This window comes from Panthera pardus, unplaced genomic scaffold (genome assembly GCF_024362965.1).
Source record: "Panthera pardus isolate Hobbes unplaced genomic scaffold, ASM2436296v1 HiC_scaffold_27, whole genome shotgun sequence".
Taxonomy (NCBI): Eukaryota; Metazoa; Chordata; class Mammalia; order Carnivora; family Felidae; genus Panthera; species Panthera pardus.
In genome coordinates, this window is record NW_026526843.1 from 20288770 (window position 1) to 20349717 (window position 60948).

The 60948-nt window shown below is 41.6% G+C and overlaps 2 protein-coding genes and 1 non-coding gene across 3 annotated transcripts; all 3 read left to right on the forward strand.

The window, feature by feature from the left end:
• Window positions 1–10238: 10238 nt before the first annotated feature.
• LOC109260194 (golgin subfamily A member 7-like) lies at window positions 10239–11386 on the forward strand. The gene has a single exon (XM_053892023.1). It carries the CDS (start codon window positions 10254–10256, stop codon window positions 10725–10727), a length of 474 nt encoding a protein of 157 aa, XP_053747998.1. The 5' UTR covers window positions 10239–10253; the 3' UTR covers window positions 10728–11386.
• A 24006-nt stretch (window positions 11387–35392) lies between these two features.
• Window positions 35393–56185, forward strand: GABRQ (gamma-aminobutyric acid type A receptor subunit theta). Its single transcript, XM_019438249.2, has 9 exons — window positions 35393–35785; window positions 37971–38059; window positions 44706–44773; window positions 46377–46597; window positions 48329–48411; window positions 48880–49017; window positions 49554–49706; window positions 51239–51489; window positions 52110–56185. Exons 1-9 carry the CDS (start codon window positions 35637–35639, stop codon window positions 53088–53090), a joined length of 2133 nt encoding a protein of 710 aa, XP_019293794.2. The 5' UTR covers window positions 35393–35636; the 3' UTR covers window positions 53091–56185.
• A 2833-nt stretch (window positions 56186–59018) lies between these two features.
• Window positions 59019–59171, forward strand: LOC128773994 (small nucleolar RNA SNORA62/SNORA6 family). The gene has a single exon (XR_008418475.1). It is a non-coding gene; the product is annotated as a small nucleolar RNA SNORA62/SNORA6 family (small nucleolar RNA).
• Window positions 59172–60948: the final 1777 nt, after the last annotated feature.

Consider the following 60948-nt stretch of genomic DNA (forward strand, 5'->3'; position numbering starts at 1 on the left):
ATGCAAATTTTAAAGCTAGATTGATAAATTCCACAAAATAGAATGTATTAGAATTTTTTTACTGCAATTGCATTGAATTGTCAATAAATTAGGAGAATATTGACATATTTATAATATTGAATCTTTCAGTCTATGAGTATGGCATCTGTATTTATTTCAGGCTTATTTCATGTATCTCGTTGTCCATCATTTTCTCTATGAAGGTCTTACACATTTTATGTTAGAGTTGTTCCTGAGTACTTCATATTTTTAATATCAAATTTTATTTTTTAATTTAATTTTCTATTTTCTTTAGTCAACATGTTGTCCTTTTTCTAACTTCTTGATAGAAATACTTAACTCATGAATTTTCAGTCTTTCTTCTTTCACTTTATTACTACTTTAACTACATCCCCAAATTTTTGTTATTTGGTATTTTCATTGTTTTTCAGTTCAAATTATTTTAAATTCCTATTATGATTTCTTCTTTTATCTATAAGTTATTTTAAATTGACTATTTTCAAACATGTAGGGATTTTTCTAACTGGCATTTGTTATTGATGTCTAGCTTAATTCCACTGTGGTCAGAGAACACTCTGTATGGTTTCAGTTCTTTGAAATTTGTTGATACCTGCTTTCTGAATATAATATAGTCAATTTTTGTAAATGTTATACATGCTGGGAAAAATTACACTTTCCATTTGGTTGGTAGATATAGGCATAGATATAGATGTAGGTATAAACATGGGTATAGGTGTGGAAATTGATATATGGTTATAGATACATATAGATATGTCTCCATTAGGTCAAGTTTATTAATTTTTTTTCAAATTGTCTTTATATTTACTGATTTTTGTTCTGCTTTTCTATCAATTATGGAGAGGTGTGTTAAAATATCCAACTATGATTGCTCATTTCTCCTAATAATTATGTCAATTTTTCTCTTATATCTTCAGACTACAGACAGTCCCCCATTTACAATGTTTCAACTTATGACTTTTTGATAGTGTGAAGGCAATATGCACTCAGTAGAAACTGCACTTCAAATTTTGAATTTTGATCCTTTCCCAGGTTAGTGGTATGTGGTATGATACTTGTGATGCTGGGCAGCAGCAGTGAGTCAAAACTTCCTATCAACCATACAATCATGAGGGTAAACAACTGATACACTTAAAAACATTCTGTACCCACACAACCATTCTATTTTTCACTTTCAGTATAGTATTTAATAAATTATATTATTCAATACTTTATTATAAAAATAATAATGTTATTGTGTTAGATTATTTTTCCAACTATAAGCTAATGTAAGTGATCTGAGCATGTTTAAGGTAGGCTAGGCTAAGCTATAATGCTGAGTAGGTTAGTTATGCATTTTCAACTTACAATATTTTCAACTTATGATGGGTATATCGGAACAAAACTTCATCATAATTTAAGGAAGATCTGTACATCACTAGGTGTGCAGCAAATTTTAAGACTGTGGGTGAAACACATACATTAACAACTATAGCTGAACATTTTAACCTAGGACTCTCAGAAACTGAAAGTTCAAACAAACAAAATAAGCAGCAATATCAAAGAAACAATAATAAATTTGAGCTAATAGATAATATAAAACTCTACATACATGCAACAAAAAGAGAATACCAATTCTTTTCAGGCACATTATTCATTTATAAAAGTAGAATATGAATTAGGAAAAAGGAAACCTCAATAGACTCCAAAGGGTTAATGTCATAAAAACTATGTTCTTTGACCATAGTGCCTATGCAGAAGTTAGTAACACAGATGTCATTAAAAATCCACAATATTTGGAAACAAAATAGCATATTACCAAATAATCCTTAAATTGAAGGAAATTAATAAATATTTAGAAATGAATAAAAAGCACTCTATTTTAGTATCCCATAAAATTTTAAATATGCTTACCCTGAGACATAGCAATATGACTATTAGACAAATTCCATTAGCCTAGAGAATCCCATGCACACATGACCTTGGAGACATCCCAGAAGGTCCAGAGTGGCAGTACTTGTAATAGTCCTAAACTGGACCCAATCCAAATACCAAAAGAAGTTGAGTGACTATACGAATTACAGAATATCTATAAATGCAATATCATTCAGCAAAGAGAATGAACAAACTATGCTATATACAACAAACTGGATGAATCTTATAAACAAAATATTGAGTCAAAGAAGCCAGACGCACAATAATATATATTGTATGAGGTTATTTTTATAAACTTAAAAGTAAATGTGTAAATAGATTATAAAACTAATACACAATAACCAGGGAGCTGGTGTTGGAAAAGAGCATGAAGGGATTCTAGAGGACTGTTCATGTTTTCTTTGACTTAAGTTGTGCTTACATGAATCTCCACCTTATAATTATTCCTTATACCATGTAATTATATTTTATTCACTTTTCTGTAGATGTGTTATAGTTCACAAAAATGGCTTAAATATTGTATATAGTACTTTAATACTCTCAAAGCTGAATCCTTTTACTGGGCTGAAGTTGAGAACTAGCATGTTCTTACATGCATTAGAGTAGGTTCTGGATGTGTATGTGTGTTTTGGTGGAGATGGAAATATTGGAGTGAGATATAGTATGTGACATAACATTTTTAAATTTGTCGGACAAGAAAATGGTCTAAGAGGAATCCCCTGGTTTGTGATTGACACTACCTTTTAAAAAAACACCTTTTAGAGAACCCTCCTTCATGATGAAAGACCCATTCCAGAACTTATCACCTAACAAATTAGCTATGGTCAATATCAGTGGCATTCAAAACTTAGTGTATACACAAATTCTTTTATGGGAAGATTGTTAAACTGCAGAATCTTTGCAACCATTTTTAGTGGAAGATGAGGCAGATAGAAGAAATCTTCATTTTGAACAAGCACACCTTGAGATTCTAATACAGATAATCCAGTGACATGGGAAATCTACACTGCAGAGCCTGATATTTCCTTCCATTCTGGCTGCATGAATAAAAATGTCTGATCAATTCAGTACCAAATGAGATTTGTTCATATGAACAAAAGAACCAAGACAGTGGAATGTTGCATTATTAGAGGAACTCAGTCACAGCCAGTCAGTGACCACTGAAGTACTCTCCATGTGCAAACTCAGTCTGAAACCCTCTATCATGTCCAAGCCAGGATAGGATTAAAGGCTGGAGACTGATGTAAGCAGCTGGAAGTTTGGTGACAGCAAATTGAGGGAATTTCCATTTGAGTTTAGAGTTCTCTGTTTTCTCCATGAAAATGAATGGCAAGATTATTTTCTATGGGAGAGAATGCTTAAGGGGCATGTATAAAGTAAGAAAATATAATGTAGAGAGAGGATGAAATGGGTAGCTAAAGAAACAGTAGGAATACTAAGCAATGTTGAGGATCCACATGAAACTGGTAATTGTGAACTTATAGTGATATAGTTAATGTGACAGTGGCTGGCAGCAATGAGCAAACAAGCTTTAGCCGCCTGAGGCCCTGGACAGAGGTGAGAGACAGGCATTGACTGTGGCCCTGAATAGTTTAATTTATACCTGTTTTCTCAGTGGCCTAGCTGCTATTTAGAGGCTGGTGGATTGGGCATTTAACTCTTCCTTAGTTCCAAAGCACTTCAAGATCACCTATTCACTGACACCATGGTTTCTGATTCTCTGCTTTCCTGGCCTCTTCCCTCTCCAGCATATCTGATTGACTAGGAGAGGTCAATCCTCTCCTAGTCACTCCCCTGACTCCCACTGGAGAGTATCTTGCCTATTTTTTTTTTTTTTTTTTTTTTTTTTGCCGATAGAGTCTGTGGCTTTTCCCTTCTTAGTTCCATCCCAGAATGCCTAGTGCTAGACTGAATAAATAGCAGAGGCTTGCAAAGTGTTTTGTGGCTCTTTAAAATGACATGAACCCCAACACCCTGTTTTATTACTCCTCAGATGACAAAAAAAAAAGACCAACTACATGCTTTTATAGAAGAAAATCCCAAATGAGTTGCAGAGCAGGTCACGAACAAGCCTTTCTAATTGGATATCAATGATGTAATGATACTCATTACAGACACAGGTCTGGTAGTTCTTCACATTGCTTGCATATATAATTTCTTTTTCACAATTGCAAAAATATTCTTCACAAATCACCACCATTCTCAGGTGATTTGAGTTTTCAGTCTTTGGTGTTTTGCCTTCTAACACTCCCTAAACATCACAGCAGTGCTCAGAAATGGCCAGTGTCTTTTATTTATTTTTCCCCCTCCTGAATTCCTAGTGATTCTCTCAATGTGTATGGGTCACTGCTTTCCATCAGATTCAATAAAAAAGTCAGACAAGGTCCCTACCCTCGTGTAACTTATATTCCAACAAAGAGAGAGAGAGATGATGCACACACACAAAAGAAATGTGGAAAATGACCTCAGTGGGTGATGCATGTTCTGAAAAATATCAATAGAGCAATGTCATAGAGAGTAAAGTTGGACTAACCTTAGATTACAAGGAGATGACTGGCATGAAGTAAAAAGTTTACCCATGCACCTATCTGGAAGAGGAGTATTCCAGAGAATGCTCCAGAGAGAACAGCAAATGCCAAGCCCAGGAGTGTGTTTGGCGAGTCTGAGGAATAGCAAGAAGGCAACTAAAACTTCAGTGAAAGGAGCCAGGGGAGAGCAGGAGGAGGTTAGGAGTTTGAATTTTGTTGCAAGTAGCACTGGAAACCACTGGAGGGTTTTGAGCAAGGAAGTTATAGGAGTTGGTTTCCATTTTATAAACATTTCCTTTAGCTTCTCTGTAGAGAGTAGGTTGTAGAGTTACATTACAGATAACAGAACCATTTTCACCCATTTAAATAGAAAGGATTTTGAATTAGATGCTTATAGAGGTGCTGAAAGAATCAGAATAACATATTCTAGGTGGAATTTCAGGACCATTTCCCAAAATAACATCAAATAATTGGCACCATCAGGAACCTGGACATTCAAGAAGCCACTGCCCCACAGCTGCCTCCAGGGCCACATCTTCTCTGCTGAGATAATGCAAATATTGGCTCCAAGACCACAATGCCTCATTCTCTATCTAAATAAACAAACTGGATACCCAGTGACCTACTTTTTCATGCCCACAAAGCCAGGAGCTACACCTTAGGAAGTCTGTTACTGCCCATGCAGAAAAAGTAAAAACTCTAACATCATGCTTACTAGCAAAAACCAGAAATCACAGAAGCAAAATCATGAACTCTTCTCCACTCACTTTTTCAAATTACATTCAGATCTGTCTCTTGGCAGAGGCTAGGTTACCTGTGGAATCCAAGCCAAGAGAAACTTCTGGATATATAGTCTTTAGCTTTCCAACCCCTTTCATTTGGTAAGGTATGCTAGGATTGGGGTTGGAATGAGTTCAGGTGAGCTAAAATATGATATTTGTCACAGGAGAAAATATCAGAAGTGGGGAAGCTGGTTAGAAGCTATTATAGTACTCCACCTGAAATTTTGGACCATCGTGTTTTCATTTTCATTTTTCTTTATGTATTTTTTAATTTCCTCTTTGATTTATTCCTTGACCCCTTGATTTTTATTAGCATGTTGTTTAGCCTCCATGTGTTTGTGCATTTTCCAGTTTTTCTTGCAGTTGATTTCTAGCTTTGTACCATTGTAGTTGGAAAAGATGCTTGATATGATTTCAATCTTCTTAAATTTATTGAGACTTGTTTGTGACCTAACGTGTGATCTATCCTGAAAAATGTTCCATGTGCACTTGAAAAGAATGTGTACTAACTATGCTGGTTTTGGATAGAATGTTTTGTATATTTATTTGTTAGGTCCATCTAGTCTAATGTATTATTCAAAGCTGCCATTTCATTATTGATTTTCTGTCTGTATGATCTATCCATCAAATTTAGTGGGATTGTAAAAGTCCCCTATTATTATTATATTACTGTCAGTTTCTCCCTTTTTTTCTGGTAACATTTGTTTTATGTATTTACATGCTCCAATTTTGGGTGCATAGATATTTACAATTGATATATCCTCTTGTTGGGTTGACTTCTTTATCATTATGTAATGCCCTTCTTTGTTTCTTGATACAGTCTTTGCTTTAAAGTCAATTTTGTCTGATACTAGTATTGCTAACCAAGCTATTTTTTTCACTTCCATTTGCATGGTATACGTTTTTCCATTCCTTCACTTTTCAGTCTTTAGTTCTGAAGTGAGACTCTTGTAAGCAGCATATTGATGGGTCCTGGATTTTTATCCATTCAATTACCCTATTTTAATCGAAACATTTTTCCTATTTACATGTAAAGTAATTATTGATAGGTATATATTTCCATTTTGTTAATTGTTTTCTTGATATCTCTCTGTTCCTTTCTCCTTTTCTTGCTCTCTTCCTTTGTGATTTGTTTTCTTTAGTATTATGCTTGAGTTCTTTCCTCCTTATGTTTTGTGTATCTATTATAGGTTTCTGATTTGTGGTTAAACTTGGATTCATATATAACACCTTATTTGTATAGTAGTCTATATTTGTATAGTAGTCTATATTAAGCTGATGGTCACTTAAGTTTGAACACATTCTAAAAGCACTACATTTTTATTACCCCCACCACACTTCATGTATATGATGTCATATTTTATATCCTCTTATTTTATTTATCCCTTGACTAATTTTTGTAGATATAACTGATTTGTGGATAAATCACAAACTACATTTGTGATTTAACTTTAATACTGTCTTTATAAGTAATTAATCTACTACCTTTACTATGTGTTTGCTTTTACTTGTGAATTTTTTTCCTTTAATACTTTTCTTACTTCTAATTATGGTCTCTTCTTTCCACTTAAAGAATTCCCTTTCACATTTTGTTAGGGTGGTTTAGTGGTGATGAACTCCTTTGGCTTTTGTTTATCTGAGAAACTCTTTATCTTTCCTTCTATTCTGAATGATAAGCTTCCTGGGTAGAATATTCTTGGTTGTAGGATTTTTCCTTTCAACACTTTGAATACATCATGCCACTCCCTTCTGGCCATCAGGGTTTCTGCTGAAAAAGCAGCTGATGATTTTATAAAGTCTCCCTTTTAAAATTCTATTTTTATCATTACTTTTTGACATTTTAATTATGTTTCTTGGTGTCAACCCCCCTTGGGTTAATCTTGTTAGGGGCTCTCTGTGCTCCCTATATGTGGATGTCTGTTTCCTTCCCCAGATTAAGAAAGTTTTCAGCTATTATTTCTTCAAATAAGTTTTTTGCCCCCTTTTTTCTTCTCCTACTGTGATTCCCATAATGCAAATGTTATTACACTTGATGTTGTCACACTTGATGATGGCTTTCAATCTATTTTCACTTTGTATTATTCTTTTTTTCTTGCTGCTGTTCAGCTTGGTTGTTTTCCATTATCCTCTCTTCCAGATTGTTGATCTGTTTTTATGCATCTTCTAATCTGCTGTTGATTTCCTCTAGTGTATTTTTCATTTAATTTACTGAATTCTTCAGTTCTGACTGGTTCTTTTTTTTTTTTGGTATTTTCTACCTTTTTGTTGAAGATGTCATTGAGTTCATTCACTCTTTTTTCAAGTCCAGTGGGTACCTTTATGACTATTACTTTGAATTCTTCATCAGGCATATTGCTTATCTCTGTCTCATTTATTTAGCTCCTTTACTGTGATTTTTGTCATGTTTTTTCATTTGGGACATATTCTTCTGTCTCCTCATTTTGTCCAACTCTCTGTATTTGTTCATATGTATTAAGTAGGTCAGCTACATCTTCTGGTCTTGAAAGTAGTGGCCTTGTAGACAAGAGGTGCTTAGTGCCCTATAGTGCAATCCCCCTTGATCACCAGACCCAAGACCTCAAGGGGTACTTCCTATGTGGGTTGCATGTGCTCTCTCCTATTGTGACATAGTCACCATTGCCTTCATCTCAGCCAACTATAAGGACCTACTTTGCCTGCTTTTGGCACACTCTGCAGGATGTGCTCCCCACACTGTTGAGAGGCCTGGCTGTGGCTGCTGCAGACTCATTGGTGGGCTGTTAGTCAGCCTAGCAGTCTGCAATTAACCTCTCTGCCACAGTTGCACAGTTGCACAGTGCATGCTGAAGGGCAGCACTTGTTCCCTGTGCAGCCAGCAAAGAGGCCACCTGAAAAGATGATGATAACTTGGACCAAAGAGGAAAAGGGTAAATGTTTCGAAAAATGGTTGGATTCAATATTTTACTTTGAAGATGGGACTTGTTTATAGGTTGAGGCAGTGTTGACAAAAAGATAAAAGAGTAAATATTAAAACTTCCAACCACTCCTATCCCAGCCACCCTTTAAGATTTTTCCTGAACCATTAAGCCTGGTTTAGGAGACCCTCTTATGCATTTCAAAGCATTACACTGTGATGGAATCTCTTATTTTATCATCTATATTTATACCAAATTTTCACTTCTCTAGGAGCAGAGCATGTGTCTGTACATGGCACAATTCCTGGCACATGGTATAATCTCAATCAACATTGTTCTAAGAATGGATGAAGAGATGAGTAAACTAATTCCTAGAAACACACAAACTACCAAATATGACTCAATAAATATAAAATCTAAACAGACAGGTAATAATAAGTAAAGAGATTGAATCAGTAATCAAAAACCTTCCAACAAAGAAAAGCCCAGGACCAACTGGCTGGCTTGACTAGGGAATTTTACCAAATTACCTAAAGAATTAACACCAATCATTCTCAAACTATTCCAGAAAATAGAAAAGTAGAGAGCACTTTCTAACTCATTCTATGAGTTCAGCATTACCCTGATACCAATGCTAAACAAGAAAAGAAAACCACAGGCCACTATCTTTTATGAACATAAATGCAAAATTCTTCAGCAAAATACTAGCAAACTGAATCCAGCAGCACATTTAAAAAAGTATATTTCATAACCAAGTGGAATTCATCCTAGAAATTCAAGGGTGGTGATTGTTTAATAAGTGTAGATTTACCATATGACCTGGCACTTCCACTTCTCAATATATACCAAAAAGAATTGAAAACAATGATTTCACAAGTTGTGTACAAGGTGAAGACTTATACATGAATGTGTAAAACCACTTTTCACACTAACCAAATTGTGCATACCATTCAAATGTCCATTGACTGATGAATGAATGAATAGAGTATATCTATACAATGGAATATTATGCAGCCTTGAAAAGGAATGAAATACTGTTCTATGCTACAACATGAAAAAATCTTGAAAGCATTGTATTAAGCAAAGGAAGCTAGTCATGAAAGGTCACATATTGTATGAGTCTGTTTAGAGAAAATGTCCAAAATAGACAAATCCATAGACTGAGAAAGCAGTTTAGTGATTGACAGAGCTGGGAGGGAAGAAGGGATAATGGGAAAAGACTATTAATGGGTATATGGTCTTCTTCGTGAGTGATGAAAATGTTTTGTAACTAGGTAGATGGATGATTGCAAAACACTGTGAATATACTAAAATCCATTGAATTGTACACTTTAAGACTTGTGCAGTGTGTCAGTTATATCTTAACAAAGCTGCTATTAAAAAAGAAAGAAAAGGTGTGCCTGGGATGCTCAGTCGGTTAAGCTTGGACTTTGGCTCAGCTCATGATCTCACAGTTCGTGAGTTAGAGCCCTGCATTGGGCTCTGTGCTGACAGCTCAGAGCCTGGAGCCTGTTCGGATTCTGTGCATCCCTCTCTCTTTCTGCATCTCCTCTTCTCTCTCTCTCTCTCTCAAAAATAAATAAACATTAATTTAAAAAAAAAAAAAAAGAAAGAGGGGCGCCTGGGTGGCTCAGTCGGTTGAGCGGCTGACTCCGGCTCAGGTCATGATCTCGCGGTCCATGAGTTCGAGCCCCGCGTCGGGCTCTGTGCTGACAGCTCAGAGCCTGGAGCCTGTTTCAGATTCTGTGTCTCCCTCTCTCTGACCCTCCCCTGTTCATGCTCTGTCTCTCCCTGTCTCAAAAATAAATAAAACGTTAAAAAAAAAAGGAAGAAAGAAAGAAAAGAATGAATGAAGGAATACCATATCACCTTGAATCTATCCATTCAGTGTCCTGGTGAATCTTTCTCTACTAAGGGGCCATTATGACTTCTAGTTCATTGCTGGTATTGCTGGATGGGGCTATCTCTTTCAGCATGCATTGTAAAATCCTTTGGGTAGGCAGAAACTGGAATTCAACTCCAAGTAACAAACATGGGATCAAGCTTACTCAAGCCAAAACCACTATGTTGGGCTGAATTTCCCCTTTTCTCTCCAGGGGCATGTTTGGTCTCTTTAAATGCACTATACCTCGGTAGGCGGAAGGCAAAGGAGGCGGCATGCCCATCCTGTTCTCACCATAAGGCCGCAGCAGGTGTCAGTGTCCAGGAAGGTATTCATTCAGCGAGACTACAGCAGTGGCACACACTGCCAGTTCCAGACCAAGTTGCCTGTGGAGCTGGAGAACCTGATTGATAGGCAGCAGTTTGAAGAAACAGTTGGAACTCTAAATAGCCTTTATGCAGAAGCAGAGAAGCTTGGGAGTCAATCATATCTTGAAGGCTGTTTGGCTTGCTTAACAGCCTACACCATCTTCTTATGCATGGAAACTCATTATGAGAAGGTTGTGAAGAAAGTGTCCAAATACATTCAAGAGCAGAATGAGAAGATATATGCTCCCCAAGGCCTCCTCCTGACAGATCACATTGAGAGAGGACTTCGAGTTATTGAAATCACCATTTATGAAGACAGAGGCATGAGCAGTGGGAGATAAACCATCGAATTAAAGATCTCTCCTCCAGCTGGGACCCTCATCTATTCACTGGCTGATCGCAGAGTGTCCCCTACCTCCTCCCCAGAGCATCATTCCTTTGTATCTGCTGCCAGAGCCACGGTGCCATTTACTCCAAGGACTAACTTTCTAAAATTCCACACCTGGAGTGACCTCTGGTCACTCAGCATCCACTTTGTGTCTCCAAATTGTGTAGGACTCTGTAATCTCTTGATTAGTTTCTGAGAAAACACAATGAAGCATTTCACTTTTTTTATTCAAAGCCGTTAATAAAATAAGCCATTAGTCAGCTCAAAACAAAATTCATTTCTTACCTGCCACCAGGACAGTGGTTCTCTCATTCCTGGGGCCAGCTTCCCAGGTGGCTTGAGACTTCAGTGAGTCCCATCTTAGCCAGTGTTCAGTGTTATTTCCCCCAAATTCAGAAAATGCTTTTCTCCGGGATTTTGGTGAAAGGTAGGCCATGTCTGTGGTTTTGCTAACACATCTCCCAGATCTACCAATTTTTCCATGGCCAAAATCTTAAAGATTTATTTCTGCTGTTCAGTTTCTCCAACTGAAGCTCATTGGAAAAATAATGTATAATGTTGTTTTATTATAACAGTTATTCCTAATTAAAACAGTATTTAATGCAATTTCAAGTTATTTTTCTTTGGAGAATTTTTTTATTGCATTACCTTGAATGTTGGGAAGATGTAGTATGTGTTGTGTGTTCCTTACAAAAATAATTAAGCACAATAAAGTGGATGCTAAACCATCAAACACATAAATGTCCCTGCTGTGTCCCTGAATGTGTAATAAGCAAGTATAATAAATATTTTAATTATAGTTTTGCTAGAAATATAACTTATGAGAAAAAAATTTGATAGGAATAATACTGTATATTGCTAATTTTTAACTGTCCCTACTGGCAAACCTTATGATTCATAGACTTTCCTCGTATACAGTATTCAGTGCACAGAAATCTTAGGATTGGTTCAAATACAGTAAGTTCAGTGATTTCCAACTAAAACTCTCAAGTCAGAGTCTGTGTTTATAGTTCTTCTGGCTGTATGTTCTTAGTGTCAGGGTTTCTTTTTTTTTTTTTTTTTCAATATATGAAATTTATTGTCCAATTAGTTTCCATACAACACCCAGTGCTCATCCCAAAAGGTGCCCTCCTCAATACCCATCACCCACCCTCCCCTCCCTCCCACCCCCCATCAACCCTCAGTTTGTTCTCAGTTTTTAACAGTCTCTTATGCTTTGGCTCTCTCCCACTCTAACCTCTTTTTTTTTCCTTCCCCTCCTCCATGGGTTTCTGTTACGTTTCTCAGGATCCACATAAGAGTGAAAACATATGGAATCTGTCTTTCTCTTTATGGCTTATTTCATTTAGCATCACACTCTCCAGTTCCATCCACGTTGCTACAAAGGGCCATATTTCGTTCTTTCTCATTGCCATGTAGTACTCCATTGTGTATATAAACCACAATTTCTTTATACATTCATCAGTTGATGGACATTTAGGCTCTTTCCATAATTTGGCTATTGTTGAGAGGGCTGCTATAAACATTGGGGTCCAAGTGCCCCTATGCATCAGTACTCCTGTATCCCTTGGGTAAATTCCTAGCAGTGCTATTGCTGAGTCATAGGGTAGGTCTATTTTTAATTTTCTGAGGAACCTCCACACTGCTTTCCAGAGCGGCTGCACCAATTTGCATTCCCACCAACAGTGCAAGAGGGTTCCTGTTTCTCCACATCCTCTCCAGCATCTATAGTCTCCTGATTTGTTTATTTTGGCCACTCTGACCGTAGCAATCTCTTACTCGACACATCCCCAAAGGCAAGGGAATTAAAAGCAAAAATGAATTACTGGGACCTTATGAAGATAAAAACCTTCTGCACAGCAAAGGAAACAACCAACAAAACTAAAAGGCAACCAACGGAATGGGAAAAGATATTTGCAAATGACATATCGGACAAAGGGCTAGTATCCAAACTCTATAAAGAGCTCACCAAACTCCACACCCGAAAAACAAATAACCCAGTGAAGAAATGGGCAGAAAACATGAATAGACACTTCTCTAAAGAAGACATCCGGATGGCCTACAGGCACATGAAAAGATGCTCAACGTCTCTCCTCATCAGGGAAATACAAATCAAAACCACACTCAGATGTCACCTCACGCCAGTCAGTGTCAGGGTTTCTTACACCCTTCATTCATCTTTGGGGTTTTGAGAGCACTGTATTTGCAAGGAAGTTAAGAAATACATTAGAAAAGAATGAAACAGTTAAAAGTTTTACTTTCAGAGATACTTTAGGTGCTAATACTGGATTTCAACTTTCAGATTTAGTCTCTTTTATGGGTATGTTAGTTATTAAGTAAATCCCATCAGCCTGTGTAATATTTTAATTGTATAAAATTCCTTTGTTACTTTATAGCTTGTAATAGTGTATCTGTCTGTCTTTTAAACCTGTTGCAATAACTTTGCTGAAATAATAATACATTAGTAAAACTTTTCTTAACCAAAAAAAATGCACTATACCTCATTATAACAAACCGAGAACACAAAGAAATTCTGTATTTTGTCCCTGTGCATCATTGTGAAACAGAACCATGTCCACATTGATATCTGAGATGAAGCTGCTGACAGCAATATACAAATGCCAAAGCTGCTGCTGAAAGTGCTTCTAGAAAGTAAAGGGGAGGCATCAATTAGTCCAACATGAACTGCGAGCTTTGAACAAAATTATATTTGAAACATCTAAACTATACAATGACAATAAAACACCAAGTGAAATCATTAGAAATTCCAGTGTAAGATGATGATTCTCATATGACTCGGGTTTTTGACAACCCTACTGGATACGTGAGCAACCATGTTCCAGGTCTCCAAAGGAAAGCCTATCATGAGTGGTCAGTTGCTTCATCAATTGCCACATCTAAATTAAGAAGGTAAGTTAGTAGTTTAAAAATGAAGTGTGATACCTTAAGCTTAGCAGTTTATTACTTGAGGTTCTAAATTCTTCCTGGAGTCTGGTCTATGTAAGAAAATGCCTTTTATTATCTCCCAAACTCCAAGAGCTTCAAGCTGGGACAGACACATTTGGGACACATCACAGGAGTTGGCTTCTCCTAACCCACATTCTGCAACCCTTCTATACATCTGCTTCTTCCCCTTATCAAAGTCACATAGATCATCTCAAGAACTATGGATAAAATCAGCTTGCTCCCAAAGTCCTACATTTTTTCCTTCCTTTCATCACACTTGTTCTACTGTTTGGCCAGCAAACGGCTGGCTAACTCCAGATCTTACATTGCTTGTGAATTGAACATGTGCTCAGCAATTGTTTTAGATATTTTCCACCTATTAATTAATTTTACCCTATGAAGAAGTTCTATTATCACACTTTAGAGATGAGGAAACTGAGGCACAGAGAAGTTAAGGAACTTGATTAAGGTCACAGAGCTAGGGAGTGTCAGAGCTAGGATTCAAACCCAGGCAGTCTGGCTTCAGAGCCCAAGGTCTGACCTCCATCATATCTTTTCCACTCCTGGCTGAAAAACAGTACCTGGTTTTCAGGGCTGTTGTGAGGACTAAATTATTATTAGTCCTCTGGAGTAGGGTGGCCATTTTCTGTCAAGTGGGCTGGGATTGGGAGTACATTTAGCAAATTAAGTTCCAGCCATAGTTTAGAACAAGCATTTCCATTTATTTTAATAAACCTAAGTGAACATAAAGTGAAGTTCCGCATAAACATAGCTCCATAATAATGCATTTCATTGGAAAGAAGCTCTCTTAACATATTTACATTTAATGGAACACAATAAGGGTCACTCTGACTTCATTTCCAAAGCTGACTCCTAAGTAGCATCTACAAATTCACAGAAAAGCTTTCACAGACCTAATAACTTGTGGAATAGGGTTATGCACTTGAATATGTGCACACCCTGTTCTGAAAGCTTTTTGTCCCACTCTAGTAGTGTTGATTTTAGCAAGCATATCCTTGGTGGCTGTTCATCCACTAAGGCATGTTGGCCCTTCATGCTCCACCTCAACTTAATAGGCTCCATGTGGGAGAAACAAGTCTAGAGGAATCAATTCACTATAATGGGCAATGTTCCCATAAACAACATCAGGAACATGAGAGCTGCCAGAAGAACTGAAGTGCATTCCTGTCATCTTCTTTTATGGAAATTCATGCCACCCAAATAAATGCTATACTCACTCCTCATTTATATGTTCTGTAAATTCAGTGTATTAAATGAATGCAATATGTCTACATTCTGAAGAGCAAACTAGAGAATGGCTCAATTCTTTAAAATCCCATAATCCTCAAGAACAAACCAAAGGCTTAAACCAGTCAAGCTCAGAAGCTAAGAAATAAATAAATAGTTTAAGCAAACTTTCCCTTGGGTTTGGCACTTCTAAAAGAGAGAAAGGGTTGTTAGGGGAGTAAATGTGGCTCTTTGTTGATTAATTAAGGATGCTTAGGCAACACTCAGTGGAATCCATAACTTATAGCCTGAGTTGTTGCTGTCATTTTTTTTCACTTAGACTTCTAGTTGTCGATTAGTACCTAAAATGACTTATGTAATCTGTGCCTTTAGGATGTCAGGTGTTAAAATTACTTTTCAGTACACTGACACAAATTACGATTGGATTTATTTGTTAAATGAGGTAAGAATTCAGGGGAGAAATCATGGTGGGCCAAAAGAATCTGTTTTAAAATGAGAAGAGATATGGAGGGAATATAGGTAATGATGAGAGAAATGAAGCTTATAGACTTTTAAATGGAAATAAGCCATGCACACATAGAGCTCTAATGAAAGGCATTATATGATCAGGGCATGCAGTCAGATCTCTCAAAGATGGTTTTTGGGGAAAGGATATGTAATCTTAGATTTAAAAGATAGATTGGATTTGAGCATATGAAGGTATAAAATGGAATATCCACCAAAAGGAGGTTGTTCAGGGAAAGACCAATAGCCCCTTTAGATGAAAGCTTGGTATGCATGACAGGAAGGAGCAGGAGGAGGGAGCTTGAAGGATAGGTTGAAATCAAATGGTAAATGGTTTGTATGCAGAATGGATTAAAGAGAAAGCTAACACCAAAGGGAGAAACCAATTAGAAGACTACTGCAAAAGTCCAAGTCAAGCATAAAGGTCAGAAATGCGGGCAGGGGCGGGGGGGGAGTGAGAGCAGTGGCATGAGGAGGACACAGTGGAGAGAAGCATCATGGAGAGCCTCAGAGGTCAAATTGAAAAAGATATGGTGAGCCAGACAGAAAAGCCAAGATAATAAAGAAATAATCTCCCTATACCAGCTCTTAAAATCTCACAAAACAGGAGTCAATTAGAAGGAGACAAGATGACGGAAAAGCATGTAAGTTTTTTTTGTGAGTCTTGCACCCATGAAATACAGCCAGACCAACACAAGCCATCCTGCACACCTAGAAAACTGATCTGAGGATTAACACAACAATCTGCACAACCTGAACCACAGAATTCAGCAGGTATGCGGCATGGAGAGGTGAATTGGGGGAAAGAGAAGCCGTGGAGGGCAGGGAGCTACTTTTGGATGCAGAGAGAGGATAGAGACAGGGGCAGAGAGAATACAGGAAAAGCACTCCCCCAAAAGCAGCTGGAGAGAAGATGGAAAAGTGGAAACAGCTGCAGGGGCTGAACTAAAAAGGGAGAAAGGAGAGGGTTTAAATTCCATTAAGAATATAAACAGGGGGAGCACAGCGTCTGCAACTCCACAGCTTAATACCTGGTGGTGCTCTGGTGAGAAGGGTAAATCCCCAGGAGCAGAGTGGAGTCCGGGGTCTTCAGGCCACACAGGGAGAGGTGGTTCCCCTGCTGGGAGGACACCTGGTAGAGGCTGTGTGCGTCCCCCAAAGTCAAGGCCCCAGTGGACCCAGGAGAACAACCACATTCACTGTGCTGGAACAAGGTCGTTAAGGGTGAAGCCTGGTGCCAGATGTGTGTTGTGATTTTCCAGAGTCCCGGAAGCGCTGCTGCTACCCTGTCTCGTGAACTTTCTCAGGAGTGGGATGGCACCTGGCCGCAGTCTCTGGGCATTGGCAGCAGCACAGTCACGCAAATGTTCCTGGGTGCAGCCAGTACTGGGCCATTGCTCGGTGAGACCCTCCTACAGAGGGGCAGAACAGGTCAAAGCCGCAGTCCCTCAGAAGTAAGGGGTCAGGAAAAACAGCCAAATCTGAGACAAAACTCAGGAGGGAGGTGGGGGCTTAGTCACGGACTGTGTAGAAGTGAGGAGTGGACGGAAGCCAAAGACAAAGGATGGGTGCACAATTGCTGACCAGGGAGAACAGAGTTCCCATACTAGAGACTGGGTATCTGGGTGACGCCATTTTCACCACTCCCGCGCATGTGTACACGCACCTACAAGCGCCAACAATCGACCCCAGTAAGCTAAGCAGTGCCATCTAGAGGAGAATGGAGCTACCACACTAAGCCCTGCCCAACTGGGCCAACCTCGCTCTTCAGGAACACAAGTCACTTCGCCTGCTTAGTGTATGGACTATAAAGCACTTCATAGTTTGACTTCTAGGGGAAAACGAAGTAATTTCAGTCATATTTCAGTCTGTTCACTGGTCCATCTATTCAATTTTTCTTTCTTTTTTTCTTTTTCTTTTTTCTCTTTTTCATTTTTTTCTTTTTCTTGAACACAGAAAGAGAAAAAAAATCATTTTTATTTTCAATTTTTATTAAAAATATTTTTCTTTAATTTTTTTCTACTATATATTTTACTTTCATGTAATTTTTTTCAAATTCTATTTTCTTTCCATAATTTCATTTTAGTCTACTTCAGTGTATTCATTTTTCAAATTTTCAAACTATTTCCTTTTTTTTTCTTTCCTCCTTTTTCTCTAATCTATCAAGACCCTTTCAACACCCAGACCAAAACACACCTAGGATCTAGCATCATTTATTCGACTTTTGTGTGTGTGTGTTTGTTTTTAATTTTTTTAATTTTAATTTTTTAATTTTAATTTCTTTTTAGCTCATTAATTCCTTCTCTCCCTTCAAAATGACAAAAGTAAGGAATTCACCCCAAAAGGAAGAGCACGAAGAAACGACAGTGAGGGACTTAACCAACACAGATACAAGCAAGATGTCTGGACCAGAATTTAGAACCATGATAATAAGAATACTAGCTGGAGTCAAAAATAGATTAGAATCCCTTTCTATGGAAATAAAAGAAGTAAAAGCTATTCAGGATGAAATAAAAAATGCTATAACTGAGCTGCAATCTCAAAAGATTGCCACGGCAGCATGATTGGATGAGGCAGAACAGAGAATCAGGAATATAGAGGACAAACTTATGGAGAATAATGAAGCAGAAAAAAAAGGGAGATTAAGGCAAAAGAGCATGATTTAAGAATTAGAGACATCAGTGACTCATTAAAAAAAAAAAATCAGAATCATAGGGGTCCGAGAAGAGGAAGAGAGAGAATTAGGGTTAGAAGGGTTATGTGAGCAAATCATAGCAGAAAACTTTCCTAACCTGGGGAAAGACACAGACATCAAAATCCTGGAAGCACAGAGGACCCCGATTAGATTCAACAAAAACCGACCATCAGCAGGGCATACCATAGTCAAATTCACAAAATACTCAGGCAAGGAGGGAATCGTGAAAGCAGCAAGGGAAAAAAAGTCCCTAACCTACAAGGGAAGACACATCAGGTTTGCAGCAAACCTATCCACAGAAACTTGGAAGGCCAGAAAGGCGTGCCAAGATATTTTCAATGTGCTGAAACAGGAAATGCAGCCAAGAATTTATCCATCAAGGCTGTCATTCAAAATAGAAGGAGAGATTAAAAGTTTCTCAGACAAACAAAAATTAAAGGAGTTTGTGACCACTAAACCAGCCCTGCAAGAAATTTTAAGGGGGACTCTCTGAGGGGAGAAAGGATGAAAAAAAGACCAAAAGCAACAAAGACTAGAAAGGACCAGAGAACATCACCAGAAACTCCAACTCTACAAGTAACATAATGGCAATAAACTCATATCTTTCAGTACTCACTCGAAACATCAATGGACTAAATGCTCCATTCAAAAGACATAGAGTACCAGAATGGATAAGAAAACAAGATCCATCTATATGCTGTTTGCAAGAGACCCACTTTAGACCTAAAGACACCTTCGTATTGAAAGTAAGGGGATGGAGAACCATCTATCATGCTAATGGTCGACAAAAGAAAGGCAGAGTAGCCATACTTATATCAGACAATTAAGAATTCAAAATAAAGACTGTAACAAGAGATGAAGAAAGGCATGTATCATAATTAAGGGGTCTATCCACCAAGAAGTCCTAACAACTATAAACATTTATACTCCAAATGTGGAAAAACCCAAATGTATAAATCAATTAATCACAAACATAAAGAAACTCATTGATAATAATTCCATAATAGTAAGGGACTTCAACACCCCACTCACAGCAATGGACAGGTCACCTAAACAGAAAATCAACAAGGAAACAATGGCTTTGAATGACACACTGGACCAGATGGACGTAACAGATATATTCTGAACATTTCATCCTAAAGCAATGGAATATACATCCTTCTCCAGTACACATAGAACATTCTCCGGAATAGATCACATACTGGGACACAAATCAGCCCTCAACAAGTACAAAAAGATCGAGATCATACCGTGCATATTTTCAGACCACAATGCTATGAAACTCGAAATCAACCACAAGAAAAAATTTATAAAGATAGCAAATACTGGGAGATTAAAGAACATACTACTAAAGAATGAATGGGCTAACCAAGAAGTTAAAGAAAAATTTAAAATACGTGGAAGCCAATGAAAATGATAACACCACAAACCAAAACCACTGGGACACAGTAAAGGCGGTCATAAGAGGGAGGTATATAGCAATCCAGGCCTTCCTTAAGACGGAAGAAAGATCTCAGATACACAACCTAAACTTTCACCTTAAACACCTGGAAAAAAGAACAGCAAATAAAACCCAAACCAGCAGAAGATAGGAAAAAATAAAGATTAGAGCAGAAACCAATGCTGTTGAAACCAAAAAACAAAACAAAACAAAACAAAACAAAACAAAACAGTAGAACAGATCAATGAAACCGAAAGCTGGTTCTTTGAAAGAATTAACAAAATTGATAAACCACTAGCCAGTTTGATCAAAAAGAAAAAGGAAAGAACCCAAATAAATAAAATCAAGAATGAAAGAGGAGAGATCACAACCAACACAGCAGAAATAAAAACAAGAGTAAGAGAATATTATGAACAATTATATGCCAATAAGATGCGCAGTCTGGAAGAAATGGAAAAATTCCTAGAAGCTGAAACTGGAAGAAATAGAAAATACACTACCAAAACTGAAACAGGAATAAATAGAAAATTTGAGAAGACCCATAACCAGTAAAGAAATTAAATTAGTAATCAAAAATCTGCCACAAAAAAAAAAAAAAAAGAGTCCAGGGCCAGATGGCTTTCCAGGGGAATTCTACCAAACATTTAAGGAAGAGTTAACACCTATTCTCTTGAAGCTGTTCCAAAAAATAGATATGGAAGGAAAACTTCCAAACTCTTTCTATGAAGCCAGCATTACCTTGATTCTAAAACCAGACAAACCAAAAACACTATAAAAGGAGAACTATACACCAATTTCCTTGATGAACATGGATGCAAAAATCCTCACAAAGATATTAGCCAACCAGATCCAACAATACATTGAAAGAATTATTCACCACGACCAAGTGGGATTTATACCTGGGATGCAGGGCTGGTTCAATATCCACAAAACAATCAATGTGATTCATCACATCCGTAAAAGAAAGGACAAGAACCATATGATCCTCTCAATAGATGCAGAGAAAACATTTGAAAAAATACAGCATCCTTTCCTTATAAAAACCCTCAAGAAAGTAGAGACTGAAGGATCATACTTTGAGATCATAAAAGCCATATATGAAAGACCCAACGTTGATATCATCCCCAATGGGGGAAATCTGAGAGCTTTCCCCCTAAGATCAGGAACAAGACAAGGATGTCCACTCTCGCCACTGTTATTCAACATAGTATTAGAAGTCTTAGCCCCAGCAATCAGACAACACAAAGAAATAAAAGGCATCCAAATTGGCCAGGAGGAGGTCAAACTTTCACTCTTCGTAGATGGCATGATACTCTATATGGAAAACCCAAAAGATTCCACCAAAGAACTGCTAGAACTGACTCATGAATTCAGCAAAATGGCAGGATATCAAATCAATGCATAGAAATTGGTTGCATTCCTATACACCGACAATGAAGCAACAGAAAGAGAAATCAAGGAATTGATCCGTTTACAATTGCACCAAACCCCACAAAATACCTAGGAATAAATCTAATCAAAGAGTTGAAAAATCTGTACACTGAAAACTATAGAAAGCTTATGAAATAAATTGAAGAAGACACACAAAAAATGGAAAAATATTCCATGCTCCTGGATAGGAGGAACAAATATTGTTAAAATGTCGATACTACCCAAAGCAATCTACATATTCAATGCAATCCCTATCAAAATACCACCAGCCTTCTTCACGGAGCTAGAACAAATAATCCTAAAATTTGTATGGAACCAGAAAAGACCCTGAATAGCCAAAGCGATCTTGAAAAAGAAAACCAAAGCAGGAGGCATCACAATCCCAGACTTCAAGCTGTATTACAAGGCTGTAATCATCAAGACAGTATGGTACTGGCACAAAAACAGACACTCAGATCAATGGAACATAAGAGAAACCCCAGAAATGGACCCACAAACGTATGGCCAACTAATCTTTGGCAAAGCAGGAAAGAATATCCAATGGAATAAAGACAGTCTCTTCAGCAAGTGGTGCTGGGAAAACTGGACAACGACATGCAGAAGAATGAACCAGGACCACTTTCACACACCATACACAAAAATAAACTCAAAATGGATGAAAGACCTAAATGTAAGACAGGAAGCCATCAAAATCCTCGAGGAGAAAGCAGGCAAAAATCTCTTTGACCTTGGCCGCAGCAACTTCTTACTCAACACATCTCTGGAGGCAAGGGAAACCAAAGCAAAAATGAACTATTGGGATCTCATCAAAGTAAAAAGCTTGTGCATAGCGAAGGAAACAATCAGCAAAACTAAAAGGCAACCGACAGAATGGGAGAGGATATTTGCAAACGACATATCAGATAAAGGGTTAGTATCCAAAATCTATAAAGAACTTATCAAGCTCAACGCCCAAAAAACAAATAATCCAGTGAAGAAATGGGCAAAAGACATGAATAGACACTTCTCCAAAGAAGACATCCAGATGGCCAACCAACACATGAAAAAATGCTCAACATCACGCATCATCAGGGAAATACAAATCAAAACCACAACGAGATACCACCTCACACCTGTCAGAATGGCTAACATTAACACGTCAGGCAACAACAGATGTTGGCGAGGATGCGGAGAAAGAGGATCTCTTTTGCACTGCTGGTGGGAATGCAAGCTGGTGTAGCCACTCTGAAAAACAGTATGGAGGTTCCTCAAAAAATTAAAAATAGAACTACCCTATAACCCAGCAATTGCTCTACTAGGTATTTATCCAAGGGATACAGGTATGCTGTTTTGAAGGGACACATGCACCTCAACGTTTATAGCAGCAGTATCAACAATAGCCAAAGTATGGAAAGAGTCCAAGTGTCCATCGATAGATGAATGGATAAAGAAGATGTGGTTTATATATACAATGGAGTACTACTCAGCAATCAAAAAGAATGAAATCTTGCCATTCGCAACTACGTGGATGGAACTGGAGAGTATTATGCTAAGCGAAATTAGTCAGTCAGTGAAAGACAAATATCATATGACTTCACTCATATGAGGACTTTAAGACACAGAACAGATAAACATAAGGGAAGGGAAGCAAGATTAATATAAAAAGAGGGAGGGGGAAGAACATAAGAGACTCTTCAATATAGAGAGAAAAAAGAGGGTTGCTGGAGGGGTTGTGAAAGGGGGGATGGGCTAAATGGGTAAGGGGCATTAAGGAATCTACTCCTGAAATCATTGTTGCACTATATGTTAACTAATTTGGATGTAAATTAGAAAAAATAAAATTAAATAAAGAAAACAGGAGTCAATTATAATAAAACTGCAGAAGAGTAAGTGAAAGATTAGTATGGAAAGCCCCAGTTGACTAAGTCAAGAAGGAATATGAACATTCAGTCACTTTAGGGGCTTTGATTGTTGGAAGAAAATGAAATACTAAGGCAATATGCCAGGTGTGCAGGAGCAAGCAGCACAGCTGGCAATGTACTTTCAAATTTGAGATTGTACCAGTACCTCCTGAACACTGCTGCATATACACAAGCCCTTGGATAGCATGGACCTCCACCCTTAGACAAATTGCTCCAAAAAGACCCCACCTGGGCATGAGCACTCTATAATTATCAGAGTGTTTTCAGTAATTAACTGTGTGCCTGCATTTTCATTGTTTTGGATTCTTAGAATTGTAAAACTCACGAAGAAAGGACCTCAATTCTCAGCTCATCCAACAATTAGTATTCTCTCCATAATATTCCCAAAAAGTAATCAAGTAGTCTCTCCTTGAACACCTCCAGTGATGGGGAACACATTTCATCTTTTGCTTGTCCTGAATATTGTTTCTCTTTCATCTACCCTCCCATGACAATTACTGTGTCAGTAACTACTCTAGGTGCTTTACCATCTTAATGTCAGTTAATTCCCACTTCATCGTCCAATTTTATAGATTATGAAAATGAGGATCAGATACAGAAAATGACTTGTCCAAGGTCATGCTGATGGTGAGTGGCAGAGCTGGGATTTGAGCCCCTAAATGTATTTAACTCTGACGCTCCCTCCATTAGAATTAAGTCTAAGCCAAAATCTGTCTGCCTGTAAATCTTACCCACTGACAGAATTATAACATCCCTTCTTGGGAAGAGGATGTCCTATTTGAGGTACAGAGACACAAATCTTCTGGATCCCTTTCATCAAAATGAAACCCAAACAAGGCCACATTTCAAAGCCTGACTCCTCAACATGTGGCAGTTAGGCTTCTGCAATGCCAGGTGTCAGTTCTGAGCTTTCTAACCAATAAATATTATGGCCCCTTTCAAGCCCTCATCCTCCATGAGCTCCAACTTTGGGAAATTTGCTCCTCTCTTCATTTCTAGGATGCTTCACTCAACATACATCTCTTGAGTACTCACTATAAGTCAGACTCTGGACTGGGTTCTAGGCAGCCTCAAGATGAATAAGAAGCATCTCAGACTGCAAGACCTCCGAGTCCGTCATGGAAGAAAGATGAGAGGCAATAATAACAATATACGAACAAAGTGCTATTCTAGAGGACTACTGAAGTTGCCCTTGGAGCATGAAGGAAGAAGTGACTGTCTCTGCTTTGCTACTTGAGGAGAGCTTCATAACATCTGGGCTGAAGGATTAGTAGGAAGGCACTGTGCAGAAAAGGGGGATATCATATATTCAAATAAATATCGTCACTTAGGCATTTAATAGAGCAGAATTTGTGATGTTCAAAACCAAATCCTTGGCTTCCCATTGTACCTTAACTTCTTCCGAAAGTCTTACACAGCTCTGTAAATGGTAGGTCCATTATTCCAACTGATCAGTACAAAACCCTTAGAGCCTTTTTGACTCTCTCTTTCACATTTTACATGCAATCTATGAGGGAATCGTTTTGGTTATACCTCAGAAAGATATCCAGAATCTCACCACTTCCATTGCAACTACCCTGATCTGAGCCCATCACTGGCTCAGTAGCTCAGTAGGTTATTGCAGTAGCTTCTCAACTGACCTCCCTGCTTCGGTCCTTGCCCCCCACAGACTATTCTCTACACAGTAGTTAGAGTGATCCCTCTAAAACATAAGTATGATTATGTCACTTCTATGTGCAAAATCCACCATTGGCTTTCTAGCACACTCCATGAAGTCAAATTTCTAACAGTGGTTTACAAGACCTTGCATGATCTGTCCTCCCTGTTTCTACTCTGACCTCATCTCTTATTCCTCTCCCCCTCACTCATTCTCTTCCAGCCTCCCTGGGTTCCTTGTTCTTCTTGGAATACATAAAGCATTCTTCCACCTTCAGGCCTTTCCCCTTGCTGTTCTCTCTCCTGGGATGTTCTTTCCCCACACTTTTCTCTTTCAGTTCTTTTTGTTCAAGTGCCACCTTAAAAATGAGTCCTTCCCTGATCAAATTATTTTAAACAGCATCTTCATCCTCCAACCACCGTCATCCCATTCACTCAGCATTCTTTACTTCCTTTCTCTGATTTTTTTTCCTCTTTTGGTCTTATCATCATCCAACAGACAAAATATTTTATTCATTTCACTTGTGCGTTGTTTGCCTTCCCCTCCTACAATGTAAGTTACATGATAGCAAGGATATTTTACTGTTCTTTGTTTTACCTACTATTATATCCCAGTTCTGAGAAAGGTACTGACACATAATAGGTACTCAATAAATAGCTGATAAATGAATAAATGAATATTGAGATAAAGAGATAGAAGGAAATGGTATAGATGACTTCTATGTCATCATCAGGCCACAACTGAATATCAAGTTGCAGAGATTAAGAATACTCAAAAAGGACCATATTTGCAGGGGACTAGAATGATCTTGGAATATTTTGGATTCAAGAAACCTATGAAAAGTACAGAAAGAATTGTCCATGGACCTTCATAATAATGGTATAGGTATTAGGAGGAGTGCAGGACAAAGACTGTACTCATCAAGAAAAGCTAGGCTTTACTGAAATAATGAAGTTCCAAAATTTCAGCAGCTTAGCATAACAAAGCTTGATTTCCAGCTCATACAAGATCAAATCCAAGTCATCAACTCTGTATTCCACCTGAGGATTCAGGGTCTCAATTACCTCCATCTCTGACATCACCATTTCAACATCTGGCTTTTAGCATCACTAGGGCAAGGGAAGAAAGAGCTTATGGATCCATATACTGATTCTTAAATATTTGTATTTAATTATCTAGAACTAGTCACACAACCCCAACCAACTGAAAAGAGTCTGGGGAGTACAGGCACCATCTGGAATACTTGATGAACACTACCAACTGTCTCAGAGATTATGGAGAAAAGGACTATTTTGAGCAATTTGGGGAATTATAAGAGTTGCCAACAGATTGAATGTCTTATTATGAATTAGTGCTGTTACCACAAATGTAGATCATATTGAGATCATAAGACTATGTAAAAGAAAATCCCCTGCTCTGGCATGATGCAACCTGAGGGAGGAGCAGAAAGAACATGGTAGAAACACAAGCATGAAATAATTAGGAGACAAAGATGGAGGGTGGGAACAGTGGAACTGTAAAGGAAATGTGGACTGGTGCAGGACTGGTGCAGGTCCTCTGATACGCAGGAGGGCTCTGGTAGTCACATTTAAGAGAAAAGCCCTTCCCAACACGAGCACCTCATAAGGCCACACAGGCTGCACCCTGTGCAACTCCAGGAGCTACCCATTCACCATTTGCACAGGATCCTTGCTTATCATCTCCTGGGAACAGGAGCAGGGGTGCCCAATGACAGCCATCAGCAGCCCCTCTGAGGGGTAGAGTAGCTAGTGGCAGCTAGAACTCCAGTGTAGAAGTAGAGGTCCACCCATTTGTGCATCAAAGCTTCTTCCTTCAGAAGAATCTCTGCCCCCTGTGCTTATCCCACTCTGTTTCAATGAGCCTCTGATGAAGTTCTTTTAGTAAATGTCTGTGGAGCTTTCCTGGATTCAGGGAAACAATTAGATACATAGAAATGTTAGTTCACAATTACACTAGGAGCTAAGGACTCCTGGTGGCTGGAAGTTGTCATTATAGCAGTCTTTCTAGATAGAGATTATGAGAAACCTGATGAGGTTGAAGAGGTGAGGTAAAGCCCCAGAGCTAGGAAGTTGGAATGGACTGGGCTTCCTCTCTGTCTAGATTGTTCCATTAACAATTAAGCATTATTGCTATCCCATATTTCAGATGAGCAAACTGAAATTCAGAGGGAGTGGCACATGCTTAGGTAGCTGGTAATGTAGCTCCAATCTAGACCTTCAAATCTGTAGTCAAATGCCCTTTGAGCACACTATGCTACAATCAGTTCCGGAGGGGGAAAAAAACAGAGTTAGTGGAGCATTTTCCTTATCCGTGCCTTTCAGTGCTAAGATGCTATACATTAAAAAGCAGTTCATGCATACTTTGGGGGGAAAGCTGTCATGTACACAAATTGTGAATGCCCAGCAAAAGTGAAGAGAAACCTTGAAAACTCAGAATCAAAGTTCCAGAAAGTCCTCTCTTTTTAAGTTAATTTATTTACTTTGAGGTGGGGAAAAGAGAGAAAGGGAGAGAGAGAATCCTAGGCACACAAAGTCTAATGCAGGTCTCAATCTCACAAACCGTGAGATCATGACCTGAAATTAAGAGTCAGACACTTAACCTACTGAGCTACCCAGGTGCCCCCAAAAACTCCTCTCTTAATGACACTTGGTTAAAATTGGTGTTGACATGTTGCATGCCACAAATGAAGGTAGGTTTACATCTTTGCTGTTGGACAACTTTCTGATTGACTTGGGGTTAGACAACAGACAAAACTTTGCTGCCCTACAAATATCTTCTCTTGGAGAAACGGCTTTCTGCTGAGGGGGGATCAGAGGCCAAATAAAAATGTCCTTCAAGTAGAAGAAATACATGAAGGAATTTGAGCAAAAACACTTGAAATTCCTCTTAGAAACCATTATAGACAGATGTTTTCAACTTAGGTAGTTGTCAGGGAATTTCAGAGGTACAGGAGACCACAGAAACTCTGATGTCCCTATATGGCCATCCATGACAGGCAGCCATTCAGTATTTGTGTGAAAAGCTCTAGTAACAAATCAGGAGTTCACCCTCTAGAAATACAGTCCATTGCATTTTAGTTCTGTTTGTTATAAGTTTAAAGTCCTGCAGGAATTTAACTGCAGTCCAGCATTAGATACCCCAGTAAGTGAGCACACATAATCAAGACTGGAGGATGTAGTAAGACACCATGAAAAGCACAAAATTATTTATTGTATAAACCTTTCCTTAGAGTGAAACTTTGGGAGAGGGTAAGCAAAATGAAGCCTTTCTACAAAGATTCACTTTATTATGCTTACTCTTAGAAAGCCTTATATAAGAACATTTCTCCAGCCTCAGAAATCAGCTGCAGGTAACATTTGAGAGCCATAGAGAACATTTGCCTCTTTCATGGCCCATGGGATGAGGAAGGCATAGGAAGGTGTCCCTCCAAGCACAACAGCTGGGAAGAGCTCCTACACGTCACCTTGTTCTAAGTAATCCAATTTTTTTTTTAACGTTTTTTATTTATTTTTGGGACAGAGAGAGACAGAGCATGAACAGGGGAGGGTCAGAGAGAGAGGGAGACACAGAATCAGAAACAGGCTCCAGGCTCCGAGCCATCAGCCCAGAGCCTGACGCGGGGCTCGAACTCACGGACCGCGAGATCGTGACCTGGCTGAAGTCGGACGCTTAACCGACTGCGCCACCCAGGCGCCCCTAAGTAATCCAATTTTAAGAAATACATTTTATTGATTGACAATGAAGAGGATAACACCTTTATTAAATTGTCTTTCATGGAAAATTTGAGTAAAAGGCATTCTAAAAGCCAGGGTATAGCTCCCATCCCCTTGTCTCAATGTCTCTTGCTTGTACCCTTGATAAGAACCTCATTATCTAACTTTGACAATTATTTGCAACTATTATCGCACTTTCATTATGATGTCTCTAGGACTGGAATCATTTTTATTTATCCTATGAAGGATCCACTGGGCTTCTTAAACTAGTGGGTTCAAATTTTAGGTCATCATTTTCTTCCCCATTTCTTCTCACTCTACCCTTTGTGCCTCTTATCTTTTTCTTTTTTCCATATAATGTGTTTCCCCAAGCAGAAATGTGGACAATATCTTGTGACCTATCTTCCAATTCGATAACTCTCTCTTCAGTTGTGTTTCATGAGGTGATACTACCTGTACAAGGCCACTTTAATTTAAGTTCAGGGCTTGAGGTTCCTGGGACCACCTAAGTGACTGCAAGTCCTTGCAGGGGCTGCTTACTTCTGGTTCACCATTATCTTGGAGGCGTATCAAATCTCCCACTTGTTTGGGCCTTGGGCTTCAACTTTCATCCCTTTTGCTCATGAGGCCACCAAAACCAGAGCTAAGTTTCATAACTCTCTTCTGATTACTCAAATGCCCTCAGGGCAAAACTGGCTTCTTCTACTGCTTGACTTACCTCTCTAGGTTCTTATCTTCTACATTTTAGCCTCTTGCTTCATTTTTTTCAGCTTTACTGAGATATTATTGACATGTAACATATGTAATTTAAAGTGTATACTGGCTTCTGGGTGGCTCAGTCAGTTAAGCATCCAACTTTGGCTCAGGTCATGATCTCATGGTTGGTGGGTTCAAGTCCCGCGTCAGGCACTGTGCTAACACCTCAGAGCCTGGAGCCAGCTTCAGATTGTGTCTCCCTCTCTCTCTGCCCCTCCCCCACTTGTGGTCTGTCTCTCTCTGTCTCTCAAAAAAAGTGTACAGCATGATGATTTGATATATATATATATATATATATATATATATATATACACACATATATATCTGTACATATATATGTGTATACATGTATATATATACATATATATATGTATATATATAGTGTATACACATATATATGTGTATATATATATATATATAGTGAAATGATTACCACAATAAGATTAGTTAACATCTCTGTCCCCTCACATAATTACCTTTCTTTGTGTGTTGATAATTTTTAAGATCCTCCAAGTATATATTGTTATTAATTATAGTCATCATGCTGTACATTACATCCCCAGAGCATATTCATCTCATGGCTGGAAGTTTGTATCCTTTGACCAAACTCTCCCCATTTCCCACAACCCCAGTCCCTGGCAACCACTATTCTGCTCTCTATTTCTTTAAGTTCGGCTTTTTTAGATCCCACATGTGAGAATATATAACATTTGTTTTTCTCTGACTTATTTCACGGAGCATACTGCCCTCAAGGTCCATCCATGTTGTTGCAAATGACAAGATTTTCTTCTTTTTATGGTTGAATAATATTCCATTGTGTGGGTATGTGTATGTATGTATATACATATATATATATATATATATATGATATATATATATCATGTCTTATTTATCCATTCATCTATTAATGAACACCTATGTTTTTTCTATGTCTTGGCTATTATAAATAATGTTGCAATGAACACAGAAATACTGATATCTCTTTGAAATCCTGAATTAAAATTCCTTCAAATATATATCCAGAATCAGCATTACTGGATTATAGGGTAGTTCTGTTTTTAATTTTTTTAGGAACTTCAATACTGTTTTCCATAGTGACTGCAGCAACATATATTCCCACCAGCAGTGCACAGGGTTCTCTTTTCTCTACAGACTCACCAACATTTCTTATCATTTGTCTTTTTGATACTAGCCATTCTAGCAGGTATGAGGTGATATCTCATTGTGGTTTTGATTTTCATTTCCCCGATGAAGAGTAATATTGAACACCTTTTCATGTACCATTTGGCTATTTGTATGCCTTCTTGGGAAAATATTAATTTAGTTCCTCTGTCCTTTTTCTAATTGGATTATTTGTGGTTGTTTTTTTGTTGTTGTTTATTTATTTGGTTTTTTGTTTGTTTGATTTGGCTTGGGTTTGGGTTTGGGTTTTGTTTTGCTTTGCTACTGACTTGTATGAGTTCCTTATTTTGGATATTAACCACTTATCAGGTTTGTGGTTTGCAAATATTTTCTCCCATTCTATACGTTGCCTTTTTATCTTGCTTATTGTTTCTTTTGCTGTGAAAAAACTTTTTAGTTTGATACAGTCCCACGTGCTTATTTTTGGGTTTTTTTGCTTATAATTTTGGTGTCATATCCAAAAAGTAGTTGCCAAGACCAATACCAAAGAGCCATTTTTAAAGTTTATTTATTTATTTTTAGAGAGAGAGAGAGAGTACAAGTGGAGGAGAGGCAGAGAGAGAGGAAGAGAGAGAATCCCAAGCAGTCTCCATGCTCAGCATGGAGCCCAACACGGGGCTCAATCTCATAACCCTGAGACCATGACCTGAACCGATATAAGAGTTGGATGCTTAACTAACTGAGCCACCCCAGCACCCCCCAAAGAGCTTTTTCTCTGTGTTTTCTTCTAGTAGTTTTACAGTTTCAGATATTATATTAAAGTATTTCATTTCAAGTTATCAGTGGTGTAAAATGGGGTACAATTTCATTTTTTTGCATGTGGTTATCCAATTTTTCCATTAAGTCTTCCTGGCTTTCTTGTCAAATATTAGTTGACTATATATGCAATAGCTTTTCTCTGGGCTCTCAATTCTGTTCCATTGGTCTATGTATCTATTTTTTTATGTTCATTTATTCTTGAGAGATAAAGAGAGAGAGAAAGTGAGCAGGGGAGAGGCAGAGAGAGAGAGGGAGACAAAATCCAAAGCAGGCTCCAGGCTTTGAGCTGCCAGCACAGAGCCCAACGCGGGGCTCGAACCCATGAACTGTGAGATTGTGACCTGAGTTGAAGTCAGATGCTTAACCGACTGAGCCACCCAGGCACTCCTGTATGTATCTGTTTTTAATACCAATAATACTGTTTCAATTACCATATCTTTGTACTAAAGTTTAAAAATCAGGAATTATGATGCCTCCACTTTTGTTCTTCTTTCTCAAGATTGCTTTAGCTATTTGGGGTCTTTTGTAGTTCTGTATAAATTTCAGGGTTTTTTTTTTTCTATTTCCATGAAAAATGCCATTGGAATTTTGAAAAGATTAGGCTTATTATTTTTAGCTTTTTCTTCTTATATCTTATCGAGTTTATTTACTTGTCTTCACTGGGACAGTTAGCTCAAATTACCTAGACTGACATTACCAGAAGCAGGGGTATACAATACCCTCCTAACTGCTCTCATTACCCTCCAATTCCTCCTTCACAAAGTAACCAGGGATTCTTCCAAGATACCATTCTCATTGAGTCATTTCCTTGCACAAACCCTTCAAAAGCTTAATGTTGATTCTAAAATAAGCATCAAATTCCTTATTTTATACAATTAGGTGAAAATATCTCTTTCTTGCTTCATTTATTTACTGTACACTGAGTGCGTGGTGCTCACTATGGTAGGTTCTGCCTAATCTCTTGCCTTTTACCTCTCTTACCTCTTGTCTTACTCTAAACTTACCCTCCACTCCAGTCGAACTGGAACATTCACTGTTGTGTGGCAGACCTGGGTCCAGAACAACACAGATGGCCTAACTTCCAGGTCAGTGCTCTTTCCCCTACACCATGATCCCATATTCAGGTTTAAGTCTGTTCAATCTGTATATTTATGGACATTGTAATAAATTAACTAAACAAAATTCAACTAGTACAACTTATTGTGGCATTTTTGTATTTCTTGTTGCTTTTCAGCCTATTTGTCTTGTGAGTTAGAAATTTAAGCCAAGCATTACCTCTAGGGAGAGCAGAAGTTTGGGGAGGCTTTCTGGGATGTAAAGTCTGCAAGTGAATTTATCATCATCAACTTTTTTTCAATCTTCACAGCCACAAGGGCAACTAGGAATAAAACTTCAAGCTTTAGTCTTGTTCTCCATGAAAACTGAGGGACTGATTGCCTATGGAATTTGATTCCAGAGTGCTGTGAACATCCTGCATCTAAATAAATCTACTCCCATCTGCTGGTGATTGCCTGAACATCCAAAGTTGAATCACACCAAAACAAAACAAAACAAAACAAAACAAAACAAAACAAAACAACATATTTGGAAGTAGGCAAACCTGGAAACAGGGATTCTAGTTTGGGCCTCTACTGTTATGTGACCACAGGCCATCCCTTTTCCTTCTCTGGGCCTCAGTTTCCCTATATGACAATCCAGATGGTTGAACAAAATGACCTGGAATGGCTCTTCCATTTTTATCAAACAAGGATTGTCTCTAGACAATAGGATCCACTTCTGTATCTGATAGTGACACATGGATCCCACCATCCTTTTTTATTTATGCACCCATGTCGAAAGGAGAGCATTTGCTGCAATGGCAAGGAAAAGAGGGGATAAGGTGTGAGGGTGCTCTGCTCTTAAAAGAAGGCAGGGAACTATGAGACACATTATTTAAAAGTTTGATTCTAGGGGCACCTGGGTGGCTCAGTCGGTTAAGCGTCCGACTTCAGCTCAGGTCACGATCTCATGGTCTGTGACTTCGAGCCCCGCGTCGGGCTCTGGGCTGATGGCTCGGAGCCTGGAGCCTGTTTCCGATTCTGTGTCTCCCTCTCTCTCTGCCCCTCCCCCGTTCATGCTCTGTCTCTCTCTGTCCCCCTCCCCCCCCAAAAAAAAAGTTGAAAAAAAAATTAAAAAAAATAAATAAATAAAATAAAAGTTTGATTCTAAAATGGTTAAGAAAACAGGGATAAAGAGTTAAATTACCCTTAGCTGTGTGAAACACTCAGCCAACCAGGCAACTGAAGGTTTGCTGGGCACAAGCAATTCCAACCCACTTCACCAAATACTGAGGGACAGTGGAAGAGGGCCGTATTTCTGTGTGAACGTTCTAGCTAACCAAGAGTGACCCTGAATTTCATTTTCATTGCAACCCTTCTCAATGGCATGCCTTAGGAAGTTCAGTGTTTGTGAATGTGACTGAGGTCTATTTGTTGATTGCCCATCTGGGCCATGGGCTTGAGGGACGTCTTTCTGAACTTGTCATGCGTCAAAGATAGGAAAGACAAGTCACAGTGGCCAAAATGAAGAAATCAGGAGACTATAGATGCTGGAGAGGATGTGGAGAAACAGGAACCCTCTTGCACTGTTGGTGGGAATGCAAATTGGTGCAGCCGCTCTGGAAAGCAGTGTGGAGGTTCCTCAGAAAATTAAAAATAGACCTACCCTATGACCCAGCAAGAGCACTGCTAGGAATTTATCCAAGGGATACAGGAGTACTGATGCATAGGGGCACCTGTACCCCAATGTTTATAGCGGCACTCTCAACAGTAGCCAAATTATGGAAAGAGCCTAAATGTCCATCAACTGATGAATGGATAAAGAAATTGTGGTTTATATACACAATGGAATACTACGTGGCAATGAGAAAAAATGAAATATGGCCTTTTGTAGCAACATGGATGGAACTGGAGAGTGTGATGCTAAGTGAAATAAGCCATACAGAGAAAGACAGATACCATATGGTTTCACTCTTATGTGGATCCTGAGAAACATAACAGAAACCCATGGGGGAGGGGAAGGAAAAAAAAAAAAAAAAAGAGGTTAGAGTGGGAGAGAGCCAAAGCATTAGAGACTGTTAAAAACTGAGAACAAACTGAGGGTTGATGGGGGGTGGGAGGGAGGGCAGGGTGGGTGATGGGTATTGAGGAGGGCACCTTTTGGGATGAGCACTGGGTGTTGTATGGAAACCAATTTGACAGTAAATTTCATATATTAAAAAATTAAAAAAAAATTAAAAAAAAGATTAAAAAAAAAAAAAAGATAGGAAAGACACAGGGGATTAAGTGGCAGAATTTCCTTATCCTCTGATATCCTTTCGTTTCATAGGACAGTGTTTGAGGTAGTAGGAAGAATAAGAGCCCTCTAGTCAAAATTTCAGGTTTTTCCATGTGGTGGGGCCAGAATGCAAAAGCATTGAAGTGGACTGCTCTTCAAAGGCTAACTCCCTTCAACATCTGAAATACTGGCCTTTGCTTTCTTTCCCCTTCCAAGGTGTCAGCCCTGGACCCTCACTTCAACTCTGTATGCCCTGGCTATGGGACAGAGTCACGTCTCAGAGTGATCCAGGTTATCCAGATTGGTGAACGCTTCCTGTTCCGTGAGCTTTGTCCCAGGGCCCTGAACTTGGTATCAAGAGCACGCTGAGATACTAAAGTCTTTAAGAAAAGTCTTGGGCTCCTGGAATCCAATTTCCAGCCTGATGTAATCCAATTTCCAATCCTGCATGGTCAGAGCTCTGTCATAAAACCCACTCGTGATCCCCTTCCACCCCACTAAGAAGAAAAGCACGTGGGATTACTTGTGGGTCAAGGGTTTGGGAATGAGCATCAGACATTTTCTGATGTCCAAATGTGTCCAGCTCTTTCAGAATGCAAATTCAGTCAAGGCATTCAAATCACCTCACTCCAGCCACCGCAAAAAAAAACAACAAAAACAACAACTACAAACAAACTGTTGAGTACACGCTATTCCAAGAGAAACGTACACTTTGCATTTTTGCAGATAGGAAGAGCAAGACCCACTGGGTGCCCAAAGTCAAGGATCTGTGTCCCGTCCCCAGCAGCCGGATCCCGTCCTCCTCTGCTGGCCTGGCCCCGCCCCTGTCTGTGTCTGAAGCTGGCCAGGGGACAACTGCAGAGGCCTGAAGGGGCGGGGGGCCGGGCGGCGTGCGGGGTGAGGGCGGAGGCGTCAGCGCGCGCCTTTTTGTGGGGCTCCAGGCCCCCACTGGATTGGTTCGGTCAGTGTTGCCGTCGGAGTGGGCGGAGCCAGCCGGAATCCGGGCTCGGAGTCCAGTCGCAAACAGGAGCGGTTGCAGACGGAGCGCACTTCGCAGCGGCGGGTTGCGCCCCGGGGCTGCCGCGTCGAGCAGAGCTGCTGGGGGCTGCTCCTCCTGGGCTCTGGGCTCCCGCTCAACCCCCGCGCTCCTTGCTTCCCATACACTCGCTACTGTCTCCTTAGAGACTCCTAGCGACCCCCAGCTCCCTCTGGCCCCGCACTGCCTCCACCCCGTCCCTTTCCCCAGCTGTGAACTGCCGTCTCTCGCGCCTTCCAGCCCCGAGCTGCGCGGTCATGGGTATCAGAGGGATGCTGCGAGTCACCGTGTTCCTGCTACTCATCAGGACCTGGCTCGCGGAGGGCAACGACCCCAGTCCCACCCCAAAATTCCACTTCGAGCTCTCCCCCACTGTGCCCGAAGTCATCTTGAACCTCTTCGACTGGTAAGCGGGTGCCGCCAGCCTGGGCATGGCGGCGACAGGGACCGGCGGGCCACCTCGGGCCTCTTGGACGGAGCGGGCTGGGGTATCTTGAACCCAGCTTGCCGCCGAGTCATGGCGCGCGGGTCCTGCCCGTCCGGTCCCTGGAGGGAGATGGGATGGAAGTGGGGGCGACCGGTAGAGATAGAGCTCTGTGCTTCAGCCCACCTGTTACCGCGGCGCCTGACAGAGCCCCGCGTGTGCCCTAACTGCAGCCACGGGCGGAGGAGGGGGGGCGGGGGGAAACCATGCCCTCAACCCAGGGTCTGCCATCCACCCTCGGGACTAAGGTACTGGGCAGGTTTTCCGAGTCATTTCCACTGGCACCTGGGGACTGGGAGGGGGAGCAGTACAGGGTGATGGACAACTCACAAAACATAGACAGTACACACACCTGTTTGAGTCCGGATTTTAATCTGTTCCCTGAGGCGCGTGCGTGTGTTTGTATGTGTGTTGAACGGTGAGGGACCTTTTCCAATGCTGCAGATAGAAATTATTGACTCAACCAGTGGGATCAGTAGCTGCATAACCGTATAGCCTGTGTGGCCTGAGATGGGTGTGCTTTTGTACTTAGTCCTGTGAAAACATTTGAAGATTCAGGGTTTGTTTTTTGGTTTTTTTTTTTTTCTGTTTGATTTCAAGTTTGTTTGGGTCTGCAAATATCTGAAGAGATATTAAACAGTCAGTCTTTACATGTAGATCACACAGAAATGTGTGTTTGAAGTGGCCATGGATCCTGAGCTCTGGCATATGGGTAATGTGTGGTACTAAACAGGCGGGAATGCATTGCTTTAATTCGGGAATAATGCATGTGTACACTTTGGAGTAATGCAAAATGAAATTCTGTAATTAAAGATGATTAGAAATAATTTTTTTAATGACAAACCAGAAATGAACATGTATTCAGAAAAAAAGGTGGGGGGGATAGTTGGGCAAGGTTCCAGCAGACAGCCCTGCAGTGTCCTCAACCCAACATACCAGACTGCGCTAGTGAACTCTCTCTCTCTCTCTCTCTCTCTCTCTCTCTCACACACACACACACACACACACATCCGCATGTGCGTGCGCGTGCACACACACACACACACACACAGACAGATTTGCAGGGGCTGACGTTCCCTGGTGGATGTGTCAGAGATCCTAAAAATTATAGTGAAGCCCAGGGCCTATTCTCATTCACAAACCCCTTTTCTGGAAAGAGCCCTACTGAAGGTCTAGGTGAATCGGATGAACCTCAGAGACTTCTAGAAAGGCCAGCTGTCTGCAAGGCTGAGCTGGATCCACTTAACATGGGCTCACTCAAAACACGTCTAGGCTGGAAGCATATGCTTAGCCATAGAGATGTCTGCTCTCAGAATACATGTCTTTTGGAAGACAGCCCTTGAACCCCCAAAATCTAAACAGTTTGGTTGGGTGAGGGTCTTAAATCTCTGCTACATGAGCAGAGTTCTCTCTCTCTGTCTCTCTCTTTCTCTCCCTCCCTCCCTCCCTCTCTCTCTCTCTCTCTCTCTCTCTCTCTCTGTCATGTGCCATATATCAAGTCTTAAAAACAGAGTTGTATAAACACAAGATTTACATAGATGTGACCACAAAATGCCTGGTCCTAGCCCAGGTAGGGGAAATGTCACTGAGGCTCAGGGGGGTCACTGAGGGTGGAATATGACCTTTCCTGAGCCAGTCAGGTGCCCCTGGAAGGACTTTCACCAACCTGGAAAGCTTCATCCAGGCTGATGGCAAGGTGGGCCTTCTTAAGGGGCTGAAGTAATGTGTTTATCCCAGGGCCGGAACTTGCCCATTCCCTCCCTTCTCTACCTCCCCTACTGTCTCCTCTTGTCATGCCCCGCTCCTCCCCAATCCTGCCTGGTAACAAGTATCCAGTCTTTGTGCCCCATTCTCTGGATAAAAGCGGAAGGGGGGGAGGGGGAAAAGAGGAGTCTGCGTCACTGCTGCGCTTCTGGCTGACTCACTCTAGGGAGGGAGAGGAGTGGGGAGAAACGTGTACATGTATGACTGTACATGTCTGCATGTGTACAGGAGAAAAGAAGGCCCTGACAAGTTGACATCTGGGGTTCTCTTTGCTGTTTGTCCTCTGAGAAGCAATGTGGCATTTACTGATGACCAGCATTTACTGATGATTTCTCTGTTTCAGCAAAAATTGTGCAAATGAAGCTGTGGTTCACAAGATTTTGGACAGGGTGCTGTCGAGATATGATGTCCGTCTGAGGCCAAATTTTGGAGGTAAGACACAACCAGATACTAGAAGCCTTTGTGTGACATGGAATAGAGCTGAGATGGATGCAACAAGACAGCTCCACTCAGTCCTGCTGCCCATTGGCATTCCCCAGGCTCAAGACCCCACATTCCTGACTGTGGGAGACCTTCAGCTGAGCACTTTCAGGGCCCCAACCCCCAGGCCTTCTGCCTGCTCTTCCACTTCTCTGCCTTCTTATGCAAGGGGCCTTTCTGCCCCTTCCCTTATAACAGCCTGAAGTGCACTCCCGGGCGTGGCTGGAGAAGCAGTAACTAAGAAATGGACTGTGCACTAGAGTTTTCTGCTACATTCGTGGGGAGGGCACACATTCTTCTACTTGAGCACACATTCTTTGCACTTTGGACAGTTGCCCCATTCAGCTAGTTCAAAACTAAGGCATGGTCTTCTCTGTCTAGTTTACTTTACCCACCAGGGTCCCAGGCACTTCCACCTCTGCCACCCCTTACCAAAGCCTTTAGCTTCCACCAAGTTCATTTTCATTCAACACATTCAAGTCAGTGTGATCTTTATAAATCCAGCCTGATCACCTCTCAGAGTTTTGATGGCTTTATTTAACTGCCAAATATAACCCTTAGCCTAGCACTCAGACCTCAAGCACAAAGATGAGAAATGATAAGGGAACTGAAACACAAAGCCAATATATAAGTTTCTCCTCTAATTCCTGCCTAGCCCCCACCCTTGGAAAGGGTGACTGGGCTCAATCACACAGCTTTAGGGGACAGGCATTCTAGTCCAACCCCACAGAAAAGGAGTAGCATTCTCCAGGAACGACCCGAGAAACCTAGACCAAGGACAGACAAAAGGAAGGGGAGTTAGTCACTAAATAGGAGTTAGTCACACTTCAGCTCAAAGGAAACAGAAAGCTAAAAATCAGAGTGGCTAAGTGGAAGAAAGCACTCCACTTCCTGCAGGTGGTAGACCTAGACACCTACTCTAAGGGGTTAATGAATGCTAATGATTCACATTTGTACATAGGAATAGAAGTCTTCCAAAAACACAATGCCTCCACTCTAAAGGGCCCACAGCTAGGAAGTGTACATTGTGGTAGACCAGTAACAGGATTCTGGGGGTGCTGTGATTTGCTGGGAAAGCCACCTGGAAAACCAAGGCCCCAGGCTTTGGAAGTGGGACATTTAACTGGTGTTGCTTTTGTTGTGTTGCTCCCTCTGAGTCTCAGGACAGAAGGTGCAGTCCTGGATCTAAGTAAGGTGAGTGTGCACTGGGCATTAGAAAGCTGGAGTGGAGAGGGCAGAAGTGAGGCTTTTTCAGTGTGGACATTCAGATGCTAGAGCACAGCCAGCACTCTGTTGAGTGACAATGGTTTTTGAACAGCTGCACCAAGCACTGGTGGCTGTCAAGGGAGTAGCTACTACACTTTCTCCTTTCCTCATTTTCGTGTTTCTCAGCAAAGGCTACCCAACAGCCATTCATGTACACCAAGCACACCCTTCCCACTGTTTCGGATTGCCATCCCTGCAGGCATCCAGCATCAGGGGGAGGGAGCAGGGGCAAGGACCACCCTCTGGGGATTGTCTGGTGTGGCTGGTCCAGTCTCTCCAAGGCACCGCAGCAGTGTCTTTTGAGCTAACTCAAATTTGTTTACACCTGATTCCTAACCTGAGTACACTAAGCTTTATGGGCATGTACACCTGGGGTGTATGAGGAAAGATGGGTCCTTGATTTGGCCAAACAGTAGATGAAGGTGCGAGAGCAAGGACAATGCAGGACCTTCTAGCATTTAGAGAGAACAAGGCACTACAGGCTCAGTCTGGGACTGTTATATAGGGCAGGGAGGGGGTTGCCAATCAATGAGACCCTGGGTCCAGGGTTTCACCTTTGGGGTAACCCAGGACTCCCTGTAATGCTTCCCACTAGACACAGAATCAAATTCCCCTCTGTGTCTGAAGTGATATAGAGATTCAAGGACAGACACACACACATACACACACCCCACATGCAGAGGCCTCACCTAACTGTGGTCAGGTTCAGTGGGTCAGTAATGAGGCTGTGGGAGCCTTATTACTTCCTTGAGAGGAGGAGGAGAAGGAAGAGCCAGGGGAAGTTAACAAAGCTGCTTCTTTCTGGGCAAGAAAAGTGGGATTCTACAGTATTGCAAAAGGCAGGTCCCTGAGGACTTCACCTAGTTCCTCACCTGGCACAATGTAGGCACAGAGTGAAGGAATGAGTGGGACATCTTCACCATTCCTCCGTTTATCTGCTTTTCCTCTGGTACTCTGATGGCTGCTAGGGAGGACAAGGACTGGGGGTAGCAAAATTTCCAAGAGGGAGGAAGTGGTTAACCCCTCTCTGCCTTCCTGAGCCCATCAGGAAGGAATATGGGGCTGAGGCCATCACCACAGAGATAGCATTTACACACCTTATCTGGAAAATTTTTGTTCCCCTCCATGGGATACCTTGGCTAATCTCTCATAAGGTGTCCCCTCTAGGTGAGTAAATTAGAAAACAGTTCCAGGTTTCCTTCCTCCAGGCTACATCCCCAGGCCAGGACTTATGGACTACATTTCAGCTCCCAGTTGCCCCTTGCACAAGGCTATGTCTTGGCCCTTTAGGGTTCAGGTCCCCCAGAATTCCACTGTAAGGGATGGGGCTGCCTGATTGGCACAAAATGGTGTAAGATGAGAAGGCTGACCCAACAGTGAGGTGTCGGGGGATGGATGGCCCCTCTAGGACTTGTTGCCTGCTTAACACACTTTCCACTCTCTAAAGGCATGTAAGGAGCCTGACAAGCTATAATAAAGAACTACATTTCTAGAGACCTCTATGACTACATACAGTGCTGGGGATCATTCACAATAGCCCTAAATGGTGGAGTCTGGGCTGTGGCCTCTCAGAAAGGCCCATTTACTTCTCAGCTGCCATTCAAATGCTGATGCCCAATCCCAGGTCACTGAAGCATTGGGATAGGATAAGCCTTTTCCCTCTTTTCTGCTCAGCTTCTGGGCCATCAGCCTGCAGTGAAGCCAGCAGGTAAATTGCAAGTGTCACACATGTACCCATAGCAGCAGTGTGGTGTAATACATATAGAATAATGGCTTAGCTGTGGAGCCAGGTGAAGACAGCTTTGAGCCAATAGGAAACAGCAAAAAGTGTTTTTCCACAGCACTATATAGTTTACTACATATTTTCACATCCATTATCACATTTGAATGGGCAGTGCTAACACCTAGGCCCAAAAAGGAAAGCAGGAGGCAGAAATACACTCATACAGACACACATTCAAACACACATATTAACATACACAGACATCCTCACACATGCACTCACAGGAAAAAACTCACAAGTTCATTCACTCATAAGTTCAGTATACATGCTTACCTGCACTCACATATTTACACGTGTGCACACATCTGTGTACATACAAAACATGCTTACACATTTACATACACACATGAACATATTCTCACAAGCACACTCAAAATTTTATTCACACACATAAATTCATATGCCTCTGCTCCCACATTCACTCATACTTGCATACAAACATGCTCCCATGTACAAACACTGCCAAATTCACTCACACACATAGAAACATGCACACACACACACACATGCTTGGATATTCACACACATGGACATACACACATTAACATGTTCAGGTATTACACATAAATAACTCCTATTCGTCCACATACAAAAAATGCTTGCACATACACTGATATGCACGTGCTTACACATGCACATTAACATGATTGCATGCAAGCAGGCTCATGCATTCACCCACACATGAGCTTGCCCATACACATGAACATGCTCACATATTTACCAATTCACACAAACAGGCTCACACATTAAGGCACATCCATATCCACATGCACAGATATATTCACACATTCACTTATACCTGCACAATGACACACTAACATATGTGAATATGTTCATGGATTCACTTGCACATCAGCATGGTCACACATTCAATTACACACCAGCACACTCATGTATGCTCATATTCAATCACACACAAACATGCTCACACATCCACTCAAGCACATAAATGTGCTTACATAGACTCATATCCCCACATATATAAGTATGATGAGTGTGAGAATATAAGTGTGATCACTAATCACACTTAAAACTTGCATACAAATAAGGTCACATATGCAAACAACTCACATATTACACAACAAGCATGCTCATGCACAATGACACAGACACATACAGTCACACACTCAGAAGTTCACTCACCTTCCTAAACATTCACTCACACAAACACATTCAATTACACATTCCCTCACACATGCACTTAACATGCCCACACACAAACTGACACATGAGCATATTCATACACACAGACACATCCATCCAACACACAAACATTCACATACACTCATGTAAACACAACTTTAACATACAAACATGAGCATGCATTTACTCACACATGGACATGCTTATGAATACATTACATTCACATGTAAATACAAATACATTCACATGTGAACAGACTCAGACAACCCACATGTTTACTCCCACACAATACACTTCAATACATACACGTTCACATATTTGCTACCTCACAAACACACATAGACTCACACATTCACCCACACTTGCATATGAATGCACTCATATTTATAGACATACACATTTACTCCCACAAAACACTTGAATATTTCAATATTTATACATGCATACATGGTCACATCCACACATGTACATGTTCACACATTTACTCACACACAAACATGCTCACATACATGAAAACACCAATTCACTCACACACATGAATGTACTCCTACATTAACATGCTAACATATATGAACATAGAAATTTGCTCACACACACAAATATATACATGTTCACACATTCACTTGCACATGAGCACATTCATACACTCCCACACATCAACCTGCCTACATGCTTGCATGTGCTTACACATTTACTTACATGCAGTATATACAAGCATACAAACATGTTCATGCATTCACTCACACATGAACACACAAATTCACTTATAGGCATGGACATGCTCACATACATATACTCACACATTTACACACACAAATAAGTTCACAAATACACCCATGTTCACACATTTCCTTGCACATTAACAAGCTCACATACACTCATACGGTCACACATTCACTCACTCATAGTTGCACACTCAAACACACAAATACAAATTCATTTGCATATGAACACACATTTACTGACACACAACACACTTAAGCACACAAATCACTTACAGGCAGACATCCTCAATACTCTCGTGCATGTACACTGGCATAGTCACCTGCATGTGAACACAATCACAGATTTGCTCATGTATGTGAATATGCTCACATACACTCATGTGCACAACTCACACATTCATTCACACAAAGACACATACTAACTCACATATGGACACACTCACCTGCACTCACACAAATATGTTCATACACACCAGAAATCTTAGCTCTGTTTTTGGGCTCATTGCTCTTGAGTTTTTATCAGAAAACCATTTGAAAAAAGAGTGCTTCATCTCCATATTTTCTCTTTATCTTACCATGAACCCTTCCCTTCATCATATGGGTGAGGCCCAGCTGTAAGAGCTTAGCTTGCGTTAATTATGAGATCAGTGCTATCATTATCCCTATTTTACCCATGAGGAAACTTGCACTCAGAGAGATTAGGTAACCTTTTTTTTTGGTAATTTTTATTTAAATTCCAGTATAGTTAACATACAGTGTAATATTAGTTTCAGGTGTACAATCTAGTGATTCAGCATTTCTATACATCACCCAGTGCTCATCTCAACAAGTGCACTCCATAGTCCCCATCACCTATTTTCCCCCTCCTCTCTGGTAATCATCACTGTGTTCTCGAGAGCTAAGAGACTGTTCCTTGGTTTTCCTCTATTCCTCTTTTTTCCCTTTGCTCATTTGTTTCTTAAATTCCACATATGGGTGAAATCATATGGTATTTGTCTTTCTCTGACTGACTTATTTTGCTTAGCATAGTACTCTCTAGCTCCATCCATGTTATTGAAAATGGCAAGATTTCATTCATTTTTTATGGCTGAGTAATATTCCTGAGTGTGTGTGTATGTGTGTGTATGTGTGTGTGTGGTTATGTTTTATAAACAATCTCATTTAATATGGCAATTCATATATATATGAAAATTTATTCTGGCATCATACTTGCCTCTGTAAAAAGTGGGTCATCAGTGAAGAACTCTGACAAATACGTTAAGATATAAAAACCTATCAGTGCCTTGAGAAAGTGACTTAGCACCTATATATACATTTGGGTGTGTATGTATACTGTATCTTCTTTATCCATTTATCACTCAGTGGACACTTAGGATGTTTCCATAGTTTGGCTACTACAGATAATGCTGCTGTAGACATTGAGGCACATGTATCCCTTCAAATTAGTATTTTTGTATTCTTTGGGTAAATACCTAGTAGTGCAGTTGCTGGATCATAGGGCAGTTCTATTTGTAACTTTTTGAGGAACATCAGCCACTCTGGAAAACAGTATGGAGGTTAGGAAACTTATTCAGGGTCACACAGCTAGTAAGTGTCAAGATGGGGTCCAAACCCAGGCAATCTTGCTCCTGAGTGCGTGCTTTATCATACCCTGCATGTAATAGTGTCTTCCCACTTGTAGGTGCCCCTGTGCCTGTGGGAGTATCTATCTATGTCTCCAGTATTGAACAGATCTCAGAAATGACTATGGTAAGTGTGTCACCTTCAGCCATGGGCCTGGGGACAAGGGACATGTGGCAAGGAGCAGAGTCATAAGCCAACTCCAATTGTTCTGACTCACAACAGAGCCCACATAGATGAACATGGTAGGTTTTGTAAACTATAGCCACTGGAACAAAAAAATAAATAAATCCAAATGGATTATAGACCTAATAGCGAAAGGCTTATGAAGTTTTTAAAAGATAATATAGAATACTGTGTTTGTGTCTTTGTGGTAGGACTTGTTTAAAAAGACATAGAGGGGCCCCTGGGTGGCTCAGCCAGTTGAGCGCCCAGCTCTTGATGTCAGCTCAGGTCATGATATTGCAGTTCCTGAGTTTGAGCCCCGCATCTGGGTCTGTGCTTATAGCACAGTGCTTGGGATTCTCTGTCTCCTCTCTCTTTGCCCCTCCCCTGCTCACACATGCTCTCTCTCTCAAAAATAAACTTTTTTTAAAAAAAGTTACACAGCCCTTTTAAAAAAAATAAATAAAAAGACATAGAAAGCAGAAAGCATAAAACCATAAAAATAAATACTGGTAATTTAAACTATTTTAAATTCTATGTAGCCAAAACTTCTGGAACTTCTGTTTTGCAAAACAGACAAAACCAGTATAACAAGTGTAAAAGGATAAGTCAGAGTGGACTGAGATATCTGCAACACAAAAAACTGATATTGAAAGTATACATAATTCCTGTGAATTAATAAGAATATTTTGAAAATGATAGAAAAATGACTAGAGGAGTGCCTGGGTGGCTCAGTTGGTTGAGCACCTGATTCAGCTCAGGCCACCATTCCTGGTTCATGGGTTTGAGTTGCACATCTCTCCCCATCTCTGTCCCCTCTCTCTCTGTCCCTCCCCCGCTCATGTGTGTGTTCTTTCTCTCTCTCTCTCTCTCTCCTCTCTCTCTCTCAAAAATAAATCAACATTTAAAGAAAAAGAAAAAATGATTAGAAAATTTGTGAAGAAAACCAAGTAGCAAATATGTGAAAACATACTTGACTTTATTATTAGTCAGTGAAGTGCAAACTAAGACCAGAGCAAGAATCCATCACATACCCACCAGATTGGCAAAAGTCAAAAGTCAGACCATACCAGGCAGGAGTTGGCCAGGCAGGAGCATTGAGAAATCTCATCTGTCCGCAGTGTGGGTGTAAACTTGAACTTTCACTTCATAATTCTTATTTCATGTTGATTTGGGTATGTATCATGTGTTCACAGAGTGGTGTCTATGTAGTATATTCATATGAACAAATTTTATTAACAGACATCAACTTGAATGAATCTCACAAATATAATACATACAGTGTAATTCCATTTGGAAAAAAAAAATTTAAAAATGGGTCCAAGCAACACGTTGAAACTTAAAGTTATTGGTAATGTTTCATTTCTTAACCTCGATTTTAATTACATGAATTTCAGTTATTCTTTTTTTTTTTGAAGTTCATTTTTAACATTTAACATTCTTACATATTTCAGTACTCGTCTATATTTGTGATATATTTCATACACCTTCATGCACACACACACACTGTGAGGATGGAGAGGAGGACAACCTCACTTACAGCTGGGATTCACCTTTCTCTCCCCAGGACTATACGATCACAATGGTTTTTCATCAGACCTGGAAAGATCCACGTTTAGCATACTATGAAACCAACCTGAACTTGACCCTGGACTACCGGATGCTAGAGAAGTTGTGGGTCCCTGACTGCTACTTTTTAAATAGCAAGGATGCTTTTGTGCATGATGTGACTGTGGAAAATCGTGTGTTTCAGCTTCATCCAGATGGAACAGTGCGATATGGCATCCGGTGAGTTTCCCCAGGCACTTGAGGACCATCCTCACGGGCTTCCTTCTTCCAAACGAGTATCCCATAAACACACTGTAAGAGACACACAAAGGAGCCCATGGCTTTCCACATCTGTCTTGTGCTGCCCCCTCACTCATCCTACCCAGTAGTCGAAGTGAAACCTTCAGAGCTTTCCACAACCATCCTTGGCTGTCCTGTCCCCACACCTTGCCCATCTTTCAATCCCTAACTTAAATGGTCTCTTTGTCAAGAAATCCTCCTTGATTATCTCAACTCGAAGAGCTCTCCCTCCACTTTAGCATTCTATACATTTTGTTATTTATCTTTGTTTCTCTTCTCTTCCATGCAGTGAGGGAGGGAGACAAATGAATGCTGAAGCCCATATGTAATGAGGGAAGGGGACCAATCTCTGCCATTGGTCATATTTGCATCATGCAGGGGAGCCCATGGTGTGCAATATATGTCTATTGTCTATGGCTCTGTACACATAGGATGTGCACATGCTGGAAATCCTCACTGGCTTATTTATAGCACAGTATATGGTCACCAAGGCTCTCCCCACAGCGTCATCTCTTATAAACTATCACTTAAGACAAGCGTAAAAGATAAATGTAGCTCAGAAAATTTTTCCAAAAGGTAGTTGTGCCAGGGTTCAGCCCCTGTCTCTGAGTCTCTCTTTCTCTTGGGTGCTCCTGTTCTATCCCTTTGTTTCTCCCTTCTTTCTCCATGGCCCAAGGTGCTAGAGTTAAAGAACAACGAAACTTACAAGGAATAGTGACTTGTCATACCTGTTTCATTAAAAGGGGTCCTCAGCTGATAAACGCTGCATGGAGGATTCATAGAAAGGAGACACACACACACATCTCTACCCAGAGTACGAAATGGAAATTGCTTAAAGGGTTGAAAGGGAATACACTGGGATTAGCAGCTGGGAAGGGCAGGATAACGGATAGGGGACAGCCTCCCAGTGGAGGCTACAGAGAACGTTTGTAATTACCCTCTTTCCTACAGGCCATTCCGCCCACTTCCCTAGCTCCTCCAAGATCCTTCGTCAGATTCCTCCCACAGACGCACCACCTGGCAACTTGAAGCCCCTGCCCAACACTGCATGACCCACCTTAGATATGTTAATACCTCCTACCCATTTATACCTACTACTGGCAATTTGCTCAGCTCCAGTGGCCCATGTACTTAGACAGATACGCAGAGATGAGAGTGCTATGGGAGCACCTCTCCTAGCCAAAGGTGGGCCTGGGCTACAGCTCACATCCATGCCTGCACAACACATACGGGCACTCCACATGGGATCTGGCACATCAGCTGCTCCAATGTAGCCTTGCTCCTTCTGCAGCAAGAAACTCCAATTTCTGTCTCTCCATCCAGTTTCCTCAAGAGCCCTTCCCATTCTGATGCCCTGAGACTTCCTGACATGCCATACACCTGTTCTTTAAGCCCTGCCAGACTTGTTGGCATATACATTCCCTCTCTCCTCCCTCCACAAGTGCAACTTAGCTTTCCTCTAGAGAGAAAGGAAGGAAAGGAAGAGGAAAAAGAAGGAAAGAAACACTGGAGGGAGAGGAGGACCCAGTTCTAGTGTAAGCAGTATGGGAAGGTGTTAGGTGGGTCAGCACTTGGAGTACCTCTCTCCTGCACACCCCTGCAGCCTTCTCAGGAATGGTTCTTTGCCTGAACTTGATTCGCTTTTCCCTTCTTTCTGCTTTTCCTTTGCAGACTTACCACCACAGCAGCTTGTTCCCTAAATCTGCAAAAATTCCCCCTGGACAAGCAGACCTGCAAGCTGGAAGTAGAGAGCTGTACGTATGTCCTCCAAGGCCCCTCATTTCTACTTGGGGTTATGGTTATCCAGAAACCAAAAGCAGAGTAGAGAGTGAGAGGGATAGCATATTTCCCCTACTCCATCCCTCCCCATTCTCTCTCTCCTCAGTAGACAGACAGACAGACAGAGGTATATACAGAGTATCTGGGAGAAGGTGGACTTTAATGTGTAAATAGTCCCATGAGGAAATTGTACCTTGCTATTGGGAAGTTGTGTACAAGCTAGTGTGCAGGAGCACATCTGTTTGCTTTCTTTCCTGGCTGAGAAATTCCAAAGTGAGAATTCCCTTTCCAAGTTCCCCCTCTTCTGTGCTCAGACTCAGCAAACCACAAAGGTGCCCCAAATGTGCAGGTTCCAACCATTCTTTGGGTTCCACAGACTGCTCTGGTGTAAAATCTGCCTATGCCTGCTTTCTCAGACTGACCTGCTTCTTTCCCTCTCCCAGATGGCTACACGGTTGAAGACATTGTATTATACTGGGAAGGCAATGGGAATGCCATCCAGGGGACTGAGAAGCTGCACATTCCTCAGTTCAGCTTCCTGGGGAAAACAATGGCTAGCAAAGAGGTGTTTTTCTACACAGGTGGGTCTGATATTCTCTCCTATTTCTTCTCTCTTTTGTACCCTGGTAAACTCCTGGACATCTCTCTGCCTTTGACCTCTGCACTCCTGTCCTATTTCCTTCTGGCTCTGTACACCTTCCAAAACCCCCTTCAAAATGAGGAAATGGATGTGGAAGCACTTGGCTGGGTTTGACACTCTACAGGTATAAAAGGTTCATGCTTTTGCTGATAAAAATAGGCCTCCTCTTAAAGCCAGCCTCTCCCCCTCCATCTGTTTGCAGCTTTGAAATATCCTGTATCTCCCATTCCAAAACTCCAGTTGACATGAAGCAAGTGAGGAAGGAAGGAGGAGAGAACAGACTCACTATGCCATATGGGCCTACTTACATGCCACTGTCACTGGCCTTAAGGCAGCAAATAGGGTCAGATCTACAAACTGCCCAGGCTGGAATATTAGAGGCTGAACTGCCCATCAGCTTCCCCTCCTCCATCCTGTACTTCACCCTGAAAATCCCCTCAGCCCTGCCACCCTAATACCAGTATGTCTCCTTGCCAGGTTCCTATGTACGTCTGATACTGAGGTTCCTGGTCCAGAGGGAAGTTACCAGCTACCTTGTACAGATCTATTGGCCTACTGTTCTCACCACTGTTGTCTCTTGGATATCGTTTTGGATGAACTATGAATCCTCTGCAGCCAGGGTGACAGTTGGTAGGTCCTGTCCTCATCCTGAGGAGGAACTTGGATCATCTTGCTCAGAAAAAAAGTTGACAATAAGAAAGGAATACCTGGAGTGGTATGTGACTGCACAGGCAAGGAAGCAATATGGTGCCTGCCCAACAGGCATTTATACAGGTCCTCAGCCAATCCCTAGCAGAGACACTGATGTTGGAGACAAGTGTGAAAAAGCAACAGGGATAGGATCTTGATATGTTGGGCCCAAAGTATTAGAATTCATTATTTGCTGGATACATAAATGAACAGGTCATAAATTTAGATCAGAAATGTAATACAGCAGGGGTGCCTGGGTGGCTCAATCGGTTAAGCGTCCGACTTCGGCTCAGGTCATGATCTCACAGTCTGTGAGTTGGAGCCCCACATCGGGCTCTGTGCTGACAGCTCAAAGCTTAGAGCCTGCTTCAGATTCTGTGTCTCTCTGCCCCTCCCCCACTTGCACTCTGTCTCTCTCTCAAAAAAAAAACATTAAAAAAAATTTTTTAAAGATGTGTAGAAATTTAATACAATAAACATAGATTGAGCAACATAGCAAAATGTCCTACTAGGCATCAGAGGACTTCCAGAGAAGCTTGCCCTCAATGAGTGTCTAATGGAATGCTAAGATAGATGCTAGGAGATTCTACACTTGATCTTAGCCAAAAGGCCAAAAAGCAACAGATGCTAGGAGATTCTAGAGGAGGAAATGACCCAGGTCTTGTTGTCTAAAACTACACCAAGAAAATGTTGCTCAAACTGGGTTTTCAAGACTTGTGGGAGGCAGAAGCATAAGATTTGTCATTCACTAAAACAGGAAATTGCTATTAAAAGGCACAGGGGCCCTAAGAGGGGACTAGATCACAGAGGGCCTGGGGCAAGAGCTGGAGAAATAGGGAGACTAGCAGAAAGACAGGAGGGTTGAATTGGAAAGACCTTGAGATTCCAATTTTAGCAGTTAGAACTTCATGTCCAAGCAATGGGGAAAACAAGAGGGTTTTGAGCAGTACCAAGGAGGGGCCTAAGAGATCAGCTCCCAAGTTTATCTGGTCCCAGTGTGCCCCACATCCAGGTCTGGTTTTCCATCACCATCTTTGGGGCAGACTCCTCGGCCTCCTTCTTTATGAGCACATGTTGGATTAAGCCTTTAACATTTGTGTAATACTTTAAGGGCTCACAAACCTTTCTGAGGGATGTGATCTAAAGGAAAGCCTATGTGTTGGAAGGCAAAAGAGATTGGAGATGTAAGTCACTGTGAAACCATGGCTGGAGATTTTGGACTTGACCCTAAGAACAATGAGAAGTCACTGAATCATCAAAGCATGGCTGGGTGTAAAGCTGGGGGGGGGGGCAGGGAGGAGCAAAGAGAGCACTTGAGCGAAGTCCCCAGGCCTAGGGAGTTGAAGGAATTTTGCTGAGAGTCCTCCTTATCCCAGAGATGATCGTTGCTCCCTTCCTGTGGGATGTGGACCTGATGGCTTGCCAAGAACTTCAGCCACCTGAGGATCCTAACCCTGCCATGTTCTTTACAGGTCTGACTTCAATGCTCATCCTGAATGCCATCAACTCACATCTGCGGGATAAACTCCCCCAAGTTTCCTGTATTAAGGCCATTGACATCTACATGGTTGTATGCTTCTTCTTCGTGTTCCTGTCCTTGCTGGAATATGTCTACATCAACTATCTTTTCTACAGCCGAGGTGGATCCCGGCACAGACTCAGGCGACACAGGAGAGCCCGAAGAGTCATGGCCCGCTACCGCTACCAAGAATTGATGCTGCAGGTTTGGCTTTTTGACTGACAATCAGCTTTCCCTAATTAGAGATTGGGCACATATTACAACCTAAGTTTAGCACTTGACCCTTTCACATTTCTTAGCTCCTTTTAGCCTCACACAGCACATGTGTGTGTGTGTGCTCAAACACACACACAGACACACACACACCAGATAACAAATAGAACAATTTATCATCACTCCTTTACAGGTCAAATCATTGTCCTAAAGTCACAAAGCAGTAAGTGGCAGAACTAGATTTTCCAAGACCTTTTGACTTCAAATCCAGTCCACTTAGCATACTTTCCAAGGACAGGTGATGGAACCAGAGGGAAGAGGAACACAGGCAGGCTGAAAGGAAAAGATAGGCAGCAGAGGTGTTTGTCTACCGCTCCTTCCTTTGCTCTTTCAGTTCCCAAAGCCATGCTGAGACTTTTGTTGCTGGCAGTACATTAATGTCCAGCAGTACCCCCTCCTTCACAGGGAGCCCAGCCACATTGCCTGAGGAGCCCTTGCCTCCATCCACCACACAGCACTCCAGAGGGAGCAGCTGCCCCAGGGAGACACAGGCTTGGCAGCCACCATGGATTTCCCTTACATGTTAACAGCCTTTTGGTCTTGTTCCTCAGCCCCTTGCACGCCGGAGATCCCAGGAAGAGATGATTCTGTCAGTGGAAGAGATCAACAATCACATTGCAATTGCTGTTGAGGAAAGTCCTCTCCCTCCTCCCTCCCCACCACCAGTGCTTATTCATGTAGGATGTGAACCTCCTGACTTCGTAAGTCTACCTACTATCCCCTTAAAGGATGACCAGGTTAGCATAGAAGATGAAAGTGGCTCTCCTTTCTCCACACCAGTTCAGGCCTGTCTGGCAAGCCTCGAAAGCCTCAGCTCTTTGACCTCCATCCCAGAGCAGGCCCCACTGGCCACCTCAGAAAGCCTCAGCTCACTATCTTCTCTCTCAGAGCAGGCCTGGATGGCCTCTAGAGAAAGCCTGAGTGATCTCCCCTCCACCTCAGAGCAGGCCCTGCACAGCTATGGCGTTCGCTTTAATGGTTTTGAGATTGATGACAGTGTTATTCCTATTGAAATCCGCAACCGTGTGGAGGCTCATGACCATGCTGAGACCCGTGACCCAGAAGACCCTGAAGAGAACTCGAGCTCAGATGAGAGTCGTGGCTGTGGCCCTAGTGGGAGGCATCTGCTTCTCCACAGCCACAGGTGTGTGCAAGAGGCAAGCTATAGCCTTGATGAGATCCGTAGCAACCTTAATGAGATCCGTAGCAACCTTGATGAGATCCGTAGCTTGCCTGATGACATCAAAGTTGAGAGCGGCTACCTTGACCTTGAGAAGCAACTCGAGTGTGATCTTGACAGCACCTGGAGCCTTAATGTTGATGATTTCATGGGCTTTGACCAAGGCAAGGATAGTAACTCAGAGTCTGATGACAGTTGCCCCCCGAGTCCTGGGTGCTCCTTCAGTGAAGGGTTGTCCTCCAAGCTCTTTCACCCTGACTATGTCCCTAAGGTCGACAGGTGGTCCCGGATCCTCTTCCCTCTTGCCTTTGTGGTGTTCAACATTGTTTACTGGGTGTATCATATCAATTAGTCCCATAGTGCTCTTTTCATGGTTCCATTTGATTCTACTCTGCCTTCTTTTCTTTGTTCGTTTTACTTTGTGGTTATTTGGGCAGTTGAATCAGTTCTACCTTTCTCTTTGTAAACATGAGGTGGTGAGTGGTTGGAAAGGATGCGTTCTGGCTGGAAGGAAAGGTATTGAGGAGGAGTTGGAGGTAAATAGCACACTGATTTCCCTTTTCTGCTAGAAGACTATCACCTTTCCAAAGACTTCTACCATCTATTAAGCACAGAAAAGCCCCTAGAAATGTTCAGAGGACAGAGCCAGGTTGGGGGGGATGGAGGAAGCATCCAAGCCCTATGCATAAACATTTCTAGGGGTTTTTCCTGTCCCCCCGAGGTGTTGAATTTTCTTTTTCATTACTTTTTTTCTTCTGTTTTTCCCTCCTAGGGATTATGGTCTTGCTCACCCCGATTAAGGTTTTACAGGACAAAGTCAAGCTGGGTTGAACAGAGGTACACAGGGGAAGGGCTAGCCATGGCTTTAAAGTGCAAGGGGATGGCACTAGGGAACTTGGGAAACTTTGAAAGTGCCTCTTCCCCACTCTTTTTTCTGTTGTATTTTGAGTGTGGCATTGTGGCATGAGGTTGGGAGTGGAATATGAGTGGGTAGGGGTACTGAGTGAGATGTCAGAGTGAAAGATCATGTTTCCAGGAGGAGCTTACAGGGGGTGATGAGGTCAACTTGGAGATTACCCAGATGGAACTAGCATCTTTGGAGGGATTGGAACTTCTCTTGTCTATATTCTGCTTCATAGTGCTTGACAACACAGCCTGAGTACACCTGTCTAGGTCAGATGCTGACGTGATCACTAGTTACAGAGAAAGCACTTGATAAATGAAGACTAGGGTCAGGACATTTCTGACTTGCTATCTCATCATCTGGTCTAGAACAGCAAATGAACAATTGTAGTGAATCTCTATATAGTAATCTTATTTTTCTAGTGCATAGCAAGTGTCAACAAGCTCACTGACCCATCACAGAGTCACACCCTCACAGGAGGCCAGTGAGGCAGGAAGGCAAGGCACATGGTCTTCAGTGTTCCAAGGGGAACAAATGGAGCTTATGTATCATGCTTGGGGACATGCAGCCAGTGAGTGGTAGATCCACTCCACTTGCTCTTCCTTCTTCTTGTCCTTTTAACTCTCTCAACTGAAGTGTTCCCCTTTCTCCTTGCCCCTTTAAAAATGGGGGTGCTCCATCAGGTTCTGCTTATCTGCCAGGCACCAGACCTCATTTGATAGCACCTGGAACATCTCTGCTGGAAGTGGCCAGTGACCAGCCAATGAGTGTGAACTGAGCACATGGAACATGAGCACTGCTCACCCAGTGGGGCTCCTAAGGGAAATAGAAAGTAGCCTGCACTCCAACTTTCTTAGCAGCTCCACCTCATGAATAGAGGCCACAGGGAACAAGATTTGCCAAGCACTCAGCCTGCGTTTCTCCTTCCTCCCTAGGCAGCCTCTCCCGTAGCCCCTCAGCCACCTACCCTTTTAACTGTGTTTCTGTGTTTGTGTTTCTGTGTATAGCTGAGTGTATGTGTGCATGAAAACAATTTTGTGTGCACGTACAACCATTTGAGAAGCTGTACAGCTCTATGTATATCAGTGTAAATCTATATTGATGTGTATAAGAGTGTATATATAACAACATGTGGATGCGTGTATGTGTGTGCATACCCCTAGGAAAGAGTGTGTGTGCTTGTGTGTACACACATGAGTATGTGCTGTGTGTATATAACAGCATATGTGCATACCTATGTTAATTTATCTGATTTGAATGAGTGTGAAAGGAAATACACCTGAAAGCATATTTATTTCCTGTTGGTGGCTCTTCTGGAACCACCATAATTCCTTTGGCCTCCACATATGTGGGGGGCCTTATTTGGCCGGGCTGGTTAGCTGTTTCATTCCGATTCCTTCTTCCAGGGAGCAGTGTCTCCTGGCCCCCATCCATTCTTCTCCTCCTCCCTCCACCCATCTGTGCTGTCACCTGGACAGAAGACATAGGAGAAGTGAATGTAGTCCCAGGAAGTTACAGTTTAGTGCCTTGAGGTAGGAAGTGCTCAAATGTGAGATAAGCTGGGAGTGCAGAGCATTTTGCTTTGTCCTGAAACGAATGTTTGCATAACAAAGACAGAGATTGAGGGGGGTTCCTTGAAGATGCATTAAGAACAGAAATATGTGGACAATGGATGGGGACAGCTAAAGAACTGGAGAGGGAGTTGTATATAGCCTTTATAACTTATTCCCTTATTGCAATCACATTGTACGCCCAACATGTGTGGGGGCTGAAGGCAGCCAAAAGCAGGTGGGTGATGTGAAGACATATCCCAGGGGATCAGCTGTAGCACTGGATGCAGAGAACTAAAGGTGCTTGGGAAAGGCCTGCAGGCATGGCCAGTAGGAGTGGTCCCTTTTAGGGGCACTGTAATAACCCATCCTGCATCTTTGGACAGCCTTGGATTTGGAGTCCAGAAATCCCTCCTCCTACCCACTCCAGGAAAAGAGATTGTTATAGGGGTGAGAGGATTGGCCAAGGAGAGAGGTACAAAGGAGCCCCAGGGACTGACTGTCTAGATCGGTCCAGCTTGCCATGTCTCTTATTTTCTATACACACAACATACAAATATAGCCTCCTACACATACACACCCACAGAGACATAGACAGTCATGCATACATGGATACTCACCCTCAGCAATAAATGGATATATACACAGAGACATGCACACTCACATATAGCTACATATATATTCACATGCACAATCACACACGATTACCCTCATTCATGTGCATGCACACACGTGCACATACACACACACACACAAACTGATAAAACAGCTAAAAACAAAAAAGTTTCCAAAGGAATATCTAAGATTGCCTCTTTCTTTTTGGACACATCTCGCAGAAAGATACAGGTTGGGAGGAGAGCAATGACCCCAAATCTGAAGCTCCCATCATGGCTATTGAAAGTCTTGCTTCCTGGAGCCTAAACATTGGTTGGTTGATTTGAATTTGGGTTTCCGGGATCCTAGAGGACCTTCGAGCCCTGTAGGAAGTGAGTGGCTTATCTGGGGTGATGTCATACAGAAAGACTGGAGCAGTGGGGACCAGAAAGTGGGTTTGAAGATTGGTCTGGCAGCAATGCATAGGAAGGCTTCAGAGCACAGACGAAGGGCATAGAGGCCAGTTGTAAATATGTCTGTAGATACACGTAGCTAGATAAAATATTTATACCTTAAAATGAACATCTTGGGGGCACCTGGGTGGCTCCGTCGGTTGAGCGACCGACTTCGGCTCAGGTCACAATCTCGCGGTCTGTGAGTTCGAGCCCCACGTCGGGTTCTGTGCTGACAGCTCAGAGTCTGGAGCCTGCTTCGGATTCTGGGTCTCCCTCTCTGCCCCTCCCTTGCTCACGCTCTCTCTCTCCCAAAACTAAATAAATAAAATAAAAAAAGAACATCTTGCCCTAATGTGCTGCAATGAGAGCAGTTGAACTCTACTGCAACTCACACTGCGTGAGGTTAAGTGTCAAGGTGATGTGGAGGGTTGGCAATGACACCTTTGCAGAAACTTGAACCTTCTGCGTTTTTCATGGACTTGGTCATTTTAGCCTGAAAATTGCCAGATCTCCCCTTGTTGTCTTCTATGTGTGTTCTGTCGTCAGTGTCATTGTAAAGCCCTATCCTCAGCCAGCTGCCTACATCCCCTCCCACTCCTCACCCCACACCAAGTAACTGTGAGGCACAGAGTATCTAGCAGGGCTAGATACTAGAACTACTAGGGTTCAGCCCACAGAGCCGTTCTCAGCCCCAGCCAGTCAGAGAGTGCTTATGGTAAGATAATTCACAGCTTGAGCAGAGGGAAGGGTCTTGTTGAGTTTGGGATGGAGCAACCCTCACTTCACTTTTCTGCACAGCTTTCCTTCTTTTCCTCACATGGGCTATCCCATTAACTTTCCCTCTAGAATTCCTTCTCCACCACTACCACAGGAAGGGCATCCTCTGTCTCTTCAGAGTGTCATTTTGTTGTGAGGATGTGTGATATGTTTCCTACCCATTCTTGCCCATTCCATCTGCCACTGTGGGGTGCCTTTGCAGAGATAACAAATGATCTATTGGGTCTTACTGTAGCTTATACAATGTATTCTTACAATTTGTGTCATCTTGTTAATAGCAAGGCTGTGGTATCTTTGCATATTTAGAACTGAACTTTGCTGAGACCATGGCCATTCCTAATGAGGTTTCTTTATTCTGGACTTAAAAGAACTAACACTTTGAGCTATTAACTAATGAATGCATTTGCTAAACCATCCACCTGCATGGTACCTTGCTTTGGTGATGAGCATCAAAGGAAATCTTGACTTGTGCTATTGAAAGTGCAGTGTATTTGTGTTTGTTGTGTAGTGTCCTGTGATCAATATGAAATCCCTATTGTCAGTGTTGTGTTTTCAGGGTAGGGAGGGGGGAGGGTGTTACAATGTCTCTCTGATATATTTCAGTTATGAAATAGCCTCAGTTGGTCAGGGTCACCTCTGTTAACATGTGTGAGACTTTACACCCACTATCTTGCCAGACTGCATCCCTGGGGTCAATAGTCATTAGCAGAACTAAAGGTGCCCGAGTGTAGTGAAACTGGCTGTGGTGCCTGACTTCAGGCAGTGCAAGAGAATTCTTCAGAGGACAGGCAAGGCAGTGCCATTCTGAGGCAGATCAAATACAGTAAATCCACAAACATGGAGGTCTTCAAGAAAACCAAGAAAGGACCAAGAAGAAAAACTACATGTCTTGCTGTCCTGAGCTACATAAGGATGCAGAATGGCAGAGACCCCCCCAAGATGACCCAGTTCCCTCTTTGTCCTCATTAAATGTACATTTTTGCATGAAAAAGACCTTGACCAGTCTGGACTTCAAAGAAGGAAAACATGAAGAAACATAAAATTATGCTTCTGAAAAATATGCTGAAATAAAGGTTGTAAATAGCCAAAAGGAGAAAATAAAATTAATATATATAATGGCAATTACACTTATGGGTTGTTGTGTTTCCTCTCTTGGATTGGAAGGGAGTGCCTTCTGGACCTAAGAAGCCTCTGGCTTTCATTGCTCACCTTTACCTTCCCAAGGCTTTGCATATTGACCTCCTCATACCCTGAGATATTTGAATCCATAGTTTTCAAGCAGACTGGAAATATTAATGTACAGTTGAAATTAGTTTACACTTTCACACAAGCCATTTTAATCATATGAAACAAAAATTATAAAACATGTCAAGCCATTGTGGTGCCAGAATACAATGAGGACATTTATTTCCAGTGGCAGGGGCATCTTTATGAAGAACATTTTTAAAAAAGTATCTTTTGGGGTACCTGGGTGGCTCAGTCGGTTGAGCATCCAACTTCAGATCAGGTCATGATCTCACAGTTCGTGGGTTCGAGCCCCGCGTCAGGCTCTGTGCTGACAGCTCAGAGCATGGAGCCTGCTTCAGATTCTGTGTTTCTCTCTCTCTCTGCTCCTCCCCTGCTCACACACTGTCTCTCTCTCAAAAATAAATAAAGATTAAAAAAATTTTTTAAATATATCTTTTGTGGTGCCTGGGTGGCTCAGTCGGTTAAGTGCGCCTGACTTCAGCTCAAGTCATGCTCTCATGGTTGGTGGGTTCAAGCTCCACATTGGGCTCTGTACTGACAGCTCAGAGCCTGGACCTTGCTTCAGATTCTTTGTCTCTGTCTCTGCTACTCCCCCACTCGCACTCTTTCTCTCTCTCTCTCTCTCTCTCTCTCAAAAATAAATAAATAAACATTAAAAAAAAATTAAATCTTTTTTGCCAGTGTGGATGTGCAGAATAGAGAGCAAGAAAGCCCTATGGGGGTGGAAGCAGGTTTTAAAAATTTTGTAGAGTCCTGCACATTGTTAGAGCTTGGAGTTGAGGCCCCTGGCTAGCGATAAACTCACAGGGGTAGATAGCATGCTACATGAGGGGCAAGCCTTTCACTAACACCATGAGGGTCTCTGGCACAATGAGTGGAGTTTGATAGTAATTCTTGCTGCAAGAATAAAAAAAAAATAATAATAGAATTTTTTAAAATAAAAAAACTTTGTAGAGTCACATTAAAACATCCTGCCACTGGCCCAGAAGGTCCTTGTTGTGGCCCACATTTGTGAGTGCACCCACCTCCAAGCACCTTTTGATGAATTCCTTGGAGTTACAACAGGAACCCTAACCTAGTGGCTCCTCTGTGGTCCCCTTTGTGCCCAAAACAGGCCCGCAGAACTGTGCATTCACAGCGTGCTTTGCTGGTCTGCTCATGGTGGGAGGGGCCTGGTGTCCTTATAGGTACACACAGAAGGAGAAAATGCAGTTGAAGGTAAGGAGGAGTTTTCACAGTACACCTGGATCCTGCTATTAGCTACCAAGTTCTTTTCTGGCTACGTTCTTGCCACAAGTCAGGTTTTGTATTTATTTTGTACAAGTCAGGTTTTGAGGGTAGCCAGCGACCCCAGGTGGAGCTTGCTGCCCTTGAATGGTCCTACTGTCAATTGCTGCCCACTGATTATACAGCTACCCTAAAGAATAGGTCAGAAGAAAGGGAATGTGACCTCTTTCTCTCTTTACAGCCTCCCTTAGGGTGAAAGAGCCCTTGCCACAACCTTTCCAGGCTTTCATCAAGGCCTCTCTTCCCAGCCTCCCATGTTGGCCTACCTTCCTCCAAACGCTGGCAAGGCCTCCCAGGGGCTCCTTGGTACTGCTTTCCCAGTCCAGGTCTCTCCTAAGCTCTCCCCCTGATCAGAATCTCAAAAGAATTAGTACTACAAGACTGAGGCAGATTTGTTTTATTTTTTAATAACCGTAAGTGCATTTTTATACTGATACATTTAAAAGTAATAGGGGATAAGAGACTATTCCTCATGAGACTCAAATGAGTTTCTGTCCAATGGTCTGGAAGCAGTTCAGAGACTGCATCCAATGTGGAAGTGCCAGAATTTGAACATGAACTCTTCCCATGGCCAGGCTAAGACTTGCTGCAATAGAATGCAGTCCAGCATCCTTGACTCTAGATTTCTCAATTTCAATTTACAAATCAGCTTCTTAGGAAGTCTCCCTTTAATATCACATGGGGGAAAGATGTTAAAAATTTATTGGAGATAGTGGACACCAGCCCCCACTTCTGTCTAGAATACTCTGCATGCTTTTGGGTGAGACTCTGATCATTTGGGGACTTCTTCCATTCCTCGCCTTTCCCAGCCCATTCTCACCCCAGGCCAGGTGCACCACTCAGAGTTCTGCCCATTAGTAAGATTTTCCCTCCCCACTTTCTTTCAAGACCACACCCATGTTAAAACCACCCCATGTTTCAACCAGCCAGGGCCCAAAGGAATCCCATACGGTCATAAGTGCAAGCTGGGGAAGGGGTGCTGGTGCAACTGTAGCAGGTGGTATGGGGGTCTGGGCTATCTGCTCATGTAATTGGGTCCTCTGCTACTACTCAGGCTAGAACAGGCCAGCACTAGTATCTCTACCATGCTGTATCATTGGATGCAAGCAGCCCAGGAGAAGTAAGGCCTTATTGCAAATGCAGCTGAAGCTGGCAAGCAACTATGCCCCTTACAATAGATTGTCTTGCTAAACATCTGAGTGGCACACCTCCATGGCCACAAAACAAACACATTTTACTATTGCTAATGTTGGTTTACTTCTTTCAGCATACTATTTTGCACCTAACCAAAGACCCTCTTCTGTTACTGTGCTTGTGGTTTGGTATAGGCCAGGACTCCAGGACAGTCTCCATCCTGGCACTCTCTACATACAGGAATATGTGGATGCTTTGCTA

Excerpts from the sequence above, each read along its gene's own strand:
- LOC109260194 (XM_053892023.1), top strand. The coding sequence starts at position 10,254 with ATGCACTATACCTCGGTAGGCGGAAGGCAAAGGAGGCGGCATGCCCAT.
- GABRQ (XM_019438249.2), top strand. The coding sequence starts at position 35,637 with ATGGGTATCAGAGGGATGCTGCGAGTCACCGTGTTCCTGCTACTCATC. Across the intron at positions 44,774-46,376 it reads AGATCTCAGAAATGACTATG|GACTATACGATCACAATGGT; the intron begins GTAAGTGTGTCA and ends TTCTCTCCCCAG. Across the intron at positions 51,490-52,109 it reads ACCAAGAATTGATGCTGCAG|CCCCTTGCACGCCGGAGATC; the intron begins GTTTGGCTTTTT and ends CTTGTTCCTCAG.